This window comes from Paroedura picta, chromosome 11 (assembly GCF_049243985.1).
Source record: "Paroedura picta isolate Pp20150507F chromosome 11, Ppicta_v3.0, whole genome shotgun sequence".
In the NCBI taxonomy this organism is placed as follows: Eukaryota; Metazoa; Chordata; class Lepidosauria; order Squamata; family Gekkonidae; genus Paroedura; species Paroedura picta.
Window position 1 is genome coordinate 23,633,592 of NC_135379.1, and position 72,089 is coordinate 23,705,680.

A 72,089-nucleotide genomic window follows, 5' to 3' on the forward strand; every position below is an offset into this window, starting at 1 on the left:
ACTGAGCTATGGACCCTCTACATCTGAGGAAATCAAAACTGAAAGAATGGTATTGAACTTGGCCCACAAATAAGACGAGATCATTTTGAGCTCTCAAATCCTTGAACAAATCCAAGTGGAAAGAACTTTTAGTCATCGCCGATCTTTACCTGTCTGAAGCTATTTCATTTTGACTCAGAAAGTCTATAAGGAACTTGCAATTCTGGATCAATATTTGCTGGTGAGGGGGGTTGTGAAGATAACATTTACTTAGTAACAGTAGAGACTTTATACTGTATGCTTTCTCTATTGAAAGTACTTGTAACTGTGCAATAATGTTTGCCCTTAGGGGGGAAAAATTCAATAGAATGTTGACTGTGGAAAATGAGAAAAGCAAGTAGAGTTGATAGGCATACAGTCATAATTCTGAGGTAGATTCCATTCAGAGCAGGAATGTTAAGACAGTCACAGTTCTATTCTCCATAATATGTTCTGTGTTTGCACTCACTGTACTCCCAAGTTTGCAATGGTTTTCTTCTCTACAATTTGATTCTTTGTGAGTTGTACATATCCATCAGCCATGTGCTGGTTTTGACTCCTGTCAAAGTTAATGGGAATTACAGATTGCAGAGGAAGCAGTGGATGCAGCTTTTTCTTCTTTTGCTTTTTAAGATGCTCTAATCCATCCAGGGTCTAAATGAATGGAACAGCATACAGACTTAATGCAACATCTTTTGATTTGCTGACCCAGCAGATATATACAGGACTGAAGAGTATAGTCATCATGGGACATCCTGATTGCTATGCAATTTGGCCTTCTGTAGTTGTGTTGGGTTCAGTTCTTTAGTGTTGTATGCATTGTTTTATCAGAATGCAAATAATAAGAGGAAAAAATGGGGAAATCTCCTTTTGTGGGGAGTTCAATGGCATTGTGACTAAAATGGCTCTTCAGCCAGGTTTTAAGTTGAGGCCAGGGCATGGAAGATCTGGCCCCTCAGAAGATCATGCTCCCCCTGAGATGGTCCCCCCTAAGACACTGGTTTTAGAAGGCCTGTGGAAACAGGGGGGGGGGAGGGAGTTTGTTGCCATCTTGGGGTAGTTTTTAACTGGGATTTTGATTATTGTAGTTGGGGTTAAATTATTGTTTTATGGGGTTTTATTGAGGGGTGATTGTTGTAAACCACCACAATCCACTTGGGAGTGGCAATATAGAAGCTGAACTATAACTAAACAAACAAACTTTGTCAGTTCAATGGGATAGTATTCTTTTAAGGTTAACTCACAGAGTGGCTTTAGCAAAGAAACCCATTACTGGGAAATGGGTGGGAGACAGAGAAATCCTAAAGTCTAAAGCTTGACATATATATTACATTTCAATATAAACATGTTTATTCTGAGGTAAATCCTATTGAGTTCATTGGGACTCACTCTCAAGTCAGTTATTGTGCCACTCCATCTCATGATGAATTTTCCTGCCGCCGCCAACTTTTCCTAGCATTATTGTCTTTTCCAGTGACTTGTCTTCTCATAATGTGACTGCGGATTGGCATAAACCACAAAAATGAGGTTTAGTTTGACGCCAAATAAGCTGCTTTGTGATGTGATATAACAGTCCCCCAGCATAATGATGTGAAGCTCACGGAGATCTCCAGCTGACTCTCTTCTACATGCTCTCCAAATTCAGTGAAGATTTGATCTATGGGAGCAGTTCCCAACCAGGGGTACATGTAACCCCAAGACTACTCCAGAGCCCTGGAGGGGGTTAACCCAATTGGTGTAACCCTGAGTAAACCCTGAGAGCCAGTTTGGTGTAGTGGTTAGGAGTGCGGACTTCTAATCTGGCATGCCGGGTTCAATTCTGCGCTCCCCCACATGCAACCAGCTGGGTGACCTTGGGCTCGCCACGGCACTGATAAAACTGTTCTGACCGGGCAGTGATATCAGGGCTCTCTCAGCCTCACCCACCTCATAGGGTGTCTGTTGTGGGGAGAGGAAAGGGAAGGCGACTGTAAGCCGCTTTGAGCCTCCTTCAGTTAGGGAAATGCGGCATATAAGAACCAACTCTTCTTCTTCTTCTAAAAAGGCCTCGCTCCCATCATCATTTGGATGTTGGTTGTGGTAGCAGACAGAGCAAATCAATGTGCAGCTTCAGGGCTTGGGTGAGAAAAGGGGCCTAGCTCCTGCAGCTGCCTGGGTTTTTGTCATCATAATGGATGGAGCAGGCCACTGGGCAGCTTTGTGGCTTGGAGAATGGAAACAGGGGCCTAGCTCCCACCAACCACTGCAATCTAGCTTCTCGGTCCCAGTAGCAGATGGAGCAAACCACACTTCTCCAGCTGGGTAAGTCCTCTCGGGATTGGTTGTGCAGAGGGTATTGTTTTGCTTTTTTAATTCTGGGTGGGTTGACATATCACTTCCAATGACCTGTCATTTCTGGAGTCATGGCAGGGAGGCATGGCCAGTTGGCATCAGGGCTACCTCAGGGTTACCTCAAGGCCACAGTCAAAAGGTTGGAAAAGGCCGATCTACATTATCATAAGTACCTTTTTGTCTCCCTTATAATCAAATGGCTGCTTCTATATATGGTGACACAGATGCCATTTTAAAGAATGAATGAGATTACGAGCTGCATTTCCCAAACACTTTTTAAAGCATGCTCTCCCCAACATCCAAATTAATTCTGCTGATGGGTTTCTCTCATTTCTGTCTTCCCTAGTTGCCTTTAGCTATAATTAGTCACTGGAAATGGTTTCTTCTTGCTTCGACAATGCTGTATACTCCAGTCATAGTTCTTTTTCCTTATTAGGGAAAATTCCCTGGTAGATATAATCTCGGTAACCTAATGACCATAGACCCATTGAGGAGCATCTTTGAATACTGTCCCTTGTAACAAGGCCATAACAAAGGCAGAGGTGCCAAATTATTAGCTGTTTGATGCTTAACAATATCTGTTCAACTAAGGCATGTGAAAATATGTATGCACGGAATTTTGCTAACTGCTTGCAATGCCATAAAGATGACATAATATTTTATTTTAATAAGCCCATGCTTTTCCGAGGCAGTTATAAAGCTAATAAGCTTGTAAAGCAAAATGAAAATCAAAACCAGCCTTTCCAAAGTCCTTTTGTGTGATATTAGTGTAATATTTTTAATCTACGTTGCTCAGCAGTTTTGCAGGATCTGTTAATTATGGATGTTTCCGGTAATGTCTGCATCTGAATTTTTCTCTCTGCATTTTCAAGTTCAGAATTGCTGGGTTGCCATGTTATTCATTGGGGCTCAGTCCCAGGCAGTGCTCTTAAGATTACAGCCTTGGTTTTCCAGTGGAACCCATTTCTCCCTCCTTCAATGTTTTAAAAAAATTAAGAATTCTTGGCAGAACATTCTGGGGACTGTTTTTCGTCTTCTTTTGTTTCTGTGTCTTGGGGTTTCTATGGGCTTCCCCCACTGCTCTTTCATTTTCCAAAGGTATCTAACTTGATTCTCACCCATTCAGATTAATCCTTCCGTCTCATTTTTAAATGCTCAGATAAGTTGGTCAGCTTGGTTAATAGGTCATGGTGTACTGCCTTGCCAAAAAACTCTTTGAGGAGTATGAATATAGCGGCAGTTCAGAGGAAGCATAAGAGACTTATCCCACCACACTTTTCAATGATCAGCCTGATGAAAAGGCATGATATAGCTCGTGTCAGAAATGCCCTACAGTCTTCCATCTATAGCAGGGGTAATCAAACTGCAGCCCTCCAGATGTCCATGGACTACAATTCCCAGGAGCCCCTGCCAGCGAATGCTGGCAGGGGCTTCTGGGAATTGTAGTCCATGGACATCTGGAGGGCCACAGTTTGACTACCCCTGATCTATAGCATACAGTACAATAAAAAGACAACTGGGAATTTCTTTTGTTGTATCGCTAGAGGGAGGAGGGGAGAAAGAAGTAAAAGGATATCCATGAAAACAATAAATTGGATGGTACCGAAAATGTTGTGCATAGTCCTGTATTTAAGGCTGGCTCTTTGCACCAATTGCACCTATAACATTAAAGGGAAGACTTCGTTTTCAGGGGGATGCATGATTTCTGTCCCTTTTTGTCAGCTTTCTTTTTCTTCTGTTTTCAGATCTTGTCTTCATAGTATCACTTTGTTGGAAGCATGATACGTGCTGAGCTCCCACTAATAAATGTGTTGCTAGAGGGTCAAAAAGCCCCCGAGAAATTACATCCACCCAACTCCCACCTTTCAGAAATGAATATCACAACTTGCTGATGCTCTTCGAGGTAACATAGCCCTGTAGGTTTTAATGAAATATTTAGGGGAGGCAATAATAAAATACTAATAAAAATTAACATAAACCATTCCAAGCCTAAAGGGTAGAGCAAAAATGTGAAACAAGTGAATGAGCAGACATACCAAAATACTTATGAAACCATAAATTCATTACTAGGCAACAAATTCCAGGAACATAATGAGCTGGATTGAGATGGAACCTTCATTACCACTGGAAAACCACTTCCTGCTTGCAGACTCATGGTTGGAAGCCACATGTTTGCAAGCTTCCTGACAGGAGACCACTTCTGCATTTTCCCTCTACCTCATCATGGCTTTTTGCCTCCCGATGAGGCAGCAAGGGAAAACAAAGCAAACTTCTCCCCCTTGTCCATCACTGCAAGCCACCAATCCCAGCATATCAGTTGCTTTGAGGACTAAAACTTCCATTCCCCCCCCCCAAAAAAATGTTTTTTTTAAGGGCACTTTCGTGTTGCTATGTGGTAATTCCACAACCAAATAGCATTAAAAAAATTAAAACTTCTGCATTGCAATGGAGAAATGCCATGACAATAAAGCATTCCCTCCTCTGCCTGGGATTCTGGGTGTTATGGTCTCCATTTATGTTTGGGTAGATTTGTGAGAGACTGGTAACTGGGCCCCAATGAGTGATTGTGTGTGAACAGTAAGATTTAAAACGAAGAGCATGGACGCCAGGCTGATTGGGAGAGGGCTGCTTTATAACATGCCCCACACAATTAATAGAGCATTTTATTTTAACTTATTGAATGTTGTTTTGCAGCCCCGCAGCAACATGGATCATGCCATTTTTTAAAAAATTCTAAAGCAGGAAATGGAGAGGGGAGGATGGGTGTGAGGGTGGTCAAAATACTGTAGAGACTGTCGCATGTTTCTCCCTCCAGACAGGCTTGCTCCTGGTTGTTCCCCAATGTGAAGTGCGGCAAGAAGTGGCAAATCCAGTTTTGGCAATTTCCTTCATTGTGACGCAAATCTGACCAAAATTTGAGCCAGCTCCTGCACAACCTTGGGTTCTTGCCAACATCATGTGGAAGCAGCACTAAAACCTGCCAGCAATGAGAGACTGTCCAGGTGCAAATTCTTTGTGGGGAATGAGTCTTTGTCTTGATGCTCTCACTTACCAGCATGCTACAGGCCCCACAAATACTTAAATCACTCCTGGCTACGGACTTATTTCATTTTTGTGTAAAAGCTAAGAATTCTCATAATTGTTACGCCTATTATCACACTACCTTGGTATAATAAATTTCTGTTGCTGGTGGCTCAAACATGTGGTGGGCAGTGAAAATGGCAGCTGTACAAAAAGGATCAGGGAATATGGCTATCATGCAGGTAGAAAAATTTGAATTTCCCCACCTACATAGCAGCCATCCAGGGTTTACTACAACCTTTCCTAAAATGTTGGAGAAAAACGAGTTTGAGAAAGTTAAGGGAAACGCCAGGGGAAACCTGGGAGATGCTATGGAGAAGAAAGAAAAAAAGACCTGTTTCCCAACAGCATTGAACCCAGATAACTTATGCAGAACTGCCCTATTAAAGAGCGATTGTTCCCGATACCTCACTTTAGCCTCATAATAAGGTTTCTGCCATGCTTCTTTGTACACAAACATCAACTCTTGCTTTGTGCTGGAACTTGATATGAAGAAGCAGATTATAAATCTACATTTGAAGTAGTTAGATTTCCCACTGCTACCACTTCATATACTGTTAAAGCTTTTTTGCCCTTGCCTGGATGCTCTCCTACGTGGTAATTCTGTTAAATTTGAGCCCCATCATTGCTGCTTTCATTTGACATAAAATCCATACTCCTGTAAAATCTGTAACCGCCACGCTCTATCTCTAAGATTCTTTCCTATGGCAGAGTCTCCTAAAATATGTGTACGAAATTATATCTGGCACTCCAAGGACTTCCTCCAGCATCCCAAAGGACATTGATCTGGCAGGCAGCTTTCAAAGTGATAGTTTTAGATGAATGAAAAAAAATCATGTATACCATTCTGAAAAATCCCATAACAAGAACCGTATCATGGTGTGATAATAAAGTCTTTTGTATTGGCTATTGCTACAGGTTTCATTTCCTTCAGAAAACCGGGCATCAGACTTCAAAGAAGTCAAATCAAAAGAGGCACATGCCTTCTCAAGGCTGAATTTAGTGGCCATGGCTTCAGCAATGGTTCTCAGCACTACTAAGGTCCAGTCTCAAGGCAAACTACACCGTAAGATGCTGCATAAGGGGGAACTGGACATTTCTAACCTCATTCTGCCCTGCCAGGGGAGTCTAATTAATCTTGCTTTACTCTTGCTTGCAAGTAATCTGGACTCTGACCCAGGGATACCATGACATACAAGGCCCAGAAACACTTCTTCACTTCCACGGTTTCTTTTTTAAAAATTCAACAATGCATTTTCTCACGTTTGAGTCTCTTTTAAAGAGGCATTTTTACTGCCTTGTCAATTCTACGTATGGACCTTCAATCCTCATTATTCCAGTTTATGGTATAGAATCAAATCTAAAGGAGCGTTTAAGATTAAAAGGCAATTGGGAGGTTATTACGGAATCGTTCCCATTTCTATGTCATCCAATTATCATAACTCAAACATCTGAGTTTTTCTTGGCTCAAATTAGACAGGGCGATGCCACAAATTTATTGATGTACCACTAGAGAAGTGCTTGATATTTGGTAGCCATATGTGTGTGTGTGGGGGGGGGGGGAAGTGTTATTGTAGGAATGTAATCTGATTACTGGGGTAGTTCTGTCACTATGGCCTGAAGTGATACATTTGAATGGAATAAAATGCATGGCAGGAAAAAAAAAGTTAATGTAGCCCTAGATATTTCCACCATGGTAGGTGGTCATCCAGAACTGGTCTATGTACAGATAGCCTTTTTGCTCAATGATCCATCAGAGAGAGAGAGAGAGAGAGAGAGAGAGAGAGAGAGAGATGATATCCCACTTCTCCCATGTGAGAAGAAGCATCCTACATGTGGAGAACTAACAATTCTGAATGGGAAATAAACTGACACTGTTTCCGCAGTGAACCAAATCCCCACATAGGTGATTTTAAATACCCGCACAAAGTTAACAATTCTACATAGAATTCTCTCTCCAACAGCAAAGATCTGAATTTCTTGCCTGTTGCCCCACATTCTCAAAATCCAGAAAAGCACCGATTTAGTTTTTCCTGCACATTGCAATTAGCATTTTGCTTATGGGGAATTCAGAGTAGTTTCCCACCTCCGTTTTCTCCTTCTGCATGGAGGTCATGGCTACATATTAAAAAATGCCCACCACCCACTCTACCCCATTTCCTATTGCTTAAAAAAAAAATCTCTGATCATTTTATAACACAATCTTGATTACACAAGAGAACAAACTAAGACAAATATGCCGGTCCTCATGGCTATACGTTTCTAAGCTGCAGTAGCTTCTACTTTTCCCTTTCCTTTATTTATTAATCCCTGTGGCAATGGCAAGAGGGGGGAAAGAGCTCTTGAGTGGAGCACTCCATCTTGTAGGGTGCTCACCTCCACACATAATCCCTCTTTCCTGACTTGGGGGAGTGTACATGCCAGCATGGAGATCAGTGGTACTCCTGAGACACCTCCAGCCACCCTTCTCCCCTGTCCAAGGTTTTCTAACATTCAATGTTAAAACAATAAGTTTAATATGAGAAGTGACAAATGTTAGCTAAACAGGTGGGCAGATGGCGGTGTTGCGGAACTGTCAATTTCATCACATTATTGCACATTGTTTCCTTGCATCTGCAAACAGAAAAAGAAAGAAAAAGGCAAATGTGGACAGCACGTGGTGAAATGCATCTCAAAAGAAAGGAAAACTCAAAAAAGCACAACTGCAGAAAGACTAATGCCACATCAAATAATTGATCAAGGATTCCATACAGTGAAAAAAGGAAGTAATAACTGTAGAAATGGTCATGGAGATATACCGATATTGTGAGTCCACTGGAATTCAGAGTATTTCCCTCTCTGTTTTACTAGGTTAAGTATTCTGCTGTCCTATAGGTTTGGCATTTTGACTCTTCTTAAGCTCTGTTTATATGTTTGAAAATAAACAAACAAAACCCCATGATTTGGATCCTATGGAGTGCATGTACTTATAATGCAATTTTCCCCCTGCTGTCCCTCTTCCCACCATGCCTCTTCTGAGATCTCCAAAATGCCGACACTGGAAGCTTCAGGACTTCCACGGATGGAGAACCATGTAGCCTCAGGATAAAAGTGAGAGACCCACAAAAAAGCCATGCTTCTGCAGTTGTAAATGCAAGGAATGATGCTGGTTCGGGAACAATAACAACCTTTCCCCCCATTCTTGTTTCCCACAGGACACATGGTTCTTGCTTACTTCAACCGCCAGCATCATAATTTAAAGGTTTCAGGAGACTACAGGGGTATTGTAAGTATCCTTATGTGAACACTCAATAGAATCCAAGCCCACAAGTCCTGGGTCATTTCTCTTCTAGAGGAAAGCAAGTCTGAGTAACATTGCCCATGAAACATCTAACTACAGAGAAAAGTGGGGAGTCTATAATGATATCAGCATCTAATCATTCAAGATTCCCCGTCAAGATTCACTTTTAAATGGAAGCCTAATGAAGAAGCGAAGTATCTTGGATAATTATGTATAGAACTGGTCACAAGCAGCTGAAGACCTCTGATCCAGCAGGTACTTTAAAGTTTGTTTGTTTGGCACATGGAGAAATTACCTGGGAAGAATGAGCATGTTGTATTCTTTCATCATCATTTTCCTGCAGAACACGATGGAGCAAAGAGATAAAGAAACATAAAGACAGGAGATGAAAGGAGAGCTCAGAGTACAGATTTCTAAGCTTCCCTCTGATCTCCCCCTTTTCTCCTCCCCTCCCCATCTAGTTAATGGGAAATCTTCCCAGCTCGCTGTTATGTCCTGGTTAAATAAAAGGCATTTGACATTTTCTAAAGCTACCAATGCCTGACACATGGTAACATTATGAAGGTAAAGGATGGCTGATTAAAACACACACAAAAAAAACCCAGCTTTAGCCTGGAACCAGATTTTGCCTTAACAAGAACAAAAAAAAAAGGTTGCTTGATCCTTAGCATGTTGTCTTAAAACCATGGTTCTCAAAGACATGGGTTTTAAAATCCCACTGGGAATATCTCTGGGGTTTGCTGCTGTCATGTTGGGCAAAGGCACAAATATTGTCAATGGTGGAAGTAGCATGGAATTGTAACATCTGCCATTGTGTCTACCATCAGGAGGCAACACAGCCGCTGCTGCGGAGAGCTTGTCAGTATGGAACATGTTCTCTTTAGATAACTATCTTTAATCCAATCATCTCTCACAGGATATTTTTATCTCCATGTAGCTTTAGAGGCATGACTGCGGCTTTTATTGATATATCTCTCACATTCTGCTGCAATTCAAAAAAAATGATTTACATAATTTGTATAAGGTTTTGCTGGTGCATTTAAAGTACAAGTATCTTGTATTGAATATTTTGATAATTTGTGTTGTGTAGATGTCTGTCAATAACTAGTTTCTGGGGACTCAGGTACAAATCTACTCTTTGCCATGTGAGCTAGCTGAATGACCTTGGATCAGTCACTCAGCCTAACCTACTTTACAACTTTGTTTGTTGTTGTGAGGAAGGGACAATGACATTGTAAGCTCCTTCAGGTCCCAACATCTTTGCTAGAATCTGGAGGACAAGTGCCTCTGGAAATCTGAGAACTGGAGGAACTCAAGACCTTCAGCCTGGAAGAGATTCCTTCCCTAAACATCCTTCCCAGTAGAAACAGCAATAAAGAAAATATCAGCAAAGATGCCTTGTGCATATATCACACCAGCAATTTCAGCAACTAGCAATCCATTCACCTTTCCCTGCTCTATTTTCATATTTAGAAATCCTAATGTTAGCATTTGGGGCCATGTATTGCTGATCAAAAAGGATGCCTGGCAATCAATGTTGTTGGTTATGCAGTTGCCCTAGAATCATCTGTTTATGAAGGATCTGTTCAGAGAGTTAATAAAATGACATAGAAACCTAATAAACCCTGACCAGGATGGCTGAAGTTAGCCAGATCTCATCAGATCTCAGAAGCTAAGCAGGGTTTGCCCTGATTAGCATTTGGATGGGAGACCACCAAGGAATTCCAGTGTTTCTGTGCACGGGAAGGCAATGGCAAACCACCAGTGTTAGTTGGTACTTTCTAAAGCCTATGAGGTTGTTGTAAGTCAGCTACGGTTTGATGACAATATATATATATATATACACACAGAAACCTGATATGGTCAAAAAGTACACATAAAATTTATTAGGCAACTAGGCAATATAGGAAAGGCAATATAACAATGCAGTAGTCAAGCAGTGCCAGCCAGTGATGCAAGAGGAAGTGAACGGGCATGGAGGCAGCAGAGACCAGAAGGAAAAGGGCAGAGGGGGACGTAGATAGTATTAAAAGAAACCATGGAGAGTCTTTGGAAGACATGTAAAGAGGGCCCCACCCATTATGTGGAGTGCTCTTTAAATGCCTTTCCAATGCCTTTGCAGACACTGCTGCCTGCAAAGACACAGCGAAGTCATTTAAAGAGTACCCTGCAAAACAGCTGATGTACAATGTATATGACTAGCAATCATTAATGCAAAAAAGAGGACACCTAAATGCCTTACCGTCTAATTAGTATCATGTGTGAATGGATGAATGAGATTCCACTGACTCTACTTATTTTCTAACTAGAATTAAAGCCTGTTGTAGCTGATACAACAGCCGCTAGCAAGGGGGAAAGGGGGGAAATAGCAAAGAGAGAGGGAGGGAGAAAAGAAGAGAGTGATTAAGATATATGGAGCTTAGAATTGGGAAGAGTAAGGGGAGGGGTTGTCCAGTCTGTAAGGTCATGAGGTTGAATGTGTGTTGTGTGGGGGCATGGTGACAAATGAGGGTGTGGGTGTGGAGAGGTGGGTATCAAGAACCTGTGGATTGAAATGTTAGTTGAGTGTGGGAGAGAGCTAACCTTTGGGAATTGTGGCATAGTGGTTACAGATGAGCTTTCAAGAGCCATGTCTTTAGATATGTGAAGGGAAAATCAGACCAGCGACTCTTCTTAGGGGGAGATTACATGGCAACCAATTCCTCCTAGTGGCCTTCTGTCTCTATTTTTTTTTACTGTTGATATGTTATGTGCCCACATGCTTCTTTCACTGTTGCCCCTTAAAAGAAGAGGACATTGATATTTGTACCCTGCTGTTTACTACAAAGTGGTTTACAAACACCTTTTCCCTTCATCTCCCCACAATAGACAACCTGTGAGGGATGTGGAGCTGTGAGAGGTCTGAGTGAACTGGGAATGGCTCACAGTCACCCAGCAGGCCTCAGGTGTCTCTAAGCAGTTTAAAATTGCCTTCCCTTCCTCTCCCCATAAGAGGCAGGGAGGGAGGGAGGTGAGCGTAGGGGCTGGCCCAATCAGGAGCTGACCGCACCCTAATTGGCCCATATTAAACTTGGACACCCTGGCCACACTCCTTCCACAGGGGCATTTCACAAATATATAGAGGAACCATGGATAAGGATGAAACCACAGCCCAAAATGTGGTGAATCAGAAGGGAAAGAATACCCTGTTTTGCTTGACTCTGGTCATGAGAGATATGGTTGCAAATGAGGTTGAGGTGAGGAAAAAGCTTTGGCCATCCCTCCTATGGCATTTTCACCACTAGAAACAGCCTGGTTTTACTCCAGAGCTTCTGCTAATTCTTATAGCAGACTGAGATCACGTTCAGGTTTCCTCCAGAAGTGATCTCCAGCAGCAATTAGGAAAAAAATCTACTGTCCCATAATGGAGCAGCAGCAGGAAATGAGAGCTGGGGGGAGGAAATATATTTAACCCCCCCCCCTCCTGAGAAGCTGGTATCCCTACCCTGAAGTGATTAGAGACAGCAAAAGGTCCCTAATTTCCATAAGTAATTCTAAATCCTCTCTTACCCAGATAGCAGTCAAACTGCTCTTTTCCCCTGTCTACTCTTCCCCCTCCATTCTCTCTCCAAAATTTACAAGAGCACTGCTTGTCCTTCGCATGCTTCCTCTGTCAAACCACCAGGGTAGAAAGGGGGCTGGCAGATAGAAAAAGGGGATAGATTTAGCTTTGTCTGTTATTGTTTCTTTTATTCATTTTGTCCATGCACATGCAACAGCTACATCATCATTGCTATATTTATAACCTGCCCCTATCAGGCCTGCTGACTGGGAATCCTACGAATGCTTTCCTAGGAGTAATCCCCATTGAATAAAATGGATCTTACTTCTCAGACGATCTGCATAGGAGTCCTCCAAAAATTAGGACAGCATAGTAAGCCATTCTTTTCCCTACTCCTATGCAAAGCAAGAAGCCACTGAATTGAGGTGCTGTGATGCAGATGTCCAATAGACTATTTTGTATGTATATACTCACATCAAATGGGCCACTGTGCATGCAAATGATGTGCAGGGCTGAAGACTTGGTGAATAAAAATGGGTGCTTTGATTAAACAAGTATGCCTTATTCTTGCAGTCTCATCAGTGCAGTCATTACAGTTGGAAGGATTGTAAATCTTCTTTCAGTCCATCAGCATTAGCATTAGGTTGTACTCATTTAAGACAGAATTTAAGTAAATCTTCCGTCTTTGTAGTCTGGAAGCCACTTTTTAAGAATCTGCTTGTGATGTCTATTCAGATCTCTCCTCATATGATGTCAGCATAAGTTTCAGAACTGAATGAACTAAAATAAGAAAGTTTGGGGAAGAAAGGACTGGCTCAGACCCTCCCCCCTAATCCTCCCTTACATTCTGCATGTTACTACAAGCATTTGGCAGCCTACTAAAGCCTCAGCTCCTACTTTGTGAGGTAACAAGTAATGAAAGGGTCTTATGTGGTGAAACCCTGACAGGGGAATTCCCTTATCACAAAAGATTGCCTGGCATCTAGTGGCTTTATAGTTTAGCACCAGGCTGAAGGTCTTTTGGTCACTCAGGCTTTTGGGTAATATTCGTCCTTCCTCATTTCCCTGTGTATAATGCATAGCAGTTTTATTGATGTTGGATGGATAACATCTTGATAGCGTAATGGCTGGCATCAGACCTCGAAAAGAAGCTGCCAGAAACAGTGGACATTTCCGCACCTGTTAAATGTAGTGAAATGCTTACCTTACATAGTTGTTCTATTTTGGCCCCTCCATATGACATCGCCAACATCCCGCATCTGTGAAGTAACCTGTTAGCGACATCCTCCATTTTAATGTGTTAGTTGGGGAATCACATTAAGTGGATTCACCAAACTATTTAACATGAGCTACAGGAGAGCAATTAGCATTTCTTTTTTAAAATAGTAACTTATTTAATTAGTGACAGGATCGAGAATCCTATAGGCTTTAGACTGAGAAGCATTATGCACTTTTTAGCCCTAGAATCTAGATTGTACCTTTTCTCTTTTGGTATGTAGGCATACGTTGTGTGCCCAAAAGTGTGCAAATGTCCGACAAATGGTTTTGTGTCCATGTTACAGTTCGTAGGATGTATGCCCAGTAGCTTTTGTGTATAACCTATTCTGTGTATATGCTGCATTCATGGCTGCCTCTCCCGAGAGTTCTGCTGGTAGATTGGCATATGTTAGCATAGATCTTACTGCATCTAGCAGCGGCATGTTTCTCCTTTCAGCAACTACATTTCTGATTGTAGGGAACCGTCATCTGGCGCTCGATCCCTGCTCAGGTACCGCTGTTTCTTCGTACAGCAGTTTCCCCGCATTATCTTGGCACAGGACTTGTGGTGCTGATGAAAATGTGTTCTTTGTCATGGCCATATAGTCCTTTAGGAGAAGGGAAGGCGACTGTAAGCCGCTTTGAGCCTCCTTCGGGTAGGGGAAAGCGGCATATAAGAACCAACTCTTCTTCTTCTTCAGGTGCAGAAGCATCTCTGAGTTGTGCTTTAACAGGTAGACCACACGATAGCATGAGAAATAATCTACAGTCATAAAATACTGACTTTTAACTATAGTCTCTGGTAATGGACCAGTGGATCAGCTGAAGTGGTTCAGTGGTTCTCCCTTCACTTCACTTTGGAAAGGATGCTCTCGCTGCTTTGAAAATTAAGCAAGATTCACAGTTAAGTTAATCATCAGTACAAGTCACTAAATCAAATCTTTCAACCAGAGTGTTTATCTTTATATAATCTGAATTAATTCGGAACAACAATGTGCAAGTCTTTTGTGCCACACCTGGTCACACATGGAAAGACCACATGTTTCCACTAAATTCACCTTGTGCTGACAGTTCATTACAGCATTGGGTTTCTCATTACTATTAAGGGTCTTGGTTTAATTCATACGCTTGAAATAGGCCTTACCTCATTCCTTTATTGGGCATATTGCATAAGATGGCTGTTTTCCCCACCCTTTGTGACAACCCTCAACTGTTTAAGTGGATAGGTGGCAAAAGCATCCCTTATACCTATTTTAGGTGGGAGGTCAGCTTCTTGATATTTTCCCCTTTATTTACTGAATTGTGATTTCATGTTTCTTTTCTATGGGAATTACTACAGGGCTGGGGAGCAAGGTAGAAATCTTCTACTACTTTTATAAGTTATTGCATGTTTCCCTGTGTTTCATTCACATACCATTGCTAAGACAATTGTAAAGCTATCCTTATCAAGTAAAGTCTAGTGAAATCAATGAAAAGGCTTTCAGCTAAATCACAGCAGTGGAAAAAGTTTTGCTAAACTGCATCAGAATTAGACTAAAAAAAAAAAGAAATCTATATTGCTAATGTAGCTTTCAAAAATAAAATCACTTAATTCAACACACTTTATCATTTTTTTAGTATTACATCCTATCCCAGTGTTAAAGTTTATTTTGGGCTCTGTTTCTATATTCATATTAAAATGTATGTAAATTTCCCCTCTAGTGCCAAATGCACACATTTTCCATTCAGAAATGATGTGGATATTAATTAAACCTGTGGAGAACAAGAAGCTGCAAGCTAAAGAGCAGATTTCCTTTAAGGAAATAGCATACTGTGAGAGTGAGACTGTGGACTTAACTCATTGGTCAGAAGTTTTAATGAGCTGAGAAACAATAAAACCACTTTCCCTTCCTTTTTAGTTTTAATCCTTCATTCTCCTACTTGCGTCAGCTCATTCAGAAGTACTTTGATTCCATTGGCATTGGGATGATTCCTTTCGGTTTCACGGTGGAATAACATGATTGCAAAGAACTGTGCAATTTTATTTAAAAATTCAGTTTAATTTTTCACTAGATATCTATGTGGACTGGCGCCAAACCAATGGCGTGGTTGGAAAGCCATTTTTCCCCCAGATGTTGAAATTATTTATAAACAGGCCCTCCTAAAGCCAGAAGTAAAACTGTTCACTGGATACAAATCTTGGAGATTCTCATTCAGAAAACTGCAGCCAAACAGAAATAAAAAGCAGCACCCAAGGAAAATGGTCGGTACTTGACAAGCTTTTCTGGTATAACTTAATGCATGAATTCATCTGGTGTTCTTGGGAAAATCCCTTTCTCTCAACCTTAGTTTTCCATCTCTAGTATGGCAGTAGCATCGTCCTGCCATACATATGTGTCGTAAGTTTTACAACCAAATTATAATGGTGCCAGCCCTGTTTCCGCACAGCTTTCAACTACTAATTAAATATGTCATTGAAAATATTCATTTACATAGGTAATGACTTTTATTTTAACAAAAAAGAGATTAAAGTAAAATTTCAATGATACACAAACTAGTGATTAATCCATAATTCATTATATTGGCTTTAAAAAAGTTGCAACTTTTTCTCCTTAATTATTCAACTATAGCATGATATACCGAAGCTACAAGCAGAGGAACTGCAACAACTTATCAGGAGCAGGGGAGTGTCTCATTTTTCTTTCTCTTTCCTGAATGCCCCTATAACCTGTCCCACTTTTCTAGTTCTGTCTCTCATTCCCACCTACCAGCTCTTGCACTTTGCCCCTGCTTTCAACATTCCTCCTTCATGCCTTTTTGCAGCCACTCCCTGGGAAACTTCTATATAGTTCCAGGCACTAGGCATGGCTACATCCAGTGGCATGGTGCTAAGTACTAGGCTTGTCTCAGTTGCACAGTTGGGAACCTGAAAGCACTTGCAGGGTGAACCTTACTTTTCCAGTATCCCGTGCCCCACATAAGTTCCTCTTTTTCTTCTCCGGCAACTACCATATCCTCACCTTGCCATGCTTTCCATTCCACACACATATCTTCAATACATTTATATCTGTTTACTTCATTTATAGTCCACCTTTCTCCAAAATGGGGCCCAATGCAGTTTACGTAATGCTCTTCATAAAAAACCCTGTGAAATAGGTTAGACTAAGAATGTGAAACTGGTTGAAGGTCACCAAATGAGTTTCCACAGCAGAGTGGAAAATCTGGGTCTCCTATATCCTAATATGTAATTAACCACACTGGCATTTGTAGGGTGGCTGCTGTTGAAGGCCTTGGTAAGTAATGCAAGTTGCATGGTATCAAGTCACTTGGTGATGGCTGTTGGGCCTTGCCCAACAAGTCCTTCTCCTTTAAAACAGCCTGGGAAAGGATTTCAGTTTCATTAACTGAGCTGTTTGGTGCAGAATGGGAAATGTAGTTCCCATGCTGCCCTAAGAATCTCTTCCTCTCTTGTGCACTGGGCTTGTAAATTTTATTATGTATTGGGTGTGCGTACTTCTGACAATGTGTTGAACATTCCAAAGCCTCTGTGCCTGGAGGTTTTGGAATGTTCAAGACACAACCCCCCCCCCCCCCCGCTTTTCAGGAAAAGCTCTGTGGGAAAAGACTGCAAGGGTGGGGGGTACTTAAAGGGAGCATGCTGCTCTATTAAAGGAATCACCCAGCCCCACATTACAGCTGATCATGAAAGCCCTGTTAGGCGGCCTATTGTCTCTTTCAATACTTCTCCCTATGTTGACAAGCTAGGGGGGCAGGAGTATTGAAAGGGAGCTTGGATGGCCTAGAGCCCATTATATTTTTGTACAATGGGCTTTACTGCTAGTCACTGATAAAGCAATCTGAATCACTATGTAAGGAAGAGGGGGAGGAGGTTATTCTTGACTAACTCCTTAGCTAGCTAGTCTGATACCATAAGTATGAGAGGGAAAGGAAGAAGGAAAGCTTCTCTATTTCAGATATGCAAGATTTCTGTTGCATACACCCAGCATTAATAGTCAAGCCCAGAGAATGCAGACTTAATTCACATCACTAGAAATGATATGGAACTGCATTAATATATTCCTGTGTTAAGGACATTCTATACAGTTTGTGAATAGTAGAGAATTTCTTGCATCTTCCCTATGGTGAGGCATTGTTGCACACAGATTACTTCACAGGCCTCTACTACTTGCCAAGTCTTATAGACAGAAAAGTTTAAAGGCTACCCTGCCTTATATTTGGTTTAGCAAGAGGAAATGATTTATTTATAGCAGTAAACACCTAGCAAAAGTCATAAAGTCTTCAGAGAAAATAATTCACCCTTAGTTATCATGGAATGGCACCTAGAGCATGATATATAGTTTGTATTATTTACCAACTAAAGTATATAGTATTCCTCACAAATGAGTAACTCCAGGCTTGGTACTTCTATACTTTCATTCTTCACTTAGGGCTACATTTTTTATCTTAGTAGCTGATAAACGCCTTCTGCCACAAGAGGAACATGGGGATGAATAGCGCTGCACTCTTTCCTATGATCTTCCCTTTTAAAAATACAGATGTTAAGATAACAGCATCAACTCTTTCAATTATTCAGCAAGTCATATTTGCTGAAAAATTATATATATGTATTTTAATGCAGAGACCCCTGACACTATGTTTAATGCATTGCCTCAGGCATCTTACTACTGCCCTCCAGCATGTTGACAGAATTGCAGTTTCCAGAAAAGATAAGCCTAAGAAAATTCCACCCGCTTGAGAACTGCTCACTTAATCATACACCTAGAAGGATACTTCCTTTGGGCACTTTGTAAAGGCTGACACAGTATCTAGTTCTACAATGAAGAAAGAGATGAGAGGTGGGCCTTGGGGAGAATAATTTGGGGTTAGAAGCTGCTACCACTGCCTCTATCTTATCTTAACCATCACAGATACAAACCCCAACCAGGAGGCAGAGCTTGTTGTTCCTCAGGTGTTTTAAAACCCACTACAGTGAGCCATGAATGCCTGTCATGGACACAATATATGAAAGTTCAGGAAGCCCTGTGGGACTCACTGTGCTGTGTATAAATATGCCTGGGGCAAAAGCAGGGAAGGAGTACTATCACTCCAGGCTCCTGGAGGGAAAGCAGGATAGATGCAATGGGGAGAAGTTTTCTCAGGAAGCACCCTGTGTTTCATCACCACTGATAGGATTACAGTGCAATATACAGTGGACCAAAGAACAGGCCGGTAGTATGTTCAGATACTGTATGGCTCATGCCACTTTCATGGTTAGGATTATGCATGGCTTTAGCCACACTTTCCAATTTGGGCCAGGTCTTAGTAGGCTGGCAAATCACTGTGATGACTGTCATGCATGTGGCAAACACATCTGCAGGTGTTTACATTGTCTCCAGGATTCCATTGCCAACAATGGCACCACTTTTGGTCATGAATGATCAATGCTGAGTGGACCTATTTTACTGGTGCATTTTGAGGGCACTAACACCTCCACTGCAATTGTTAAGGTTATTTTAATGTCAATAAATAGGCAGCTCATATTCCATCAAAGATGTGTAGGGTTCATTTACTTGTGCTTCGCAGTGCCAGGTCTAAAACAGGTCTACTCAGAATCCTATTCAGGTCTAGTTAATGGGGCTTTCTCCCATGAAAGTGTTCTAAGATTTGCACAGTTGAGCATCACTGTATCATTTTTTGTTAACTACCATGGAGATTACCTACATCTTAAATCTCACTTTAAATGGCTGAAAATGAATCAAATCACTTCAGTGGCAGGAGGACTAAGGGTCTTGAGTTTACCTGGATGGAAGGGGTTTCTTCTGGCGGAGCACAGCTTGTCTGCCTCCCTCTCCCACTACAGAGACAAATGCAACCACCAATGTTGCTCTTAAGGGGACAAATACAATTTTCAGTTCTTGATTGAGAAATACCAGGAGATTTTGAAGGTGGAGCCTAAGGATAGTGTGGTTTGGGGAGGAGAGGGACTTTGATGGGGTATAATATCAGAAAGTCCACCTTCCAAAGCTGCCACTCTCCCAGGTGGAATGATCTCTGTTGCCTGGAGACATGTTGTAAACCCAGGCAATATCCAGCCACCAAGTCACCACCTGGAGGTTGGCAACCCTAGGGCTAAAGAATATCTTAGAAAATGAATTCTTCAACAGAAGGGGAATTGCTGAAATCACTCCTTGCCCATTCATGGAGATTTTAGGCAAGGTCTAAGTCAGGATTTTTAATTTCATTTTTTGTACATAACAGGTATGCTTCTGGCCTTATCACTGTTTAATTTGCAAGGAAGTCCTGTGAACATTTCACAACATATATGCATTAATTTTTATAGACCATCATACATCATAATTATAAACATGTGTGTATGATCTCAAGAACTGTCAACTAAGAGCTAAATCAGTAACTTTCTACGAATTCGTCTTCACCCGGTACTAAAATACAGTTGCCCATACATTCCTCAAAGTCAGGGCTTAGGAGTCATTAGACCTTGTGAGGGACTCTTGAGACATTTTCCTTGAGTGAGAGCCCAGGAGGAAAAGAGACAAAGATCGGAACCTCTTGGCACAAGCCAGCGTGCAGCCAAAGATAGACAACATGAGGTACTGATGCCATTCTTAAAACTGATTCTTTCTTATGGAGCACACAATTGGCATTCAAATGGCATGAAATGCTGTGTGACGTATTTTCAAGCTTGGATTCAGAATATGGAGAAGCACTTAATCCTATAGCATTGGCCTAAGGTGGTATGACTGGGAGTGAACCAGTGCCCATGATGAAAGGAATACTAATGTTCCTTTAGGCCTGAGATATCTCCTCAGTAGGGTGTAATTAGTAGGGATTTCAGTTCAAGAATCCATCAGTACTTGGGAAAGAGGCCAAAAGAGAGGAAGGCAGGTGTATCTGTGAAGATAGAGAATGCTTTGGAAATACCCATGAGTGGAATGAAGCACCTCAAAGATGTTGGATCTTTCTATATATTTTTCTTCTGGAGATCTTATCCAGGAGATCATTGGTTCAAACTTCATCCCCCTTCCCATCAGACTGTGGAAACAATAGTATTGGCCTCCTTTACAGAGTTGTTGTAAGGATTAAAAATAATGCATGTTTTGAATGCTGAAAGCTCCAGCTAAATGTTGTTCTTATTATGGGTCTACTGAAGCCCTCTAAGTCTCTTGGCTTGATTTTGATGTGCATCTCCAGTCACCTCCAAAAATCAAGAAGGATGGATTATTCAAATGTCTTTGCTTAATACGAATAGTCCCAATAGAAATGAAAACATTGGTCTCCTCCTCTATCCCAGCAAAATAGGGATGACTAACGAGAGTCTAGAAACAGCAATGATGACACAATGAAAATCCAGGACTTTGGAGCCTGGGGAGCGGAGGGAGGAGAGGCGGGAATTCCATTTGATTTCACAGGCAGAGAGTACAAGGAGTACTAACAGGGTGATGGATCAAATGAAAAGTGATGATAAGGAGGAATTACAAAAAAGAGGGAAGAGGCGGCAGCAGCCACTCTTTAGACAGGGAACTCAGCACATGAGAGGCAAGTTAATTTGACAGAGCTTTTTCTTAACGCTTTTATTGACCTCTCTGAAAAATATTTTGGCAACCATGATGGAGCTCTTGGCATTTCCCAAAGCATTTTTTTAGATGTATCACAAAACAAGACTACAACCAGCAATGCTGCACTAGTGCCTTGCCTCACAAAAGGTCAAGCCTCTTTTGCAAGCGTCCAATCCATCTTGTGTCAATTTAGATTGGTACTGCGGACTGATTGCTTAAAGATATCCAATCCCTCAGCAGCTTCAACTAGGCCAGGATACTTCTTCACCCTAAAAAAAGAAAAATCAGAGCAAATAGCTGTACTGGTTAGGACAGTTCTGCAAGGGCTATTCAAGGGCTATTCGAGAATTCATATTTTGCATTTTTACATGAAAATAAATATATGCCTTTGTATATGCCTATTTGGTAAATTACAAAAATAAATTACTCAGTATAAGTAGTTAACATAAGGCCCACATATCATCTTTAATGAGATATCTTAATTCAGATCATATATATCTACAAGAGGCAATGGATCTACCACATACAAAAATAATATCAGATTATAATGGTGTGAACCACCGAGGTAAACATGCAAAACCAACACAATTTTGGCATGCTTAAATCTTCTTCAAAAGACTTAAGCATTTATCTGTACGATGGGTTAGAGCCAGTCAGCTTTTCTGTTGCTAATAAAGGAAACAGTGATTACTTTTGGTCATCAAAAAAGCTATGCCGGGGGGGGGGGGGGCATCATGGCAACAGCATATGCAAAAACCATGCAGAATAAGCACTATCAAAGAGCGGGGAATTGGGTAAGCAGGATGAGTCCACCCAGAGAACAGGGGGGAGGGACTGTATAGCTGAGAAGCTGAGGCTAAATAAACTTCCCTCAGATGCGATTGGGAAATGGGGTGAAGTTGAAGGGGCTAGAAAAGAGGAGGAGGATAAAAAGGAGGAGGAAAGAACAGCTGGGGAGGAGATGAAAAAACAGTGCTGCAGTACAGAGGCATAGAAGAGCAGTACAAGAGTAACCTCTCACCTCTGGTACCTTCCAATACATTTCTGAGGCTGGCTAAACTTAAGGAGGGAGAAATGTCAATGATGGGAAATAGGGAAACCCCAGTGGAGTAACAAGAAGCTCCTACAGACTAGAACCAGTGCATACTAGATATACAAGAAAAATATATATACCAGTTATAGTCTGAAAACATTCACCATCTTGATTTGGTGCTCAACGTAGCTATCTTATCCATTTGGTGCCTCTTAATAATTGTGAAATAGCCTTGGGGGATGAACCAAAAGAGAAAAGCCAATTCTAATGGTATTGGGGGTGAAGGAATCCTTGAAGGATAGTTACTGGGTAGCAGCGGTAGTGGAAAGTAACAGTGGGAAAGAACCTTTCATAGATAATTGTAGCGCCACTTCAGCTAACCAGGTTAGTCCTGTGTAGAAGAAGGCAATGATAAACCATGTCTGATCATCTCTTATTTCAAAAAACCTACAATGAGACAATCCAAATTTATAAAAAGAAATAGTGCTGGAAGGCACAGAGAAAGAGCTGAGGACATCTCTAAATACTGTTGTTCTTAATGATGCAATTGTACCAAAGCTGAAAGATCATTTGGTTGTTGAGGAGAATGGCTGCAAAAGGAAAGTCCAAAGGTGTTTAAATGATCCAGATCTCTTTTTATTATTTTGAGTTCACCTTGATTCATGCACTTTCCATACCACATCCCTGAAGAATTTGAAGACCATGCAAATAACATATTTCCATTACTAGGTTCCAGTGAATGTGAACCAAAATGGATAGAAACCAGGCACATTATGCACAAAGACTATTACTGTTGTCAAAAGAAATAAAAACCTTAAAGTTGCTAAGAATATATTAGAAGCAGAAAGGGACAGAAATAGAATCAGAGGCCTAAATGCAGCCTTCCAAAGCCTTGCACATAGATAGAAAACTATTATAATAATCAGTGTCAAGAAATAAAAGAGAACAACAACACCTGTTTCATAAGACCCGAGAAATCAAAGAAAATTTTAAAGGATGGTTAGGCATTCTGAAAGCGTAACATGAAAAATATTAAATGAACTCAACAAAATAAAGGAAAGAATGAAACAATGCACTAAGGAACTATACAGAAGAGATGAAATGATAATATATTCCTTTCAAGAAGAAATGTTTGAAAAAGAACCAACAGTTGTAGAACATCTATTGAATATGCATTTAGAGCAATTGGGAGAAAAATCACCAGGAGCAGATGTGAAATCAATAGTGCTATTCCAAGCCACAGAAATGGAATCCATCAAAATCTTAAGAATATGCCAACAAGTACAGAAAACAAATAATCGTCCACAGACTAGAATTGCTCAATCTACATTCTGATTTTTAAAAAGGAGACACCAAAGACTGCAGCAACTATTGTACCATCACATTAATTTCTCATTTGAGTATATGGAATGAGAAGTGCCAGATGAATTGGAGATCATATGTAAATTTATATCGGTTACTCGAGCATATAAAAGAGTTTAAGAAGAAAATCAGATTGTGTTTCATAGATTACAGCAAAAGTTTTGACTGTATGGATCTTGAAAAGTGATGGTGGGTTTTTTTTTTTAATGAGTGTGCCACAACATCCGATGTTTTGATATGTAACTTACAGACTGGACAAGAAGCTTCTGTCAGGACAGAATATGGAGAAACAGAATGGTTTTCAATAGCCAAAGATGTCAGACAAGGATATATTTCTTCTTATCTCTTCAATCTATATGCATAACATAGCATAAGGAAAGCTGAATTAGATTTAGAGGAAAGTGGAATGAAAAATGGCAGAAGAACCATTAAAATATAGATGATACCACATTGTTGATTGAAAATAGCTGATCTGAAATGGCTATTGAAAGTTAAAGCAGAAAGCTGAAACAAGACTACAGCTGAACATCAAAAAGACAAAAGTAATGACAATGAGGGAATTTAAGATTGAGGATGAAGAAACTTCAAAGAAGCCACTTGATGTCAAGGAAGGCTTCAAGGAAGTGATTTGAAAGCATTAAACACAGAGAGAGGCATTTGGGGCATATATTCCCTTAGAAAAAGCAATTGGTCTAACATTGTTCAATAGAAAATGTAAATCCAGTTTAAAAATCACACAAAGACATATCTAGTTAATGTTGGAAAGAAACTGAAAAGTCCTACTCACTAGTTAAGTTTCTAGCAGCAGAAACAGTTAAATAAGCAGACTTGTAATATGTCAGACAAGCAGACTTGGAATATTTCTCATTAGGAAAGGTCAGTGTTCTGCTAGTTCATCACCATTTTTGAAGCTAACTGTGGAAGGGCTTGGTAGGAAGAGTAAAATATTACAATGGGCAAGAAGGAAAAATTGCACAGCATATGAAAGGGAGAGAAAATTAATCTGGTGTCAGAGAAAACTGCTTTAGCTCACCAACTATATTTTAAGAGGAGTTTGTAGCAAGAGAAGCAAGTTTTGATCCTATTTTCTTTGTTGTAAATCTAGACTAACTCTAATCAATAACTGTGAAGTCAATAAAGATAATGCAGATTTACACCAGCACCAGCAAGTATGCAATCTAGCCTGAAGTAATTTCTTCCATCATCTATGCAATAGATCTCTACTCAGCAATTCTCTCTTTACTTATCCTTTGTTTAATTTTCCCAAGAAATTCATGTTAATTAGTTCTGTGGATTTACATAGATGTAATTGAGTCTAGGATTACTTCCAAATTCTGTGTCTTAATTCTGAAGGATAACTTAATCCTATAATTCAAAGAACTGATTCCGATTGTGGTGGAACACTCCTGTTTTGGCTTGCAGTTCCTGTTCAACATGTCTCTTCAACTCGCTACACCACCTAATCTAGAGAACCAGGTTTGATTCCCCACTCCTCCACATTCAGCCAGCTGGATGGCCTTGATTCAGTCCCAGTTCTCTAAGGTCTATTCTCACCAAGTAGTTCTGTTAGAACTCTCTCAGTCCCATCTATATCACAGGGAATCTGTTGTGGGGAGAGGAAGGGTAGATGATTGTAAGTCACTTGGAAACTCCTTTGAGTAGTCATTTTCACCTCATACTCAGAAGACTTTTTGCACTGCCAAAAACTGCTTCTGAAAGTGATCATTTCCTAGCCTGAACTGTTTAAAAACTGTGGGTTCATAATGTTTCATAATGGGTATGCTCCCTTCTGGCAGCTGGCAAAGACCATCAAGGTACACTGGCAACAGGCAAAAGTGGGCAGTATGTAGCATTTTGCCATCAATGCACCCTTCCCGAAGGTCCACACCAGAATTTTTGCGTAATCCAGGAATGTTTCACCAAGCAGAGTTCAACAGTGTGATATTATCATACATGGATGAGCTTCTGGGGCATGACAAGTGGTAGATTTGCCGATATTGCCAAGGTGGATACCCACACAGGGATAGGTGATCAGTGTATGGACCCAGCCATCCTTCCCACTGTGCACTCTTTGGTGATCTTGTCTGCCAGAATGTCCTAGGGGAAGGGGGAGTCAGGAATATTCTGTTCCACTGTTGGACATTTCTAGTATGAGCAGAACATTTAATCTGGATCCAACCCACCACTGGCTATGTAAACCAGCCTCATTATTCAAGAGGGAGGGTAAATTTTATCTGTTAATCATCATCAGCTAACTTTTGAGGGGGAGAATTTAAGTTACCCCTGTCTTATCTTAGATATATATTTAAAATAGAGAAAATTCTTAAGCATTACCCTATATCCTCTGAAAGTTTAATTTTTATTCCAGCAGTTACAGTGCAAGATAGCTATAATTTCAGTCTCTGTTCAGCTTCCTATTTAACATACCTATTTCAATTCTAATGAAGTAAAGCTTTAAAATGTACTTTAGAATTTTTTTTATTAAAAGTAATATCCTTTAGCATGTGGAATTGCATATTAACGACATCAGGTCTTGTTGGTGACGTATGAAAATCACACTGCTGGAGACCTACCCACTGAAAAGTCACTGATCTGAAGGCAAAACTGGGGGCATTTTATCATTTGAGTCATGAGGATCCACTAGGTAATAGAAAATAAGGAAATATATGAGTAATCAACTAATTAGAAATCCAAGACTATGTATGGTTGTGTGAATAGGCCTCTGACTAATGTTAGTAAATGTGAAGGCATTTAACAACAGATGCCAAATGGATCATAAAATAGGGGGAATAAGCATATCTTTAGATGAGGGGAAATAATAGAATGGAATAAAAATGGTACAGTTGTATGGGGAATGATCAGATCTAGCAATTCTCTACCATGGGTAGCAGAGCCAATGTCTATGCTGAAAAATTGTTCCTTCAGCACAAAAACCACACATGATACCATTGCATGTGACAAATAGGCAAACACACCAGTCTGTCTTTTACATGCTAAGAAGATGCATTCTTGCTCTACCCAGAAAGCCAGAAGACTCTGCCCAGATTATAGCCAAAATATTGTGGAAACAAGCACATCTTAGGCAAACCAATGATCTCTGGTATTCATTCAGATCTCTCTCTTCCGATCACTAACAGGGATGGCCCTTTTATCCATTCTCCCACACTTTCCATAGCACTCTTTTTACAGCACATTATCTCACATGACATCATGCACATGTAGTAAGGAACACTGTGTCATGTCCCACAAAATTGCTAGGATTTCCAGCTGATTATATTAACCAGCTACTAGTCTTCAGGGTAAACGTGAGTTATGTCTATTGCTAATCTATAAATTGTGGGTTAGTAATTTCCACTGGGTTCCCCTTCCCATTTACTGACCTTCTAAAGCCATTCCTGTCCTCCAGGAACAGGATAACATCAGGCTTCAATGGGAGGGGGGGAGCTAAGGAAATTTCCATTCTGCAAATGGAACATATGGTCTCTCTCCAACACAGTGTTTGGAGTAGACAGCCTTAGATTGCCTCTGCAAATCTCAGACAAACTGGTCTCAGCTGGGTATGAATGAGCATTCTCTGATGCAAATTGCCCTCCCTTCTGACCACTGATGCGAATGGCCTCATATGCTCTCCATGTCCCACAGATTCCTTGCTGCTGTCTGACAGTATCTTTTGATACCTGCATATCTTTGGATCAGGCTCTCAGTGCAGAGATGGCAGAGAAAAGCTGGTAGGAGCAGATTTCAGATTCAAGGTGCTGGAACAGAACCAAGTGGAGCTGCTTGTAACAACTTTTTAATGAGGCTTCTCTAAACAATGTTTACTCAGTAAGCTAGGTATGGTAGTCTAAAAGAGGAAAGTGCAGACTTTGTTTTTAAAAAGGCCTTTTGTACAAAGAGAGAGAAGAAGACATGTTATACTAGTAAGCCTTTGTCTGCTTTGTCCTACTTATGTTCACAGTAAAGGTCCCTGAATGTTATGCTGTTCCAATTGGATTCAATGGCAAAATGCCCACTGACTTCAATAGAAACTGGAAGCACAACCAGCCAGCTGACTCCCATTACCTTTTTCCAGAAATAAAAGGATGATAAGACATTCAGAACAGCTGCTAAAAGAAGTTGAAATGGCTAAATGGACAGAGTTTTATGAGTGCAATTAAAATATGAATCTCCGCATTGCAGAAAGCAGGAATTCTGTTCAATTTTAAAGGTTAGCTTACTCATTTATGCATAAATATACCATACTGATATGGATTATAGACTACTATACCAAATACCAAAGTCAGTCAGCTGAGGTTGAGGATAACTAGGCTTTGAAGCAAGTGGTTCCATTGGCTGTCCAATAGAGGAACAGAATTATTTTTTATCATCAAATCAAATACCCTTCACTTTCTTTCCCAGTATTTGTGTTTGTGCCCTTTTCTGGTAGGCCTATAGAAAGTTAGGGAACGGAAGAAACAATCAACTGTTGAGTGACAGTTGATGTTAAATAATGCCCATACTTATTTAATGAATGGCAGTAGATTGGAATGGCAATCTCACCCTCTTCCCTCCCTGACATACGGAATCTTTTTTCCTTCTGCTTTCTTGCTGAACAACTCCAGTTATCTATGTTCTTCTTATATGTTTGACTATGACTGTCCAACCAGTAGAGAGAGAAAGATGCTGACCCAGCCTAGGAAACTCAAGGAAGAGACACAATCACCTTCTTATATTCAACTGAAATGGCACTTCATAGGCTTTTGAAAATTCAAAATAAATAAAAGGTAGAATCAAGGGTAGAATGTATGAGGTAAATTCATAATAAAACTGTGGGAAATTTGTAATCATGCTAACTCCAGATAATTTGTTGCCAACTATATTTTTTGAAATTAGAGATCTTTCATCTACTAAGGAATGGAGCAGGCCCTTCTTTCTTTCAGAGGAATGGATGGTGCAATAAAAAGACTCCTTTCTGAGTGGAAGAGAACATGTGAATCCAACTTTATATGCTTTGGCATGACTTTGAAAGAATTTCCCAATACTTTTGGGGAGTTTTTTTAGCAGTGTATGGGAACTGGTTTTCCTGTGTTTTGTTAGGGGAGCCACCCCCTGTAGAAATAAACCCTATCCCCCTTTTGTTTGATTTTATGGATCACTACCCCACCAGGAATTTTAAGGAACATGCTCATCCTGCTTCAGAAATACAGTAACTCTGAACATAGATGTTCCATTTAGCCTTCATCAATAACAGCCATTGTGAGTCTTATCATTCACGAATTTGTCTAATCCCCCTTAAAAACCCTCCAAAATAGAGATAATCTCCCTGTAGCAGTGAGTTCAACAAGTTAGTTAAAACATTGTGCCAATTATTTTATAATCCCAATTGTCAGATTTAACCCATGTCCAATCAACCCTTATATCAGTGCTTCAAAAGTGCATATGAATCAAAGAGTCGATATCCCGGTGCTGTGCCAATAGAATGAACATTGCCTTTTACAAAAATATCTATATTTTGACTGAATCAGTTTGGGGGATATTGACAGGTTCATCTTTTGACAGGTTTCAGTTAAAGCAAAGCTTCTGATTACTCAGGTGTCCAATCCTTTAAATCTATGTAAGCTAAACATGCAAAAGTAGCCTTTTTAGTTATATGTCAATTTTAAAAAAGTTTAAATGCTTGCTTTCATAAAAAATAGCTTTGTGCTTATGCAGGTGTTTGTGTATGTTTGTGCATCTGAAAAGGCTCCGAATCTTTATTCTGCCTACTATTCAAGCAAGTAGCCTGCTTTGTTTTTTTAATTTAAATCTATGTACAAATGATGATATCATTAGTAAAAGTATATAAGGACTGTAGATGCTCATGCCTAAAGATCAGATCTTAGTTCCATCTGGCCCTTTGCAATTTCCTGAAGGTCCCTTTAAGTTGGCAAAACTTGCTTTGGGTCTAGCCCTGGACCTTTCTCTAAAAACTAGGTTGGCTAACATTTGTTTAGTGATATCTACAGGACCTGGCTTGAGGCACATGAACCCTGGAGGACACCCACAGTGTCAATAGTTATTTTAGCAACTGTTGCTCTCAACATCTGTCATGGTGCATGGGTGTAGATAGGAAGGGTGGAAGGAATGAAGAGGATTTAGATGGATTTCTGTATGTGTTCTGCAGTTCTGGCTCATCCTGATACTTTGCACAGTAAGACTTAGAGAACCGGGTAATCATGAGACAGGAATGCAGGCCCATGGGATCTTCAAAGACTAGAAAAGCTCTCCAAAGATTCTGCCCGAGGATTCCTCCCCCATACAAATTGCAGCTATGTGCAAAGTATGGTGGCATTGCAGCCAGCTTTGCATAGGTGTGTGCATACACACACATGTAGATGTTTCAAAGGATCACAGCGTCCAATGCCAGTGTCAGGGTTCTGTACACTCTACATATTTCTCCATATTATGAGATCATGTGACTCTCCCATTTGGCCAGTCATACAGCGAAGAATCCCCTAGTACTGGGCAGTATGGAGAATAATGCTTCGCAGCTGTTTGTCACTTTCAAAAGAAGTCCAGTCAGTTTCAACATCAGGTCTTCTCCTTTCCCTGCATTCCTTCCTGCTCCCTTTCATTCACTGAACTAACGCTCAAATGCATGCACAGAATCTGAACCATGAAGATTTAAATGGAAGATACTTGCTGGATGAAACAAAGCAGCTGTGATAGGGCAATTGTGTAATTTTTTCAATCCCCCAACACACACACGTTCCAAGTGACATTCTACCTCAATTTAGAGAAGTGCATTTCTTTCATTGTGGCTGCAGAGTAAATACACTGGAGTGGGAAGAAAGGTGCCTAAGGATGCTTACTGCTAGGAGGAAGTTCCAGAAGTGAGGTATTACAACAGAAAAGATTCTCCTATCTCTAATGCCTCTCCACACAAGAAGCAAAAATGAGGGTCATAAATCAGGGCCTCTGCACGTAAAGGGACAACTAGATATGCACATTTCTGGGTCTGCCAAACACTTTCAGTTGTAATATAGGAATAAAATTCAGATAGATGATTTTCCTCTGGCTCTATCCCTGGAAGAGTATTTAATATTTCACCGTAATAAAAACTTTCTCCCAAGCTGTAGTTTTATATTAAAGGACCATATAATTATGTCAGGATCCCAAATTTTTATACTGAACCAGTGAATAGATATGCTATGCTGGAAAAACAGACTAAGTTGAGCATCACATTCATACTATGACAGCGAGGTTTATTTATAGATGCTGGTTTTGGGAGTGATAGCACTAGAATGTCTACTGAAACATCCTCTGCAAGTGAGATAAAAGGAGCCTGAAAACTCTCTCCTCTTCCCCCCCCCCCTCCATCTTACTCTAAAAAGTAAAGAAGCAATCCATACAGAAAAAATATCAAAGTCTCATTCCTAGGACAAAGCAAGAGTGAACAGAGAGAAGGAAGTATCTGTTTCAACCAAGACAGGAAGGGAAGGGAGTTCAGCAATGTACTAAAGCAATTTAAAATGTTACAGAAATACAGAATACATAAATGCACCTTGTCCTGACATTCATTTTGATGTCTGAGTTTATTTTCAAAGCATTAACCAGGGACGGCCCTTGCTCAGCTTCTGAGAGCTGAATAGATCAGGGAACTCTAGGCCAGAGGTAGTCAACCTGTGGTGCTCCAGATGTTCATGGACTACAATTCCCATGAGTGTTTGCAGGGGATCATGGGAATTGTAGTCCATGAACATCTGGAGCACCACAGGTTGACTATCCTTGCTCTAGGCTATCCTTTGGCCCAGCACAGCTACCTACAACTTCTGCTTTTTTATTTAGGCAGCTTTTCATAATTGTCACTGTGTGACTAGAGATCAGGGGTGGCTATTTTCTCTTAGTAGGGACTAATATTTCAATATATTACTGAATTATTATTATTTGGAGGAATGTATTTTTCACTTGTTGATCAGAGAACAACTGGCACGAAGATGCCTACATTGGGTTTTATTGGAAAAGGTGATTCACTAATATAGGAGAATTATCAATGCATATGTCAGCTTGGAAAAGCTTGTTTGGCATCACAGGCAAATGTGGCTAGGATGACAATAATCCTGCATTCTGCCTTCCGAGAGCTCTTCTTTGTACACGGCCTCCACTTACCAACTAGATCTACCGAAACTGATCTGCCGCTCTGCAATTTGGCAAAATGCCACGTTAGCAGATGGAAGTGAAACTGGGCGTGCCAAATAACCAATGTCTGCATCGAGTCCTAGTATTATAGTCCAAATTCTATTATGTCCAAGAACATTGACATCTAAGGCTGCACTCAGAATTTTTGCCCTTGGAAATATTTGTAAATATGCCAGCCCCGAATGTGAGATGAATATTCTTAGTCACTGCAGTCATTATACAATGTTCGTATCTTCCCCCAATAGAAAAAATGCAAATAACAAGACAAATCAGAGGTGATTCACTTGAAAACAGATCAAAGACAAAGACATACAACGGCCCACTGTGGCTCTTGGTTACCCAGAGTACTCAGAGAGAGAGAGAGCGACTCCTTAGAACAGGGACCAGTAATCTTCACCCTGCTGCCAAATGTGTTCCTTATCACACTGAACCAATTACAGAAATAATTCATAACCATTTCATTAACATAGCCTGTGGTTCTGGCAAGCCTTGTGGGCTCTTTACATGGTGCCACACAGAAATGTTCTTTCCATCCATTTTTTTATTGTCTCATAGGGCATCTTTCAAGATTGAACTTAGTATAGGCTTCAGATCATAATTTATGGACCAGGCCTCTTTCTACTCTGATAAATTTTGATTGAAGACACATGACAGGAAACCAGGAGTCCAGTGTCTTCCTATAAAACTTTTAAGTAAAGAAAGGAGGAGGGATTAGTTGGTCTTTTTTTTCTTAACTGACATTAAAAATACTATTTTGAACTTCCATATTCAATGTTATTTTGCTTATATATTCACTATGGAAATGTATGCCATACCCTTCTGGAAAATGGCACTCAGAGCTGCTTACAGAGTTATAGAAAGAAGAACCCAGATTTCAACCTCAAAAAAAAAAACAGTAATAAAAGTGGCATAAGAGCTGAAAGCAGGAGGCAGCAATGACAAGCATAGGAGAACCAGCAACAAAAGCGCAAGCATAAAGGTAAAGGTAAAGGTATCCCCTGTGCAAGCACCGAGTCATGTCTGACCCTTGGGGTGACGCCTTCTAGCGTTTTCATGGCAGACTCAATACGGGGTGGTTTGCCAGTGCCTTCCCCAGTCATTACCGTTTACCCCCCAGCATCAAATGGTAAAACGGGACAATCAAAGCACTGAAATTAAACCAGAGAGAAATCTAGATGTAAAACCAGCAGCCAGCAGATGAAAGATCGACAGGGTACAGCTGGATTAAACATCTACCAAAGACTCTCCAGAGATAGATCTTTACCAATCTCTGAAGGCCATGAGTGTAACAGACTTCCTGGGGCATGTTATATCTTGGCTGTTGAAAGACACGGGGAAGCATTTCCTTGGATGCACTCTAATGAGGCTGGAGATCATTAATTGGACAGTTTGCCTTGACTGACTTGTGAATTTGAGTCAAAATCAAACACACCTGGGCCAGTGGTAGTTTAATCTCTCAAACATGCACATGCACATGGATGGATAAAACTAAGCTGACCTACTATCAGTCCTGCAAGTAGCCGCAGATTACTGTAGTGGTTAGTGTCAGACTAGGAGTGGAGGGACAAGTGAATAGATAGGAACTGTACTTTCTCATATCACATAGAATCAATTAATACTCACCTATGATAATATAAAACAAAATTTTAATGTTTTAGATTTTAGCACTCAAAATTTATTTTTCCCTTTAACAATCTTTTAAAAATAAATACCGACTTCTTTACTCATATAATCTTCAAGACTAATTTTATTAAATTATATTGGGATGTAACTCCAATGTCATCCAGTAAGACTAATGTCCAAGAAAATACTACTCAAATCAGATTGCTGGTATAATTTTCATCAATAGGGCTTTTCAAAATTAATTGTGCTTTTGCTTTCAGTGAATTATGGGTTCCTTTTATTCAACCAGGGACTGGATTGTTTAGCACATGACTCAGATTCTCTAGTAGATCATGAAATGCCTTTCTAGGAATTCATATGTCTATGGTCTGTGAATCTTTCAAAAGGCGTTACTTTCAAAATGACTTTGTCAGATATCTTCCAGGTAAGTTGATTCATTACTAGGCCCTGATGCTTAACAATTCTAAAACCAATCTGTAAAAAAACGTAAGAAAAGGCAATAGGAGTTTCGTGTGCTGTTTTTGTTGATAATAATTACAAACTTTGCCCTGTGGACCCCTCCCCCCCCAAAAAAAGGAAATACTTTTCTCCATCTTCAGAACTTCTTATATGCCTAGTCTTTCATCTATCATATTACAATGAAACAAGAAGTTTAAATATTTCACAAGGGTACTAAATTTATACTGCATTAATTGCTTCTAACATGGCAGATTTTTTTAAATACCTAGAATCCATCACTCCATCTACCCTTCTTTTGGCCATTCTATTTCAAAGGAAATATATTTTAGCATATAAAAACATTTTCTAATTAAAACTTCCCCACCATAACTCATTAACTGAGAAACTGGTTATTTATTGAAGCAATTTCTAGGCCAGTTGCTCAGCCAAAGGCACTTGACAAAAATTTAATAACAGTTTTAGGACAATTTAAAATTATAAAATTACCAGCATCAAAATTAAGAAAATGGCAACAAAGAATATATAAAATATAAAAAGGCAGCTGTGCCAATTAATCCTGCATTACCTTCTACTTTTGTAATTGCATTTTCTGCACATTTTATGATATGTCGTATCTGATACCTGTTTCTTTTTGCATTGGTTTTCTGTAATCCTCATTTTATTGCACTGGTATTGGATATATCATGCTATCTGATGACATTATATTACATTGTGTGACTTACCTTGGCCCATTACGCACGACCGCCAAAACGGTGATTTCGGGTCACATGGAAAACGCGGAGGGGGAAGACGCGAAGCACACTGGTTATGCACGGGAGGGGGCATGACGGCGGCAAAACCCAGAGTAATCGATTATGCACACGGCGATCCCGGCGCCACTTCTGGTTGCGCCCCGGTCACCCGGAAGCTGCGCTTTCTTCCGCGTTTCGCTGACGTGGCTTTTTCAGCGGCATGTACCGAAGCTGTGGCCTGTTGCAGCCGGCTCCGTGCATTATCGGTGATTTTAGTCACCGCCATTCCACCCCGAATGTGCGTTATTCCCCCCGGGCATAATGGGCCCTTGAGAAAGAGCTCTGCCTGCTCTGTTTTTGTTCTTCCATCTTGCAACAGCCTTGGACAGAATGGACAAAGAGGGAGTTACTTCACCAGGTTCCCCCACCTCCCTGTCAGACATGATATCTGGGGTGGTCACTGCATCTTCTCCAGTCTATTGCTGGACCTTCCTTTTACTTCCCTTCTTCCTCCCCTCTTTCCAGCTCCCACCAATTCCTGTCAGCCCGAAAGATATCCCCAACTACCGTCCAGACATTCCTTTCTCCCATTGTTTTCACCAGCCCCACCAAAACCCATCACCTCCTGCCACGTGCCTGCATCCTTTACACTCTGGCTCCTGACCCCAGAGACCTTTGCTTAGTGCTCGGGGAGGTTGCGGATGTTGCCTGTCCCAACTGTAGCATCGGACATAATTGCAATCAGCCCCAACTCTCTGGTCCTTCTTCATTCTAGTCACCAGCCAATGATGCCTCCCCATGTTCCTGGTTGTGCTGAAGCCAGGGCTGCCTCTGCACCAGCTCCTGTGATGCAGCGATACCTCCTCCCTCTCAGTGCTAGCCAGTGAGTTTGTGTGCTCACCCCCTCTATCAACTGCCAGGGTTCCTGGGGGGACTGATGGTAGTTTCATGTGTGGGAAGCAAGTCCAGGATTGGCACTGAGGAAAGGGTGTGCTACACCACCTCTGGACAGAAAGTAAATAAATAAATAATTGATATAAATGAATTTATATAAAAGAACAGCTATAATATAAAGCAGCAAAATATTGATATATTGCTGGAGCATTGTAATAATAAACTTATCAGATTCTTTGAATTTCCAGATTTCATTAACAAAGTATCTAGTTCTTGCCATCATGGAGATACATATTTTCCTTATCCTGTTTTCTGGGAGGGGGGCAAGGAAGTGGTTTGACTACGATAATCCAATCATTTAACTTGAGATGGGTGGGAGTGGCCAGGACATTAAAGAAACAGAAACATTATGTATGAGGAAAAAGCTGATTCATGTCCAAGAGGGGTGGTATAAAAATCACTAAATCAATGTCAAGTAATAAATAAATTTTATTTCTGCTATTTTGCTTTTTCCCTCTCCCCCTTTTTAGACTGCTGTTGTTCCATGTTAGATGACCTTTTAGCGCTGTTTTTAAAAAAGAGACAGAGGGTGCAGAGATGCCACCAGGGACACCACCAAGGATGAAAACACCCTCCCTTGAAAATTCTTGTTATTGAATGCATGTGCACGAGAAAATAAACTGACTCCACAATTGTGAAATGCACAAGTTGGGCAAACATGTGGAAGAACTGTGTCCAAACCGAAGCCAATGCCGAATGCTTGTGGATCAACGCCCAAGAAAATCACGAGTAAATCACTCATGCAAAAATGCTTCCATTCTTGACCAGTGGGTGTCATTTGAGTCCAGTGGAGCTTGCCCTGGGTGATTAAATGTTATGATGTGATTTCTTTCAGTCAATAAATACCAGCAGTTTACCAGATTAACCACTTTACAAGCATGCTATCAAACCCTAAACAGGATTGCCATTTTGTATTTGGAGGGGGGTTAAATTTGAACATGAGAACAGTGTAGTAAGGAAATGCTTCACTTCTTTTAAACCAATATTTTAATCCTCATTTAAAGGTAAAGGTATCCTCATTTACACATACCTAAAACTTGCAGGTGGGGAGGACTCAGCTTGGGAAGCAGGGCAATTTTGAGTGAATAAAATCTGACAAGGAAAAGAATTAAGTGTTCCCCTCCCCTTCTGCTCCCCTCAAAATAATCTCCTCCTGAAGATGGGTTTGTGAGCTCTAGGTTGGGAAATTCCTTGAGTAGAGCATGGATGGGGGCAAAGGGAGCAGAGGTCCCACCTGGTTGTTGGCAACCCTGCCTAAAATGAATAAAGTTTGTCCATAAGCTGCAGTGGCCAAGAGGCCAACAGTAGTCTGTTAAGTTGCATCTGTGTTAAGCTAAAGATTGAAAAGCTGTCCGCCCTTTGTTTTCAACGCTCTGCATGAATTTCCCATATGACTCTGTTCTAGTTTTTAGGAGAATGCAAGCACAAGAAGCTACCCTCGTGGAAAGCAGCACAACATGCATTTGGCGAGGACCATAGGAACCATTCACTAACAATATTGATCACAGTGGGTCAGCTGGACTCCAGCTGATGTCAGGATGTGAACAAGCAGCCAGCAGGAACTTTGGAGGCTGAAATAATAAATAACAGTGAAATGCTAGGAAGTGTTAAGGATTATCTTTAAGTATGGGAACACTGAAGTATTCCTAGGAGAAGCCGTACAATCTTATTTGACATTTATTTAAAGATCAGCTCCTCTAAATGACCAATCATTTCCAGTCACTGAGCTTTCCTTATAACCAGCTTCATGTTGCCATTTCTAGAGTCTTAAATAGCCTTCATGACTTGAAAATAAATCTTCTTTAGTTACAATTAACCTTGTCAAGCATGGAATAGTCCATAAGCATTCTTTTTGACTAGATACATATTCAGATCCATTCATCCCAAGTCTATTGTGCAATGGGTGTGCATGCCCAGAACCTGTGCTCCTTGTTAAATTCAACATGAGATACCACTTCCCTTTAAATACATTGACATAGATAAAGGAAGCCTCTATCATGGAGAGCTTTTCCACTTGTCCAATGGAGCCCTGTGGAGTTTCAAGTAGTTCCAGAGCTCCACAGATAGACACCAAGTCATAATATTTATTTGATGCCATAAGATTTATCTGCCTTTCCATGATGAAGAGCCATTTCTGTGATGAGCAGGATGTCTATTAAGTGTTCAAATAAATTGAAAGTTCAGTTCTCTGGCCCTTCTGATTTTGCCTAGTCCTGTGGTCAAGATAAGCAGTGACAATGTAAAAACAGAATACAGAAGAATAAAAACTGGGTATGAGAGCATACTGGTGATTTTCACTCCCTGGGTGGAATGTGAGAATCACAGAGGGTGATGGTTTCTCAAAAAAATCTTGAAAGCCTTAATTCAGGTTTATCCCCTTAGAAATTGTGTCTATCATATTGCCCAAAAATATGCAGAAGTTAAAGAAAGAGAAGTATGGCTTAGTCTCAAACAGATTTTATCATTTCCATCATTCCTCACCAACTCCCTAGCAGTTGTATCTCTCCCTTCTCTTGCATGTAATGCCAAAAGGGAGGGGAGACAGAAACCATTCCAATGTCAACAGCACCTCTTGGAGCACAAGGCATAGATCTGACATGTTGCTGTGTACTTCCCATGACAACCACGTTATGCATATTAGCAGAAGGTCTGGCAGGCTGCAAAATGGCTAGCAATAAAAGCATAAAGCGTTCCAAATTCAATTTGGAAAGAGTACAAGCCCAAGTTAACTCATGCCTAACACAGCCCAGACAGTCAGCTGTCTCTTTAGAAACCAAAGCAAACAGACAGACAAATAATCTTATTCATTATGAAGGGCACTCTTCCTAAAAACAATAAAGTTATTGTTTCAGTGTTATGTAGGCCCCTTGTGGGGAAAGGGATGGAGATTACTGTGTTTGGAATACAGGCTGTAACTTTTATTGAATGCTCAATGAAATAATGCATAAAGAACTTGAAATTATTGTTCTCTAGTCCATACAGGCCAACTAGACAGAAAAAAATTCTGATCAGAAAACAAAAAAAGGAGGAAGAATCAGTATCAGTCGATTATTAGAGTGTCAGGCTAGGACTGGGGAAACCTAGGTTTAAATCCACATTCAGTCACAAAGTTCCCTGGATGCTCTTAGGTAACAGTGCAAACCTAAACACAGCTACAAGCTTTTAAGTCTCACATTTCATTCATGTATTTTTCCAGAAGCTCATTCTGCAGTGTTCTACTCCTCAATTCTAGAGCAGGGGTAGTCAACCTGTGGTGCATTTGCTGGCAGGAGCTCATGGGAATTGTAGTTCATGAACATCTGGAGGACCACTGGTTGAATACCCCTGTTCTAGAGAATCTATGCCGTTGGCCAGTTTTCAGAGACCTCGGTTCCTCTGCATATTTTTTCCCTTCCTTAAACTAATGAATATACACATGCACATTAAATAATAGTAGTATTTGGGGGTGGCGTGTCACCAATGTGCAAAGTACATCTAGAAGATTTGGGTACTTCTTTGCAATGTTTTATCAATTCATGTGAGAAATTGAGATTAACTGAAGGTTGTGGCAAGCCACATGGTGCTTTGTGCAAAATTCAGAAATAAATAATGTATGATTCCGAATGCCTTCAATCTATCTGGAGGAAAAAAGAATACTAGGGAACTCAGAGGTATAACATCTGAAGAGCAATTTTGATGGGGAGGATTTAAGAATCTTCCTTACTCTAATTTATATCAGCTGATTGAAGTTATACCTTTGGGTCAAGTACTTCAGATCCTCTTTGAAATCTATAAATTGTAAATAAACGTATATATGATTGGGAATGTCAGTACCCCCTAGATATCAAAGTTACATTTACAATGTGATCAAATATATATTTACCAGTGACAGCTCTTTAGAAACAGAAGCCTGAACCATTCTTTAAAAAAAGAAAGACCATTGTTTTATGTCAATAGGAGATTAAGTACAAATTCAGAGATTTTTCCCTTCATGATATTTTGAAGGAAAAATTATTATTTTCACATAAACTATTGAAAGACATGTTGCAAGCATATTAATAATAACGTTGAGTGTTACAGAGCTGATTATCCAATTACAATTCTCACTGTAGTTTTAATACTCTGTATAATAATCTTGGAAATTTACCACTGGATTACAATGGCACTTAGAAAGAAAGAGCCTTTGAATCTGATACTTACTAATACTGATTCATCACTAACTATTAAAGAAGAAATATGGCATGAGTAAAATGTCTGTCTTATCATTTTTGAACGACATAAGCATTTCTCTTTACATAGAAGGTTAATCTGTTGAATTCTGACGGATTTGTAGGTGAAGCGTCTTTAAGCAGTAGATAAAGAAAATTAAACTAATCTATGTGTAAACGAGAAAGATGTGTTAGGAAGTCATGAGATAAAGCTGGTCCAATAGCTGTCTTCAATGATACAAGTAATTGGGAATTTCCTCAGTGTTTCTGCTACTTGACAAGGAGAAACTCAGAATTTCTTCACAGACTTCTAAACATTTTTATGATGAGCCATGAGTGTATTCAATGAAAAATGTAACAATCCAAAGCAGCAATGGCACTGTATCTTCAGGAAATAAAAGGGCAGGATCCACAAGTGCTCACTTGTGGAGGATTCTTACATTCATAGAAGAACAACTAGTGGACCAGGGTCCAACTTCCAGGTGAGACCTGAAATTCTTGAGGAATTATAATTGATCTCCAGATTAAAGACTTCTGTCCCCCAGAGCAAATGGTAGCTATGGAGAATGATTTTGGTTCTATACCACAAAGTCTACAAAAAATGGAACTTATAAGGACATATGAAGAGCCCTGCTAGATCAGACCAATGGTCCATTTAGTCCTGGATCCTGTATCATACAGTGGCCAACCAATTCCTCTGGAGGGCCAACAACAGAGCACAGAGGCAAAGGCCTTCACCTGGTGCTACCTGTGGGCTCTGGGATTCAGAGGATTAGTGCCTCTGAATGTGGAGTTTCTCCTCAGTCACCATAGCTAGTAACCATTGACAGACTTATCCTCCATTAATCTATCTAATCACCTTTTAATCCCTACCTGTTTATTTCTGTGACCATCACTGCGTCCTTTGGCAGTGAACTTGGCAATGACTTTTAATCTTTCTCTATGTAAACAAGTATTTCCTTCTGTCCATGCTAAACCTGTTGCCCATAGGCTTCATTGTATGCCCTTGGGTTCTAGTATGTTGGGAGAAGGAGACAAGGTTCCTTTTGTTTACTCTCTTCACCTCATGCAAAATGTTATAAACTTCTATCATATTATCCCCTTAGTCATCTCTTTTCTAAACTGAAAAGTCCCAGACTATTCAGCCATTCCTTACTGGGAAGGTGCTCCAACTCCCTCTTCATCTTGGCTGCCCTCCTCTGTACTTTTTTCCAGCTCTGCAGTGTCTGGTGACCAGAACTGTACACAGTATTCCAAATGAGGCCGCACCATAGATCTATACAGGACATTATAATACTGGCTATTTAATTCTCAACCTCTTTCCTAATAATTTCCTCCCTGCCACTCTGATAGTAGGGGGTGGGAATAATTAAAGTTTCTGCCATGTTTGGATTGTTTTAAAGTCTTTTAATGAGTATTTTAATGGGGACAAGACTTCTGTGACCCACCATGAGCCTATGGGGAGTGGCGGGGAATAAATCTAACTAACAACAACAACAACAACAACAACAGAGAGTTTGCCTTTTTCACCACTACAGCACAGTGGGTTGACTCTTTCATGGAGCTATCCATTATAACTCCAAAGTCTCTTCCCCTTTCATTCTCAGCAAGTTCAGACCACATTAGCCATAAGATGACAGAGTGACATCAGATTTTCACTGAGCTTCTTCCATTCTCAAACTCCACCCTCCCCTAGCACCACCCCCAAATCTCCAAGAATTTCTGAAACCAGGGTTAGCAACTCTAGACAGGGCTGTTATTTCCTTAGTGGTAGGGTTCATTTGTATTCAACCCATAATCTCAATGAAGTTATCACTTGCCTAGGAATCTAAAAGTTGCTATGAAGCTGCTTGTTTCTGTGATTTTATAAATCTGGTTGCCACATTTTATGCACATTTTTCATACAATTTTGAGCCACGTAGCTAGAGGGGTGGTACAATTCGGTCCGCCTCAGAATGATCTGTCTCCAAATGGGGCCACTTTGGAGTGATTTGGACCGAACGCACAACCCTACACACAGCTGGTGGGCTCTCACAATGCCACCATGACATCTGCAGTGGAGATAAAGCCTTGAACATTTTCTCAGCCTCATGAATGGCATTAAAGTGCCATACAGCATAGTGATGCTAACTAATCATATGGAAATGCTGGCTGATAACAACTATTTCTTATCTTAGCCCTCATTAAACTTTTGGTTTTGCTTCTTTAGATTCCTGAAGGCTGGTTATTAACTTTTGCCACACCCAGTTCTGTCCTCTGCAAACTGCTATCACATACAACTGCTTAGACCTGCAAATGACACCCTTGCTTCTAAATCAAAGGTTTTTTTTAACAGCTACACCTTTTAACAGCTATACCTTCCCCCTCTTAATATTAATTATCTTGTGATTCATGCATGCTGTAGATTGAAATTGGGATATCATTATTTTCTGAATGTTCAAGGACCAACAGCACAATATAATAATTTTGCAGGCCCACACATGTATTTTAATGTGTTTAATTTGCATTCTGAGACCAAACAAAAGGTCACGTGTTCATTAGTGCGGTATCATTGTCATTAAGTGGGCAGAGGCCTTAATATCAAATAAAACAACTAAGTACGATAGTTTACACACAAAACAAAACCCTGAACCATTCTCTGGGGGAGATGTTACTTACCAGCATTCATTGTTCAGCAAGAGTGCACTATAATCTGAGTTTAATAGATGGCATTTTTAGTCAATGTGATTTGCAGGCATTGATCAATACAAATCCTTGTTGCAGTTCACATTTGCAAGAAATATATTATCTAAAAGGCTGTAATTTGCAAGAAACCCTTGCCCTGAATACCACAAAACAAAAGATAACAAGGGCAGGCACATTTGGCATATGACATCTATAGAAACAAAACAAAGCCCTGAATATAAAGGGGGGGGGGAGGTTTGTTATGTTGGAACAAACTGAAATAAATCTCCCTCCATTGATACTTTAAAGGAGGCAGTTTACAGTGTGATACCCAGCATGAACTCTCCCCCTTACCTGGCAAGTGCTTTGCCAACAGAAGAGAACAGATCAGGATCTTGCAGCCAAACAGGAACCCCTTCCCCAGGGTAGCGCTGTGGAACCATGAGCCCAACCAGTTTGTGACCCTTGCTTTCTGATCTCCACCAATTTTGGGAGGGAGCAGGGAGCAAGGGGTTAAATGGCTCTTACCCACTTAATCCGCTGCATTCTGCTCCCTGCAGTTCAGCTGTTTTTCATGAGGAACAGAAAGCAGGGATTTAAAAGGTTCAGAGCCATTGAAACCCCCAACATTCTGCTCTTCACAAACTGTCATGAACTGCCTTGAAATTCCTGAAAGTTCATGGTAACTCTTCAGTTCATGAACACAAGGCAACCAAAATTCATGACACTGATTTGTTCCCTGGATCATCTGGATAAAATGGCAGCTTTGGAGAGTGAAATCAATGGCATTATACCCCACTGACTTTTCCAACTCAGAGTTGGCAGCCCACAATACAGTCCAAATATGTATCAGTCACACTGTGATACTTGAATATTGGTCTGGATGTCTTGGTTTCTATATCTCTCTTTCCTGAAATCACTGCTCTTTAAACCTAAATGAAGGGAGACACAGCAATTATTTGTACACACATTTTCTGTGGGCACTATTTAAAAGTTTCTGGAGCTTTGTTTGCCTTTAGAAAGGTTTTTGTTTTTTGGAGGGGGGGGATATGGTTTATGATTCAACCACAAGCCCCAAACTAACCTGCAAAATGTGGCTCATGATCATCCCTATCTTCTCTGAAACCTGGATATGAGTTGTAATTCTTAGAGCCTGACAACCCTAAGCATTAAAGTGGCCAAAGATAAACATGGGGTCCCTAAAACCAAGCCAAACAGTGAAAGGCACTACAATCCACTTCGTCCTGCCATGCTCCTTGTCCCCATGCCCACCAAAAGTAGAGCTACTGAGCTCCAAGTGGAGCTTGGTGCTTTCCCAAAATGCAACTGATCTCCAGATGAAAATCCTCCTGGAGGAAGTGGCAACTTTGAGAGGAATCAAATGTCATCATATCCCCACTTTTCCCAAATTTTACCCTCCGCAGGCACAGCCCCTGATCCTCCAGGAATTGGCCAAGTCAGAGTTGGCAACCCTGAAAACAAGAAAGGCTAGCAAGACTCCAAACACATCCTTTTTTGTTCTGACATTATATTAGTTAAAAGATGAGGAAAGCCATTTTTCTTCTCTCTATTTCTCATCCCTGGAAACTTCCCTATTTATCTTCCTTAGTCTGAGCTGGGGAAAAGAGCAGCCAATATTAAATGTATCTAATTAGCACTGAAGCTTTTTTTTTTGGGGGGGGGGGTTCTGCTATGTATCATGAAGAGAAAGCCACACAAAAGGTACATAACTGACAGGTAACTTTACTGGAACCATTAAGAAGGGAATTATGGACTGCTAGCATGAACCAAAATGAATTGGAAAATAAACCACCCCTGTTAAGAGGTTTAATTCTTGCAATTTGGGCAGCAGTCTGCCTGCAGAAAAAGTGCCTATCACTTTAATTGAGGCTTAATAGGTGTTATTTACCAGGTGACTTGATTTACCTCCATGTCATGAAAAGTTTCCACACCTTAAGCCCCTATTAAAGGGACATACCATTTTCTTCTAGGCCTGCTGGCAAGATTATCTGTGGTATTTAAGAAACCAATCACTTCTTAATGAGTGTTTAAAATGAATATCATCATCATTGCTCCCTTAAGAGGCAAAACCAAGTGATGATTTTAATTTTCTACTTATGTTTTTCCACTATGAGAAGCAACTAGGGGTGCCAGCCTAGGGGTGAGGCTTAGAGATCTTCCAGAATTACAACTGATCCCTAAACCATAGAAGGCTTTGCACAAAAGCAGGATGTAGTTTAAAATTGGGACATTAGAAAGGCAGACTTGTAACAAGATCAAATTCTGAAAATTTGGATTGTATTCATCCAACACGATGAATGGCTTGTTCCAGAGCCATTTTCATTTTCCAGTCTCCTCCTGGCCAGAGAGAATAGGACCAGCATAGACAAAAGGAACATGGGATAGTGGCTATAGTAAGATGGAGCATTAGTTGAGTAAGTGAAAAAGCTTGTTGGATCCAAACAAATGAGGCTGGGGACTTGCCTTGGCCCCAAAGTCTCTATTGATGAGGCAGCGGGGCAGGTAGAAGCAGACAGGAAGCATTTTTGGCGCTTTGGGGAGGGTGGGGGGAGAGAGGAGAGATGTGCATGGACCCAGTTGACACCCATGTTCTTATCACACCTATTTAAGGCACGGTGAGAATTGGCCCGCCCTCTTTCCCTCTGCGAGCAGGGCAGTGAGCACCCTGTTGTCTGTTGGATTGTGATGTTCATCTTACTATTTTGGTCAATTTGTTCATATACTTTTGTCACAGCTTTGCAGGATGGAAATGGGATGGTGAAGTAGCCTCTTAGAGTAGTTTGATGAGAGCATCGGAATTGATAAGCGGGGCCTCAAGCGTGAGGCGGTTTGGAGCGAGCTAGGCCAACCCGGAGAGGAAGGCTGGATGCTCACTGAGCCAGGTGGCCTATATGTCATAGGTGGTCTACGTCTCTCTCTGGCATATTAGGATGGAACAATTCCCTTGGTAGGGGCTCCGTGCTTAGGGGTGACCTGCCTCCCGGAGAGGGGGGGCGGGGGCATCATTGAACGCTTGGCCAGAAGGTTTCCGGTTATACCCCTGGGTTAGGCTCTCTTCAACCATGCCTATTTTTGTTGCCAACTTGGTGAGTTAAAAATAAAGCTGTGGCCATGTTTAAGCCACCTAAGTTTCAGTGTCTTCCTTCCACCCCACCAGACATGCCTGCAAATCAAGTGCTCATTTTTATTTTTGCATAGATTAAAATAACTATGTGACATTTACCCAGACTTACCTCTAAAATATATTCAGAGTTCAGGATCTGAGAACTTGTGTTTCAACTTGAAACTTTTTGGAAAACTGAATTCAAATGGGGGACAATCATGACAGAGCTGTCCCTGCATCTACAAAACATTTCAAAATATGACTGTTTCAAACAATTATGTTATTTCCACATCAGGATCCTCAATGTTCAGCTATTACCTAGCAATGTGCTTTCTTTCCCCCCATAACTTCCATTCCTGTTGAACAACCTCTGATTCATAGAAGACTGGAAGGCAGATTTATTTGGCAAGCAGCCAGAGCTATTTGAGTAGTAGCTATAGGAGTAGTTGAGGAACAGCAACCTTTATCTCTGGACACACGATAGATGGTGATACACTCTGCTGTTTTTCCCTGTGTGGAAGTGGGAAGTAGGACCACATTGTCCCCCCTTCAATCTTCAGGTACTGGTTGAAAGACCAGATAGAGATTGCATGCAGACCAGGCTTCTCACAGAATTTGGCAGGTATTATCATCCAGAGTTCCCTCTTACTTTCTTTATTTCTTATATTTATTTTCTGCCCTGTTTCCTGAGAATCAGAGAGGATTAAAACGCACATGAAGATAAAACATACAGATAAAATATAAAGGATTTCAGAAGGCCGGTATAGACAATTTTACTATTATTCATGAATAATAATTAATAGTTTATTATTAATAATAATAATCTAGAAGCAGAAATTCAATCTTCAATTGCCTAGTTCTTCTACCTATTGGAAAAGGAGGATAGAAATGGTGGGAACATTCTACCAGCCCTAGCGGATCTATAAATTGGGGGCTTTGACAGGGAAACCAGAATCATTCAGATGTTATTTTGCACCTAAACCATAGGCCTGGCAGAACAAGACCTGTAGAACTGTTCAAGGTCCTACAGGACTCTGATCTCATTTGGAAGAGTATTCCACCAGGCTGGGGACCCAGGCCCTGATTGAGGCCAATCTAATCTTCTTGCGGCTGGGGATTCTGAGAAAATTTTGCTCACTGGATCTTAAAGCTCCTTAGGGTAGCGATCCCCAACCTGTGGGCCGCGGACCACATGTGGTCCTTCGACTAATTGGAGGTGGACCCCGAAGGACGCCTTCTCCCCCGGCCCTTTACTTCATCCCCCCCGGCCCTTTACAGCACACTTTGGGTGTCATTGTCTCCCATCACTCCCAGATGGGACTATCTCGTTGCAGAGAAACAAGCTCAGGGTTCCCATTGATTTGTCATTGTCATGAGTTAAAATTTCCATGAAAATAAAATGTTCCTTATGTTCATTGTTGTGGCGTGTCTGTATCTTATTTTGAAGGGATGTTTAAACTACCATAGCAATCAGAGAGTGTTAGGGCAGTGGTTGAGAGTAGAGGAGTAAACTACCCCCCCCCACCAGGGCCTCAGTAAAAGGCATTGAGTGGTCCCCGGTGAGTGGCCCCTGGCCTTGAGTGGTCCCCAGTGATAAGAAGGTTGGGGACTACTGTTTTAGGGGACGTACAGGAAGAGGCAGTCCTGCAGGTAAAGTGTATATACAGAGACACTCCACTGACTTTCAGATTAATGCTTGGTGATCTGGAATGCTCCTTCCGTCATCAGCATTGGTAAAGAGCTAAGGTGTTGTGTTTTCAGAGTAGATAAAACTGGAGTCCGATTTAGGATACCCAAAATATGAGGAGTGAAAGAGAAAGCTATTGGAATCTCCTCCTCCAACTCTGCTTTTGTGAGCAGTGAAAATGTATAATCTGTCCAGAGGTCATATATATTGGATATTACTAGAAATAATAAAAACAGGTCCTAAGGATGGCTTATGCTCTGTCTGCGCTGTATAAAATAAAGCTCGCAAAACATGACAAGGCATTAAATTTCTAACCTGTACTATAGGACTTTAGAGCATTTGTCAAGTCTGACAAAAACTAGTAAATCCACAGGTCATACAGTAATCAGGTAAAGAGCAATGTCAATGTTACAGCATTTTTCTTAAGAGCAATATACTCAAGGGAAATTGAATGGGCAGCAAAACCCACCCAGGTGTTCACTCTCTTTTTCAAAAATTATTGCCTATTCATGGAATTTTTAACAGATGCAATGATTCAGAGTATAAATATTTAAAAGTTTCCTCTACTCTCTTTACTACGTGCATCTTGTCTTTATAAGTCTATGGACAGGGACTCTCTCTTTTTGATGCCAGTCACTTTGTGAGAAAATGGTCTGGGGGAAAACCAAGACAATTAACAAACAAACATTCATGGCCCTAGGGGAAATGTTATCAACGGCTTTGACTCTCCAAGATACGGAATGTTGTATCCATTCCTCTCCCCTTGATTGATCAAGCTTCTCTTTCTCCTGTCTCCTGAAGTCTCATGAAGTATCATGAGAATTACAGATGCTATTCAGCAGTCAGGTACCAAACAGCTTTTCTCCAACCTGTCTCCTTAGGCCAGCCGTTATCAGCCATTTTACTGATGCAAAACCCCTGAAACATTCTTCAGGCTTCAATAAATCCTGGAAGTGACGTCAGTAGGCCACACCTTCATGCTGCACCCCCCAGAAGTCACATGTCACCAGAAGTGACATCACCCAGACATGCCTACTAGATGTCTGGTAGGCCAGTCTTGCAGCACAGGAAAGAACCAGGCCACTCTTGCAGCACAGGAAATAACAACAAATAAATATTTTCAGATGCTTTATGACCAACATGGAGAGCTCACATCACCCCTACCCTCCAGCAGGTGCATTGGTTACCAATTGCATACCGCATCAGGTTTAAGGTGTTGGTCCTCACCTTCAAGGCCTTAGATGGCCTGGGTCCTGCATATCTCATAGAATCATAGAATCATAGAATCATAGAATCATAGAGTTGGAAGGGGCCATACAGGCCATCTAGTCCAACCCCCTGCTCAACGCAGGATTAGCCCTAAGCATCCTAAAGCATCCAAGAAAAGTGTGTATCCAACCTTTGCTTGAAGACTTCCAGTGAGGGGGAGCTCACCACCTCCTTAGGCAGCCTATTCCACTGCTGAACTACTCTGACTGTGAAAAACTTTTTCCTGATATCTAGCCTATATCGTTGTACTTGAAGTTTAAACCCATTACTGTGTGTCCTCTCCTCTGCAGCCAGCAGAAACAGCATCCTGCCCTCCTCCAAGTGACAACCTTTCAAATACTTAAAGAGGGCTATCATGTCCCCTCTCAACCTCCTTTTCTCCAGGCTGAACATTCCCAAGTCCCTCAACCTATCTTCATAGGGCTTGGACCCTTGGCCCCAGATCATCTTCGTCGCTCTCCTCTGTACCCTTTCAATTTTATCTACGTCCTTCTTGAAGTGAGGCCTTCAGAATTGCACACAGTACTCCAGGTGTGGTCTGACCAGTGCCGTATACAATGGGACTATGACATCTTGTGATTTTGATGTGATGCCTCTGTTGATACAGCCCAAAATGGCATTTGCCTTTTTTACCGCTGCATCACACTGCCTGCTCATGTTTAGTTTACAATCCACAAGTACCCCAAGGTCTCGTTCACACTCAGTGCTACCTAGAAGCGTATCCCCCATCCAGTAGGCATGCTTTTCATTTTTCTGACCCAGATGCAGAACTTTACACTTATCCTTATTAAATTGCATCTTGTTCTCATTTGCCCATTTTTCCATTGTGTTCAGATCTCGTTGAACTCTGTCTCTATCTTCCGGAGTATTTGCCAGTCCTCCCAATTTGGTGTCATCTGCAAACTTGATGAGTAGTCCCTCCACCCCCTCATCTAGGTCATTAATAAATATGTTAAAAAGTACCGGGCCGAGCACCAAGCCCTGAGGTACCCCGCTACTCACCTCTCTCCAGTCTGATGAAACACCATTGACAACAACTCTCTGAGTGCGGTTCTCTAACCAATTCCCTATCCACCTAACTATCTGAAAATCCAGATTGCAGTCCTTCAACTTATCCATCAGAACATCATGGGGAATCTTGTCAAAAGCCTTACTAAAATCCAAGTAAATGACATCAACTGAATTTCCCCAATCCAGCAAACCTGTTACTTGGTCAAAAAAGGAAACTAGGTTGGTCTGGCAGGACCTGTTGGAGAGAAATCCATGCTGACTTCCTTGGATCTCAAGAACCATCTGTTTGCCTACATCCCCTGAAAGGTGACACACTCCATGTATGCTAACAATTTAGTAATCCCTGGTCCAAAAGAAATCTGCCTGGCCTTGACTAGAGCCAGAGCTTTTCCATCTGTGGCATCAACGTGGTGGAATGAGTTCCCCAAAAAGATCAAGGCCCTATAGGAACTTACATAGGTCCTGCCAAACAGAGCTCCTCTGCCTGACTTTTGGATGAGACCAGCAATGAGGACCCTATCATAGACCTCATCACCAGGAAATTTAACATCGACTCCTAATATGTCCCTTTCATAGGTTACACTGTTCCAGATAATTTGCAATATATTTGTTACCTGAAATTATTTCATTTCCTTGTTTGAAATGATTATGAATGTTCAGTGTATTTTCTTGTTCCTGTTCTGTGTACACCATCCAAAGACTTCACAGTGAGGGGCAATATACAAGTCAAATTATTTTTTTAAAAAAAATAACACTTCTGTATTGCTCTAAATCTCTATATGTTTTTTGCATAGTGATTTCGAGGATTATTAAAATGTCATGACAATGTCTGATGTCACTTCCACTTCTGCAACCAGAAATAATAATGCAGGAGAGTTGCCAGCATAAGGCTGGCAATGGGAGGATGACTTACTGTCGGGGGAACCTCACTAGTTTTGTAATGACATTGCCAGTGATGCAGCCAATCTCTATGGTTTAACCACAGAGTTTTGGCTGGATGCTAAAGCATCGCTAACAACATATTGATGTCATTTCCAGTTGCTCTGAAAGTGACTTAATGATTCAGAATGCTCATGATTGCCACTCTCAACTGTGCTGCAGCAGGAAGGGACCATTGGGAGTAGGGGATCCCCCACCTCCCGCATGGATTTGGCAATCCTATTTTGCAGTATTGCTATGATATTCCTTCCCCTTCCTCATTTTGCTCCCACCACTGCACCAGGCAGGAGCAGGAGCTGGTACACTAGAGGCAGGAGGTCACTAGAGGCAGGAGGCCTCTCACTATGGCAAGAGACCAGGGAAACTTAAGTTGGTGGGAGAAATAGGTTACGTATGAACAGCCATAATGTTCTACATTTGCCTTGGCATTCTAATGTGTATATAATTCTCTGCCAGGATTGCTCAGATTCCTTCCCTTAAGTTTCTAAGCAGGAGAGGGAATAATGACAAATACTACCTTGTTAAGCTGCCAAGAGTGCACTAGGGCTGCTCAAAATGTCATCGTCCTGCTGTCTACTTACCCCAGAGACTATTTAATGTGGCAAGGAGGAGAGAGTAATAGAATGTTGCATTAATCATCCTTGCTGTAACTCAACCATGAGGAGATCTGAAACACCTGAAAAGAAATGACTGGTCCCTACGGAGCACTGCTGCCGTTTAACCAGCACCAGTAAAGGCAAGAATCCAAAGCAGACAGATCTGAACATAGAAACAGGGCTGAGGGGAAGGTTGGCAGTCAAACATTGGTTTAAGTCTGGCAGAAAAATCTGAGCAATCCTCCCGGAATTTTGTAATACATTGTGGAAACGCAAGAAATCTTTTCCTCTCATTTTCTGCTTGCCTTTGTAAACTGATCTCTGGGAGAATATTAAGGTAGAATATCATGAAATCTTGATTCTGCCCACATCAAGGACCCAGAACTCTCCTTTGAAATGGCGTCACATCATGCTTTTCAGTGGAGTTTTATGGTTCCCCCATGGCAGCTGTTAAAGCACAGCATCAATGGGGCTTCTACATGGTAGGTTCCTCACAGATTCCTTGCACCAGTCCCCCAAGAGCAGCCACCCCCACTTCCCAGACCACTGGAGCTTTTGCACTTTTTAAAATCAGTGCTAGAATATTGTTATGGAGAGACACCATTGTAACAATTCACCGGTTCTGTGAATTCCAGATTTTCCATTGTGGAGATATATCTTTCCACTTAAACATGAAAGCTGGGAATTCAGAAGACCTGGTATATATATTATATTCTATTGTTATTTTTTAAGGAACATAAAACTATTCCTTTGAAGGTGGCGGTGGGAGGGGAATAGCTACTGTGAGCACATATTTAGGGAAAATAGCTACCAAGTGGGCTGAAAGATTTGGGTTTTCCTACCTGCACAGTAGCCATCCAGGTTTTACAGCAATCTTTACAAAACTTCAGACTAAACCAGGTTTGCAAAAGTTCAGAGAAAATCCAGAGAAGCCCCATGATGTGCACAAACATCCCATAATGTTGTGATGATGCCTGGGGGGGGGGACGGGACTTCCCAGGAGCTTTGAACCCAGGGCAGATAAACGGTACGAAATAGCCTTAATCTTCCACACAGGAACCAACATCCATAAATATGGCTGACCAATGATTGAAGTGTGGGAAATTGTCAGATCACTGACAAAAAGAGCGCTGTGAACAGTGCTGCACTGCAAAGAAAATTTACATATCAATATTTTAATATAAACTCAGCCACAGCAAAATAAAAGGACATACACTAAGCTATATGTCTCTCTGCAGCATGATTATTTTTCAGCCACAGCTTTACTAAAGGATCCTATTTGATGCACTGGCCTATAACATTTGACCACACTTACAGCATGAGTGTAAAATCAATTTTCTGTACTCCCATTTATCTCGGTGCTGATGTTCTCTGGCTCTCTAATGTAATGACTTCTCTGGAGAGGTAGTCATTTTACTTCAGAGTGGCATTTCAGCAACGTTAAAGGGTCTGAAGAGATGGTATGTGACCTTTAGGAATATTTTAGTTCTGCTGCCTTCTGATGAAGGGCTCCCACCCTGGGATGATTTTGAATGTCGTATCTCTGCTGTTTTAACCCCCCAAATCCCCCATCAAGACCCAGTCCTGGGTTCCTTGAGCCATTGCCCCTCTGACAGGCCAGCAGTGATCAGATCTAGAATCATAGAGTTGCAAGGGGCTATACAGGCCATCTAGTCAGACCAGCAAAGGAAAAAAGGGAAAAAAATGAATGTATATCTGGGCAATCAACAATTATACAAGTAATAAGATTAATTAAAACTGCAAAAAATGCTGGCAGGGGCTTATAGTAATTGTAATTCATTAACATCTAAAGAGCCACGGTTTAGCCACCCCAGCTCTAGAAGACTGCATCATCGCTCCAGCTCCCCCCCCCCACCTTGTGGATGGCAAATCTTCAGAAATAAAAGTGCCGGCAACAGGATTCTCAGCCATGATGTGGAAGCATCCCACATAATCGCTGGAGCGGTGGGTGGTGATCTCCCTCCACCGCTCAATCTCCACGCCGTCCCCACTCTCCTGAGCCGTCCCCATGGCCTTGGAGGATGGGCCATGGTGGCACAGTAAATGGGGCTCATACCAGGCCTCACCAGCTGCCACTACCTCCACTGCTCATCCTCTGAGCTGCCCTCACTTTCCTGAGGGCAGGGACAGCCTCAGAGGATGGGCAGCAGTGTAGCAAACAGGGATCAGGAGTGGGCCTCACCAGCGGCTGCCACCTACGCCGCTCATCCTGAGAGCTGTCCCCACTCTCCTAAGGGCAGAGACAGCCTTGGAGAATAAGTGGTGGTGGAGGTGGGACAAATGGAAATCAGGGCCAGGCCAGGCCTTGCCAGCTGCCCTCACCTCTGCCACCTGTCTTCTGAGGCCATCCCTGTCTCCATCTACTGGCATGCTCCCTAGGGCCCCCATTTCAGGGGGCATGCCAGGGGATATTTCCACATCAAAAATTCATTGCCACATTCTTGACTCCAATCTTGAAAGAGATAAGAGCCTGTGGGCAACATGGACACCTGCAACTTGAAAGTTCATAGAAAGTTCATGCTGGTTGACCAGCCATGAACTGTGCTTTGCAAACCAGGAACTGGCCAAAATTAATTACAAACTGTTATTCATGAGCTGGTTTCTGCCCAACCCTAAGGGAACTCTCTGGTATGAATATGGAATTCTCAGCCAAAATGTTATTAACAAATGTGGAAATGTTAATTTGATTTTCTCTGTGTGTAGTGAAATCACTGTCTGAGTGGCAAGATATTTCAGAAATAGTGGTCAGTGATGTCACCACCATTTTCAAAAACACAAATTCCCCCACTCGTACTAGTCTGAGAACATTTACTCTTACAGTGGAAAAGCTAAAAAGAATAAAGTATGACCATGAAGGTTATTGAGACAATGAAAAATGTCTTAATGAAAAACAACTGAGGCTGTACAGATTTAGATCTAAGCTTTTTAGAACTTAAGAAATACATCAGGAAGAAGGATTGGCTGCCTTGGTGTACATGACAGTAAGAAGATCAATAAAGACTTATTTTCCAACAAAATCCTACTGAGATCTAAGTTGATATCAGAATTACAAGCCTATCTCAATAATGCAAAAGGAGCAAAGTATCCCATTGACATATCAGAGTACCAATGCCAAGGAAAGTTGAGTGGAACCAAAATATTCTACTTCAGTGTTCTCGTGGAAAGCAAAATGAGCCTGTTTAACTCCATAAGCAGTGCTTTCGTAAACACTCTGGGGCAAATGAGAAGAGTGTCCTGGGAGGAGACTGAGTGCCTGGTACAGTAAGCAGATAGTGTTTTCGCTTTTCATTAACCAAGCCAGACACAATCATGGCAGGCTATTTAGCTTCTAAGAATGACATTCTTACCAACCAAGATATTTCAGGAAGCCACCTTACATGTACTAGTGAGAAGAACACTGTCTGCTTCCTGCACCAGACAGAGTAAGCATTTTTGTAGCAGTCAAGATCTGCCTTAAAGTGGACAATCTTGGTCCCATTCTAAGTATATGTCCGCCTTATTGGGCACCCTTGGATGGCTGGGTTTCAAGATACCCTGTGTCATTGCTAATGTTCCCAATCTATTTCTTACTTTGAGAATATTTTATATTGATTGGACCAGGCCTTAACAAGTTATCTTTGGTACTAGGAGCCAGATCAAAAACTTAGAAGCCACACTCACATACATATTTACTATATTCTTTCATTACTGCTACCATGAAATAGAATCCTAAATTCTTCAGGGTTTTTTATGTAGTTCTATTAAATATATTACATTTTTGTAGTGTATAGATTGATTGATATTTGATAACCATGTTTGTCATCAGCACAATAAAAAGCTAAAAGCTAATCCTAACCTAATTTGCTCCAGTTTTTCATAATTTCAATATTCATTTAAAAACTGTTTAATTGAGTATTGGAGCCAATACTGAAAACTACTGGTTTAGAAACGAATTTATTTACCACCACTGAATGGTGCAAAGGCAATGCACAAACAAGCAATGACAAGAACTTCATGCATATTTTTGTGTCATAACAACAAAACGGCTTCTGAAATAAATGTTTTTATTTCTACAAAAAATTGCTGAGGGACACTATAATACAATTATTTCTAAAAATACTAGACATCACAATGAAATCCCTAGGTGTTATTGCCCCCTGAGAGCTAGGATATATTAAGCCTTGGAATAGATATCAGTTTTATTGGCAATCATTTGATTCAATCCCATTAGTATGGTTAGCATGAAAGAGGAATCAGGGATCTGTGGTGGGAAGTGGAAATTGGCAACAATTGCCCCCTCGTCCACTGGTGAAAATCCTCTGCAGGATCCAACCCACAATCTACCACCACCTTATGGTGGGCTACGGAGATATCTGCAGCTGTATTAGCCTCAAGTCAATCCCACAGCCTAACGAAAGACATCATATTTCCAAGGCTTTACACTTGAGAGACTCCTTTACAAATAATCATTATGTCTTCAAATATTATTACCATTATTGTCTTCAAATACCAAATTGATCCTACAGAACAGTCCATCTGTGTTGTTAAATGACTCCAAAGGAGAATCATTCTTTCATAAATCCTGTAAAATGTCTTTCACTGAGTCTAGTAGTTATCCACCATAACAATTTGTGTCACTCATATTCTTATTTTGTGCTAATTCATTTCAAATACAAAGGCGTCAACTCATTGGTGTGTCAGGATTTCCCCCCCCCCTCAGCATCACCCTAAATGATGTCAAAATGTCACTTCGTCAAAGTTGCCCCCCTTTTAATTTCTTTCATATCCATATAGAACAGCGTCTGCAAAGCAGAGGAGCAGAGTTCACTAAATTAGAAAACTGTTATCAGTTTAAGTAAAGCCCCAAGTCATCATCTATCAGCGTAAGAGTCATATTTCTGTTTATTGGGAGAGAACAGAGGAGCGTGAAATTTTACATAATCTGCCAGTCGAGTCTCAGCCGGTGCAGTCACTAACCTTCTCAAAGGCTGGTGTCAGTGACCTTCTTCCATACATGTTACATTTGGGATCATTAGAGTAAACATGTTTACTACATCAAAGTCTTTCATTTCCTGTCTTTGTTTTTGCACTTTGGTCCCCCTCGAACTTTGAATGAAATGAAAATCTGAAGTGCAAGATGCTTGCAAATGCCTGCTGGGCTGCAGGATTGTAGGAAATAAAGGGGGGGGGGGGGTGTCTCCAGTGCTGAAAATTAGTGTTTTGAGATGACAATCCAGGCAAGACTGAGGATGCTCCTTTCAGACTTCCTAGGGCGACAAAATCAACCACCCCTTTCCCTTTTAGAATTCTCAGTTGGAAAAAGAGACTAAGGAATCTTGAATGGGGTTACAAGGAATCCCTGGGAAATAACTGCTGTAATGCTGACGCCGTCTAATATCTGCTAAAAGTTTCTTAAATCTAATACAAGTGGAACTAAATCATCTCTTTTCCATGTTGTTAAAGGTCATGTACTACATGGGGAGGGGGTTAACCTGTGGATCCTTTGGGCACTGTAATGCATATCTTGATGTTTTCAGTGTACATCCAAACATACACTATAATAATAATTATTATTATTGTTAATAATAATAATTATTATTAATAAATTAATTTCCACCAAGACTCCTGAAGCCGGCTATTGGCTGGTTACAAAGGTCTATATACCAAAAATAACAGAAATTAACAAGTGGGGACCGGCAACAGATTCTATAAGAGTTCGTTCTCATTAGTACTGTAACTTGGGGAAGATGGGATAGATGTCCTCTTTCCCATTCTGCTTTTGACACTGTTATGTTCAGAGCCCTATTTAGAAGAAGAAAAGAGGAAGAGTACTTGCCCTTGAACGCTCATGCCTTGAATAAATCTTTCATGGTCCTAAAGGCGCCACTGGACTCTGATTTTGTTTTATTGTATGAAAATACTGTTAATGTTTTATTATTTTGTAGCTGGAAACAATATGCACACTTTTGGATACAGCCATTAACTTTTTTTCATCACCCCCATAATATGCAAGGAATAGCATGAAGAGGACAATTGCTCTCACAGAGATAAATAGCTGCAGAAAAGAGCCAAGGCAGGCTCCAGGGACTGCTGCCATCTGCCGGTTACTTTACAACACTGTAGATTGGGGAGGAAACAATAACTAGAAAACACTGCACATTTCTCCCCCTTTTGTATTTCCTTATAGCGTATGATTCTCTATCTTGCATATTGTCTATGGAATGCTCTTGGAATTGTCTTACCTTGATCCAAGGAATCAGATTTTGGCCTCTTTCAGACTTCCTTGCTCTGTATTAAGGACTAGTCATGTGACTCTTTGAATTTTTTTTAATGAATTGATAAATTAGCAGTTCTAACTCTGAAAGACCTAGAAGTCTATAGCTCTTTTCAGCAAGAATACAGGTACCAGTTTTAGCAGGGAGATTACACTGAGAACATTTACCTAGCAGCTCTCTGATGAAAGCCTTTATAAATCCTTACTAAGAACTTTCTGTACCCTGTTAGTTTAATGCTCATTAGAGTGTGATGGTTTTCACATACCGTCTAGGATCTATTAGTCATTGCACTGTTAATTCATTATAAGAAGGAAATAAATGTTGTTAATGTGATAATTAATCTATTAAATGTTCAGAAAATTGCCACCAACACAACAGTGTTCAATACAGCAGTGGGCCTTGGGTGCAAGAACAAATGATGCAAGGTGCTATCGGACATGCAGTTACATGGGTATGATTCAGGACAGCATGGAAATGATCATCTTAAGTAGAGTTATTCAGTATCAATACACTGTATAAAAAACTTGGATGGTGAAAGTAAAATATCGAACAGGCTTACAGGTATGCAGGATTATTATCATGCCTCCAGGAATCATATGTATGTGCTCATTCAGACATCTGGGTCTTTATGTGCCTCAAATGTGTACACATGGAATCATAGACATATAGAGTTGGTAGGGGCCATACAGGCCATCTAGTCCAACCCCCTGCACAACATAGGATCAGCCACCCTAAAGCATCCAGGATAAATATCTGTCCAGCCACTGCTTAAAGATTGCCACTGAGGGGGAGCCCATTAACTCTTTAGGCTGCTAATTCCTCTGCGGAACTATTCTATGAAAAAAAAAATGTCCTGATATCTAGCTGATACAGTTCTACATGTAAAACATTCTGCACATAGCTGCTCTTTTATTCACTTGGACAGCAACTCCATGTGTGAATATTTTCCTAGGGATTTTTCTACCCCATTACAATGGAATTTGACTTTAGGGTATGAATATACCCCAGAAAACGACATGTGTAAATTTTTGTTTTGTTTTATGGAATGATCAGGGATTTATGAAAGAGAGCAGGAAATTTATTCCCACAGTTTTCTCTCTATCTTCAACTGGTAAAAATTCTGATTTCTCAGTACTAATGAAACAAAAGAGAAATTTTCACTGCAACTCTCAGCCTGTTCAATATTTTACTGTCATCATCCAAATTTTCTTATACGTCATGTTGATATTGAATAATTTTATCTAAGAAGATCATTTCCCAGCTGTCCTGTAACAGTGTAAACCAGATATGGCCAAACTGTGGCCCTCCACATGTCCATGGACTACAATTAACATCAGCCCCCTGCCACCAGGAACTCATGGTAATTGTAGTCCCTGGGCATCTGGACAGCCACAGTTTCGTCACTCCTGGCCAAGTTACTGCTCTTTCACATTTTGATATACCATGCCCAGATTTTTTTTTAACCTCTTGAGAATCCCATGCATTAATTATCAGTTCTATTTGGTCTTTGCAACACCTCCAAATTTAATATCATCTGTGAACTTAATTAATGTGCTGTTTATGTCTTCTTCCAGATCATTAACAGAGATTTATTATAATTAAGATTTTATGAAAGTAAAGTCTGAGAGAAAATCTCCCTCCTTTGTCAATGCATATAAATGCCTTAAGTGGCTACGATTAATCTGTGATAAATAAGAGCAGCGAAGAGTTTCTATCTTAGCTCATAAAATATAAATTCAACTGCTGATCCAGCAACTTTCACTCTTGTAGGCCACTGTCAGATACAACACACGCACTGTTGGTTATTATGCTATTCCAATCATTACGTCCTAGATTTTCTTGTCCAAAGAAATGAAAATCCAGGAGATGAGTCCCATAGGTCAAAACCCAGCAAAATGTGAATCCCCACCCCCCAGAGTATCCTGTCCATGTAATGATCCATGAAATCTCACTGAGAAAATAAGTCTGGATCCACATGTCATTGTGTATTTCAGTACCATAATTATTCATTTCCAAGTAGATGGTTGTAATAACCTAGTAGCCAACAATAGTTAGATACCTCTGAAAATTAGTTCAGTCCAAAACCAAATCCAGTCTAAACTAGTACAATCCATTCAATGTGCAAAGGCAGATAAGTGATACACAATACTCAGTGGGCCACAAGCACACTCCACTTCCTGTTGTCTACATTAACTCTTCATAAGTGAAATTTAACAGGTATTGACTGAATGGATAAAACTGTTTACCGGATAATTTACCACCTTTTTCAGTACTAGGAGGATCATTTAGTGATTGTTTTTTCTCTTCCTCGATTTGTGCTATATATTAGATGCACAAGTGTTTTGAAAGTTATTGGCTAGTTGAAATGAGCTGAATAATGACACTATCAATACTATAAATTGAATAATTTGTCTGTTTAATGCATATGTCTAATTATTCTCTTCAATCCATACTCCCCCCCCCCCCAATTGAATGTACATTTCTTCTTCTGGAAGCAATTGAAGAGACTCAAAAGAATAGGCTTGAGCATAAATACGGAGCCCCTTCACACTATCTGCCACATTTTATCCCACCCTTTGTCTAAGGAGCACTTTGGTTCTCCCTTGCTGCATTTTATCTTTACAACATCCCAGTGAGCTCAGTTAGGCTGAAAGAGAGAGTGACTGGCTAAAGTCACCCAATGAGCTTCAAGGTTAAGTGAAAATTTGAATCTCTTACATGTCCTAGACCGGCACTCTACACTAGTGGTTCTTAATATTTTGTATCTTATCTCCCAACAATCCTTCTGTAAAAGTATCTGGGAGCTACAGTGATAGAACAAAAGGTCAACTGTGATGGAGAGCACTTAGGAAATGAGGCTCTAAGTGCTAGAACAAAAGCTTTGTTTAGTAAGCGGTTAAAAATCTTCACTAGATTGACAGCTCTGAGCCCTGTGAGTGGCCAGCTACAGTTGAGTGGGAATACAGTTCAGACTGGGACTATTTTGAGAGAAATCTGATTCTGACCAAACTTAGCTGAAACACTCCTCTGAGGAGAAACTCTAGAGAGGAGGCAGAGTTTAAGAACTAATACACACAGTGGCCCATTATGCACGGCCACCAAAACGGCGATTTCGGGTCACATGGAAAACACGGAGGGGGAAGACGCGACGCATACCGGTTATGTACGGGGCGGGGCGCGACAGCGGCAAAACCCAGAGTAACCGATTATGCACGCGGCGATCTGGGTGCCGCTTCTGGTTGCGCCCCGGTCACCCGGAAGCTGCGCTTTCTTCCGCGTTTCACTGACGCGGCTTTTTCGGCGGCATGCACCGAAGCATTTTAATTTTAAAATTTTAAAAGGCATTATGTTATTATTACTCGCATGCCAAAGCTTCATGGATAGATTATCTGTGGTGGCAGGTTGGGTCAGCAAAATATGGCGCATCATATTTGCCAGTGGACACAGAGATTGAGGGAGAATTAATTATTAGTAAATTTTAGTAAACTTTTGCATTCCACTAGTTAAGAACCACTAGTCTAGACTACCATGTGTCAGGAATGCATGTGTCAGGAATGTGATGGGTTAATGGCTGGCAGGGTCTGAGAACCTTTGAGTGATAGGCTGTTTGAACAGAATTCTGTTGAGAGTGTCAGTTAAGAGATGACAATTGGGAAATGACCATTAAAGATGAGACAGTTAAGCACTGACTTTGGACTGGGAAGGGAACTAAAAGAATGAATGTATCAAGGAAGACTCTAATTCAAATCAAAAATGGGAAATGGCTTCTAGAAAAGAGGAGTGTATAAAGAAGGATTTTGAGAACTTGATTGTACGGTCCTGCCTTCTAAACTTTTATGTGTTGGTGACATTCAGAAACCTAAGCTTGCGTGTTTAAGCAGGAACTGAAAAAGGCCTCTCTCCTCGAAATTTTTAAGACCTTTTTGAATAGAAGACACACTTCCTTGTTGTTACCTGATGCTTGTTACCTGCCCCTGAAAAAAAGTCTCTTTTTGTTTTTTCTAATGGAAAAATATTGAAGATGCCTTTTGAAAATGTTGTCTGCACACACATTCATCTATTGCATTGTAATCCTTCCTGCAAGGAATTTGATTTGCATACTCCTCCCACCCAACTTTATCTTCACAAAAACCCAGAGAGATGGGTTAGGATCCAAAGGAATGGCTCATCCCAAAAACATCATGATAGAGCATAAACTTGAACTTGGGCCATTTCAGTTGCAACCCAACACTCTAATCAGTACATAACAATCATACATATGTAGCAAATATACATTCTCATAGGCTACCTTCTGGTAGCTTGATAAACCATTGTTTTAACTGTGAAGTGTGCCACAAACTGTCTCAACTTCTTGACGTAAATAACAAATCGCACAGTGCATATGTGCATGTGTGTCAATGTATAAATCCTGGTCTGTTTTCTTCTTGTCTTGCCATCCTCTCTACACCATCCTCTCTGTGCTGACATCTCTAAAGCCAAGTGACCATGCAAGTGACATTACTTATCAAACTGTGGATTGCATATTCAGATGTCACAACATGTCCCAGCTAGTAAAAATTGTGATTGTTGAAATCAGCATATCCGATTTGTTGGACCAGCTGCTTTCAGACTTCACAGGGTTTGATCAAACCATGGTTTCATAAGCCATCGTTTATTGTGACATCTAAACATTACAAGCACATTAGCCCTTTCTCTGAGTGTCTAGCAATAAAATCTCTATAGATATCTATTGCTCATGAAATTGAACTTTGCTGCCCTGGGAGCATTAGGAACAGTGCTTGATGTGGAGGGGCTGTGCCATGGGATTGAAAAATTGAAAAATTGCCTCTCTCCCTCACTTCCTTCCATGTGCTAGGAGAATAAGCAAACCTCACTCAGCTCAGTGACAACTGCACATGCATGTAGCAGACATGAGCCCTAATGAACTATATCTTGAATAGCAACCATTTCACAGGCAGCGCCAAGTCAGATTCGTTTTGCACAGTTACTTGCTATTGGGCAATTTATATGCTTTATGACATGTACGTTTCACTGCACCGTTGCAGCCACTGTATTTTGATAGGACTCTTGAAAAGAGATGGCCAGTATCTTTATGCCTCTGCAGTATAAATGATGAAGAAACTGGTGGCACATCTGGTATAGGACAAAGACAATATTATGGAAAGAAGGAGGCTGAAGCGGGGTGGGGGTAGATGTGAAATAAAATTTTCATGAATGATTCCCTGATGAATTAATGGCATGTTGCAGTGCTAAGACCGTTTATGCACTGGAAACTTTACTGGCCCAACTCCCATGCAGGAGCACAAATCAAGGACGGATGAAGTGCACTGGGCCAAATGCTCCCCCATGTGGGTGCAGGAAGAGGCGGGCAACCTGCCATGACTAAAACTCCAGCCTGCAGCCTGGCATGAAACCTCCAGTGCGTAAATGGTCTAACAGAGGCCTCTGGAAAGAACCCATTTGATTAAAAGACAAACTCCCCATTGTAGCCATTCTTATAGATTTAGTCCATGCCACTTTAAAAAAAAGAATGTAATTCTTTGTGCCCTATTATTGATGTCAAAGAAATTACATAATCAGCAACTCATACAGTAACTTCATCATAGGATAGAGTTGATAAGACCTGGCTTTTTTTCTTGGACTTTTGGGTAGCTCATCTTCCCAATGAACTAGAATCATAGAATCATAGAATCATAGAGTTGGAAGGGGCCATACAGGCCATCTAGTCCAACCCCCTGCTCAACGCAGGATTAGCCCTAAGCATCCTAAAGCATCCAAAAAAAGTGTGTATCCAACCTTTGCTTGAAGACTGCCAGTGAGGGGGAGCTCACCACCTCCTTAGGCAGCCTATTCCACTGCTGAACTACTCTGACTGTGAAAAACTTTTTCCTGATATCTAGCCTATATCGTTGTACTTGAAGTTTAAACCCATTACTGCGTGTCCTCTCCTCTGCAGCCAACAGAAACAGCATCCTGCCCTCCTCCAAGTGACAACCTTTCAAATACTTAAAGAGGGCTATCATGTCCCCTCTCAACCTCCTTTTCTCCAGGCTGAACATTCCCAAATCCCTCAACCTATCTTCATAGGGCTTGGTCCCTTGGCCCCAGATCATCTTCGTCGCTCTCCTCTGTACCCTTTCAATTTTATCTACGTCCTTCTTGAAGTGAGGCCTCCAGAACTGCACACAGTACTCCAACTGTGGTCTGACCAGTGCCGTATACAATGGGACTATGACATCTTGTGATTTTGATGTGATGCCTCTGTTGATACAGCCCAAAATGGCATTTGCCTTTTTTACCGCTGCATCACACTGCCTGCTCATGTTTAGTTTACAAACTGGATTCTTGTACTTTTTCAAGGCTTATGACACTTAGCAGGCCTTGAACATTTTCTAAGAGATTGGGCACTTAGAGTCCCCCCCCCAAAAAAAAACATGGAGGTAATATGTTTATTATTGTTATTATTTAAATTCCTAACAAAAGTCATTCTGAATGTTCAAAAAAATAAACCCCCAATAGGGCTTAATGCACAGACCATGGTTTAGTCAGCATGAAAAAGTAAGCAAGGGCATTCACAAACCTAAGAGGATATTTCCATTCCTGGACTGCAATTTTTCCACACAGATAAACTATCCATCTTTCCCATAATTTGTATGCAGCAGAATTCTTGTCTGAACTCTCCAGGTTATGACCATGACACTTAGATGCATTTGAATGTTTTTCTCCCTAATTGAAAATCACAAGGTAACAATACCTAAGTTCTGTGTAGTATTATCTCTTCATCTCTCTGGAAAATCAATGATTCCAAGGCAGCTCCTTGCAAATAAAATACAAGGCAATTCAAATAGCTTCAAGTATAACACACTTTCTGTCTTTGCCTTTCATGTCTTTTACAATTCCCCAAATGGTAAATTTACCTGCTTCACCAGACTAAAAGAACCAGAAGTCCCAAGATATCTATAAAAGCTCAGTAGCTCTGTTGGGTCAGCTTTCAAAGCTGAAGGATCATGGATGTTTTTGAGATAAGGGAACCTCTGGACTCCACTGGATGGTCTACTGAATTACTTATTTTATTTGTTTAGGAATGTATAACCCACACCTTCATCCAATGGTCAACAGGTGGGTCACAACTGTACAGAATACAATTAAATTAAAAATTTTAAAACATAGCCTCCACCCTCGCTCCCTCACACCCTGGTAGGACAGCATCCAGAGGAAACTAGAAATCAAAGGCCTGCGTGAGATGTGTTTTTACCATAGGCACATGGCAAATCATGAGGAATACAGTTCTAGTCTGGGGGTCACCACAAAGAAGGCTCTCCTGCATGACACGGCACCTTGTAGCTCTAAGAGAGGTGGAATTACAGGAAGGCTCTCTCCATGAGATCTCAGTGCTTTGGTGGGTCTTTTTCACCTTCAAATAACTGGGGCCCAAACCATTTAGGGCAGGGGTAGTCAACCTATGGTCCTCCAGATGTTCATGGACTACCACAGGTTGACTACCCCTGATTTAGGGTTTTATATATTACCTTCCACACCTTGAATTGGGCTGAAATAGGGAGGCAGTGCAGACCTTCCAAGACCTTCCAAAAGTACCTTACAATAGGGACAGGTAACCAAACTTTGTGTTGTCCTACCCCAGTGCCTGGGGAGAAAACTCTCTGTATGCTGCTAGTCAGTGCCTGAATCTTCATGCTGAACAGTATCGAGAAACAGCCTTAACTGGCAGCATCTTTCAGTACAATTTTGATGTGTAGCCAAGGGCAAGCAAAAAGTAGCTATGTTGGCACTCTGAGCTTGGAGCCAAAGTAGGATTTCCCAAATACTGGTGAATCTGTTGGGTAACCTGTTTGGGTGCCCATAGAAATACTGCAAATTATTTCCCTATTGAAGTTCAGCCTTTAAATGATCAATGAAAACTTAATTGAATCCAGACATGGTGTCTATGTCTTCCTTTTCCACTGGGGGCAAGATGTGGAGTCTTCCTTTATGCCTAGTTTGGTCTTTGTGCTATTTAGAGAAAGTAAGAGGAATGATTTTATGGAGATGATCCAATGTGCTGGATTAGAAATGGAATTGCCCTGCCAGTTCATGGCAAAGGCCCACCAAAATCCATATTTTATGTCCTGTTCAAATGTGGTCAGTCAGACAGCACCAAGAACCTTACGACAAGACATTAGGATAACCACAGTTATGTCTGTTGTGTTACAAACATTTGAGTGAGTTCTATTGTGCCCGTTGTGTCACTGTATCCCATCGTATCCTATGGAGAGCCAGCTCGGAGTGCCAGCTCAGTGTAGTGATTAAGAGTGGCGGCTTCTAATCTGGTGAACCAGGTTTGATTCCCTGCTCCTCCACACGCAGCCAACTGGTGACCTTGGCCTCATCATGGATGTGATAAAGCTGGTCTGACCGAGCAGTAACATTTAAATTTTATTATTTATTTATTAGATTTTTATACCACCCTTCCATATGGACCAGGGTGGTTTACATATAACATCATGGGGGCAGGGGTGGGGGGGAATCATGGAATGACCTAACAGCCTATCAGGGCTCTCTCAGCCTCACCTCCCTCACAGGGCATCTGTTGTGGGAAGAGGCAAGGGAAGGTGATTGTAAGCCACTTTGGTAGAGAAAAGCGACATATAAAAACCAAGTCTTCCTTTTCATCAACATCTACTGCCATGGAATTCAGCTTACATAGAGTTCCGAGAATCTCTCCCACTCAGGCACTGGTGAGCCAGACATGCTTAATTTCATCACTAGACCATTTGCCTTCCAACCATAGCCTAAGCCTATATGAATTTTGATCTCCTGAGTAGTTTCCTCCAAGACATATCAGCAAACATGATGTTGCCAGGATCAGCAAGCTGGTAATAAGCCTCTTTAAACTCATGGTCTACCAGGTGATCAAACATAAGCTGACAGGCGAATCCACCATCCGTACCCAGTCAGTGTTCAGTTCTGAAGTGGGAGAAAGATAAGAAGAAACAAGAGTACAAGAAAAGGCTAGACATTTGCCAAGACCGGAAGAATCAAAGAATGAAACAGCAGCAGGCAGAATAGACTGAAAGAAATGGAAGGTCAGTATCCTTGGAAGGAAACAGGTTTTAAAAGGGTTGTACTGAAAACAAATCTTTACGGGACGGTCATTTGTATAGGGATGTAGACTAATAAGCAGCCTTCTGTCCGGCGTCTGTATGACATTCCCTCTGCTCAAATATGGGCGGAAACTATGGACAGGAAAAGAAAATCTGTTAGGCCTGGGTACCCTTTTCCAGTTAATGAACAGGACTGAACTGCAGCAGACATCAGTTCCCCCTCTGCAGCCATCCCAGACCACTAGCCTCTTCATTTCTGATACTATAGACTGCAGCAAGTTTTAGAAGCTGTACATTTTGGACTGCCTTCACAATATATTCTTTTTGAGCTCTTCCATTAAGGCATGCCATTAAGACCAATTCAGAGACCTACTGTGATTGACTCAACTACTTTGTTTCTATACAATTCAAGCTGATGGAATTTTCTAAATGCACATAAAACTGAGTGCTGTCCTGAGCAGAGGTATACCTTTCTAATTCCAGTGGAGTCAGTGGGTTTAGAAGAATGGAATTCTGCTCAGGACTGCACTGTCAAATTGGCAGGGTCACAGGCTGCAACAAGACAAATAGCACGAACTAAGTAGTTTGTTACTAAACATCCTAAAAGAGTAACCAGGAAGACAAAGGGTGCTCAGATCAAGACTATAGAATGGAAAGGAACAAAGGTATAAAGATTCCAAAATCTATAGGGTTGCCATTTCAATACCTTCCATGCTTAGCTTTGTTCTGACTAGCCCAATCTTGTCAGATCTTGGAAGCTTAACAGGCTTGGTCCTGGCTAGTATTTGTATAGGAAACCACCAAGGAATCCCAGGGTCATGAATCAGAGGTAGGCAATGGCAGGATTGCCATAAGTCAGCTGTGACTTGACCGAAAAAAAAGAAGCTAGCCCCCTACTGTTGCCAGTGCAGCCCTGCTTAGAATTCCCTATTCTAATTCCCTATTCTCAAGCTCTCCTTACAAATTTAAAATACTGGATATAAAGCCTGATCCATTTCCAGGTCACTTGTTGTGTTTAATATTTTCTTATCCATTCTTAATAAACTAGAAAATAAAGAGATACACAGAAAGAGGCCATAAAAAGGGTATATGGAGGATGGACACATGCACAGAAAGAGGGGCAGATTGTTCAGATATGTGAGTCAAAGCTTATTTGTGCATTAAAAACAAGAACCTAGAAATTGTGATGTTTTTGTGTGCAGAAATGGTTCAGATGGTATAAACTGGCTGCTTCTGTTTGCCTGCATGTCGAACGCATATATCATAATTCTTCCCTCACTCACAAGGGTGTTGTGAGGCTTAATTAATTAATGTCTGTAAAGCATGGTGAGATCCTTGTGTTATTAAGTGCACTGCTTGTCCAGTTCCCCAAGTGACTCCACATTGCCAGAAGCAGTATCTCCTGTCTATTATCAACAGGCAGACAGCCAACAGAATAATGGCAGGAGCTGCACTAAGAGAATAGTAAATAAAAGGCTGTTAAATGTAAGAAGGCCCAAGGAAGCTGAAAAGATCATTACATGGGGAGCGAGATCAAATCCTAAAATAGAGTCCTTTTTCTATCTCTGCTCAATGCGGGTAAATTCACACAAGTTAGGAATCCAAAGATTGAGCTGCAAAAGTAATTTTTTAAAAAATTGCAAATATTTAATACATAAAGTGCACGCAAAATTTTAAAAACATCTATGAATTCCCTTTTCATCATCATTTAAAAACATCATATTTCTAACTACACATGGAATAGACTAATAGTGAATGGACCAAACATGTTTTGACCCCGAGGGGTCTTCCTCAGTGGTCAAATTGCATTCTTCCATTATCTCTGATACTAGTATGGGGAGGGATGGGGTATTTTTTCTTTTTGCCGCCATGTTGGTATTAATGTTTTAATGGGGGGTTTAATGGGTTTTAATGGGGTTCAGATTACTGTTACCCGCCTCGAGCCTTCGGGGAGAGGCAGGAAATAAATTGAAATAATAATAATAATAATAATAATAATAATAATAATAATAATAATAATAATAATAAATTGTTATGACAAATGCACTCATTTATAAAATCAAAAGGCTTGCCGGGTGGCAAAGAAAAATCTTCTTGGTGCTGCTCCAACTAGTATATCTAATATAAAGGTATCTGATTTGGAGCCCACCATTTAAAATATTTACTTCCAAACTGGGGGTTGCAGTTAGTTAGTTAACCACAGTTTGTACAGATTGTGGTTTTCCTGAATCTCATTTTATTGATGTGCACTTGGCCACAGAAATAGTAGTAAAGAGAAGATATCCTTCCTGTTTTGAGGCAGGCCCAAAATCAAACCAGGGTACATGTACAAACCAGAATTTGTTACTGACATCTGGTACACAAACATGCCATGGGTGGTCATAATGTCTGGATGCAGCCTTATTACTTGCATGCAACAATTCCTTGCAATATTGTTTATTCTAGTTGTAATAGATATTGGTTGCTCTAAAACCAGAGGAAATGTCTTTACCTATCAGAATCTTCCACAATTCTCTGTTGAAACAATTTGTTGTGTAGTCTACTGTTAAAAATTGAATCCAGATTCCTATGGGATTTGTTCACATCCATCACTTGACGTATGCTATTCAAACTCAATATATCATACTTTTAGATCATACCTCTTCAAGTGCAAAACTTTTGTGGATAGTCAGTTCACACATTTATCTGCAATTTATCAGGTGTAGAGTTATTAAATGGCAAGAAATCTTAAGTAGAGCAACCCTTGGTTGTCTGTTTTTTTTAAGGGCCTAAACTTCACGTGTGGTAAGATGTTTGCACATTTATTTTTATATTTATAATTTGATTTTTATACTGCTCCTCCCCACAAGTGATTTGGGGCAGTTTGCAAGGGTGAAAATAAACAGTTAAAAACGCATCATTAAAACAGTTCAAACGCATCAGTAAAACCATTAAAAATGCAGTTCAACTTTCTCCCCATTGCCTTTCTATCTCATGCCAGATTAATCATAGAGGATGGAGCCAAAGGGAAGAGGGGAGGGAGGCCCATATGGTTTTTGACTGCTGTGGCCTCAGCCATGTGAGTATTTTCTCCAAAAAATGTTCAAAGCTACATGACTACCTTTCCCCTCCCGTGGTGTTCTTGGCATTACATGATTCCTTCTTCAACAAAAGTTACAGCTTCTGATTTGAAAATTGCAGTTTAAAGTATGAGCTGCTTCAGGGTGAGCTGGTCAAAGCTGGTTCAGGGAGGGGGAGTAAAGTATATTGGGATATATTTTTTATCCACTTGGCCAATTGAAGCCCAAAATTTGATTTTATATGATGCAAAATGACTTTTCTTCATGGGCACAGTGGGATGAATCCTGTTCATAGCATACATGCACTTTAAACACAATGGCAGAGATTGTTTTGCTGCTGCATACTTTAAAAAATCCACACGCCATCTTCCCAAAGCAGATTTTTTTCCCCTGCTCCACATGCTAAGCCTTGTTGCTGTTTTGTAATGATCTGCTTCCATCAGAGTGCACAATTTCTCCTCCCGCCTGACTCTGCGGATCATTCTGGTAATTAAGTCTCTTTTGATTCTCTTTGGCAGCACCCCATCTGCACAAGAAGGCACACCTGGAAACTGGCTTGCCTCTGGTTTGGCTGTCCTTGATTAAACTCTGTTTAAATCCAGAAGCCTTAATCAAAAGAACTGCCTCGCAGGGGGAAGCTGTGCTCATATTCATTTTCCTTCTTTTAAAGATTCCCTTAAAATGTTGCAATACTTGGATTTGGATTACTGAACACCCAAGAACCATTCTGTCTATGGACCATGGACAGTTCCAGTTTTCTGCACTGTTTGTTTTGTCCCTCTTTTTGCCTTTGGTTGACGTCTTCCATTATTAATATTTTCCTAGTTTAAGTTACTAGCTGTCCTTTATTTTGGTACATGTCCTATCCCAAAATTTCTTGAAATTCTATATTGGGTAGTGATGGAGTACATATCTTTTCCATGGTGCACATGAATATAAATGCAGTCATATAAACTTGCATTTAAGGTACCAAGTAACATAGCAAACGTCTTTTTTTACAGACTTTTCATGAGCTTTTCTGTTGTGCATAACTGACCCAGGATCTCAGGAAGAGGTCATCATCTATTGCCTTTTCCTTTTAACTTGTCAGGGATTGAACCTGGGACCTCTCCATCCCAAGAGATGCTCTATCTCTATGCCACTGCCATATCTCTCATGGGTCACAATGAAAAATCATGTTTTCAACACAATTCTAACTTCTATGATCCACTTGAGAGTTTTTGGCATAATATAGAAATGAGCTAGAAAGACAAAAAAGACAAAAAAAAAATATTTTTTATTTACATATATTCCACCTTTCTCCCGAAGTGGCTTACACTGTCCTCCTCTCCTCCATTTCATCTTCACTACAACAATGTGAGGTAGTTTAGACTGAGAGTTCATGAGGTCACTCAAAGTCAACCAGTGAGGTATAAATGTAGATCTTGGTCTCTCATATCCTAATCTGAGACTCTAACAATTACACCATGTTAGCTCTCAAAATGTAGTGTAGCTGATGAAGTAATGGACTAGGCTGGGGAATCCATGATCCAAATCTACACCCTGCTATGATACCCACCTTGAACCAGTCACTCTCACTCTGTTGAATTTACCCTATGTGCGAGAATCATGCACCCTAAACTCCTTGGGGAGAAGGTGGGATAAATCACAGTAGGGTAAAATTTGCAGAACAGAATCAATTCTAATCCACCTAGTTGCAGTACTCTTTTTCTGATATTTAACCCAAACCTGAGGGAGTTTAGATCATGGGAAACAACCCAATGTCTTCAAACATTCAAGAAGGGAATCAATATCTCCTAGGCAAGAAGAGATTTAATTCCTAAAATTGGTTAACAGATGAAAGTCAAAGATATAGTACTTCTGTCCCTAGAGAATCATTCGGGAGCAATCTCCTCTCCTCTCCCCTTCCCACCCACCTATGAAGAGAAACAAAAACATCCCTAAAGCAGAAACGTGTAATCAATATGAATACATGTTTACAGTGATTAATCTAATGTGTTAATTTTCTACACTAAACAGAAGTGGTTCCCCAATAGGTCCCTCTCCTTCCATTTCAAAATGAGTCTTTAAATCCTATCTAGTTGCTTGCCATCTAGATGCTCAAGGGCAAATGAAATACTTCTTGAAGAAAGCAAAAAAGGAAATTACTGGGAGTTTCTATGCTGCACTTCCCAAGAGGCCTACTGTGGAAGGAGAAAGGTGACTTTTGTCTGCCTTTGTACCGTATAGATTTTGGAACTAGTCCATGAGCTGAAACAATCCATTTTCTCAATTAGAAGAACTAGTCTATTGGCTCTTTTAAATTTCAGGTTGCTTCCTTTCCCTTGTTCTTGACTGTAAGGTTAGGGAGCAGGGGCACCCACATACTGCACTGTCTTCCAGATCACTCTTTGCTCTCAGTGGTTCATTTCTGAAGAGTAATTTGATGAACTCAATAAGTCTGGAACCTTCATATATAGCCTGTTAGCCCCGGAACTTTAGGATTATTTAGGAAATTAAATAACATTCGGTACATGATTCAGGATTACCATAATTATCACCATCATCCTTGCTCCTAACCACTACACCAAGCTGGAAAAGAGGAGCCTGGACTTTAATGAAATACCAGCTTCCTTGGGCTGGGCAGACCCCTCTGAGGTATGTCAGAATTTTTGGGGGTGTCTGATTAAAAAGTATCTTGTTATTGAGAACACTGAGCTGGGGGAGATTGCACTTAAACAGCTTCTAATTCTAGCACATTCTTCTTCTTTCCTGCGATTTCCCAATATCATGGCTGTGCCCAAGTATCTTTGTGAGA